The sequence below is a fragment of the Spinacia oleracea genome, chromosome 6 (genome assembly GCF_020520425.1).
Source record: "Spinacia oleracea cultivar Varoflay chromosome 6, BTI_SOV_V1, whole genome shotgun sequence".
Classification (NCBI taxonomy): domain Eukaryota; kingdom Viridiplantae; phylum Streptophyta; class Magnoliopsida; order Caryophyllales; family Amaranthaceae; genus Spinacia; species Spinacia oleracea.
The window spans coordinates 8,837,920-8,910,008 of NC_079492.1; the positions used below are offsets into that span (position 1 = coordinate 8,837,920).

At 37.4% G+C, this 72,089-nt stretch overlaps 1 protein-coding gene and 1 non-coding gene across 2 annotated transcripts; one reads left to right on the forward strand and one right to left on the reverse strand.

Moving 5' to 3' along the window:
* Positions 1-8,788: 8,788 nt before the first annotated feature.
* LOC110777680 (protein FAR1-RELATED SEQUENCE 5-like) lies at positions 8,789-36,230 on the reverse strand. The gene is made up of 4 exons (XM_056831882.1): positions 36,162-36,230; positions 11,413-11,434; positions 10,361-10,847; positions 8,789-9,914 (listed from the first exon to the last, which is right to left on the reverse strand). The coding sequence occupies exons 1-4, from the start codon at positions 36,228-36,230 to the stop codon at positions 8,789-8,791; spliced, it is 1,704 nt and encodes a 567-aa protein (XP_056687860.1).
* Positions 36,231-57,528: 21,298 nt separating this feature from the next.
* Positions 57,529-57,635, forward strand: LOC130464611 (small nucleolar RNA R71). Its single transcript, XR_008924989.1, has one exon. It is a non-coding gene; the product is annotated as a small nucleolar RNA R71 (small nucleolar RNA).
* The last annotated feature ends 14,454 nt before the right edge of the window (positions 57,636-72,089 follow it).

Genomic DNA, 72,089 nt, shown 5'->3' on the forward strand with positions numbered 1-72,089 from the left:
TTTAATGTAAACGTAATTCTTGTAACAATATAGTTGGACAATAAAAACCAAGAAAGTGAATTATTAGTACTTGTTATTATGTAATTGTATGTAGCTGAACATTTAGAACAGAAAATGCAAAAGGGTTACTTGTAAATTGTAGTGAAGGATTGGTTATTTTATTTAAGTTTGTTAATTTTCTTGGTAATAATGGTATTTTTTAAATGTAATAATACAAAACATTAATACCATAACTTGTATTAAACCGTTGTGCCAAATAAATATTTGTTTGTAGAACTTAAAATAGGAATAGAAACGCAGACCAAGTGAATGAAATACGTAAAGGGAATAACATTACAATAATTAGTTTAAAATGCAAACTCGATCCTATGACATTACATTGACCACATTCTTAGTGAAAAAACTAGGAAACAGAACGAGAAGATGAATCCAATCTTGACGATAAGTTTTTCATTATTTCTTGCTTTAACTATTTGTTGCATGATATCCACCTTTGTTTCCTCTAAAAGTGCTTTTTTTTTCCCGAAGTCAGAAATTGTCAATGTTAAGGCGTGTATTTTTTAAGTGTAGATCACATGCTTCGGACTGTAGTTTAGTTATGATGTTTCCGTTCACCTCATCTTCCCAGAAAAAGAAACCACATGTGTCATCCTATATGAAGTTCAATTTAGTTATTAAGGTAGCTCAAACATCAACCAAGATATTCAAATGAATACGTAGCCTTGCCTCTTCCAACGTTCTTTGTGTGCTTGCACCTCTGTAGCCTTGCTAAGTAACCATGGTGGCACAAAATTTGTGATCCACCATTTCGGTGATTACTTCTAACTGAAGAACTGGAATTGGGGGATTCCTCTTCCAACACCATATTTTGTATTATGAATATGAGCAGTGAATTTAAGTAGGTAGAAAAAGTAAGAGAATGAATGAGAAATAATTGGAATGTGTTTGAAATTTTAGTTGTAAATTTGACCGTTGTAGGTAAGGATTTTTATCCTAATGCTGAAATATTGTTCATATAAAATTAATTGAACAGACAAGTATATTAATACAATTAAAATGCAATACACACACAATTAAAACAAATTATTACACTTATACAAAAAGGTTTTAAAAAATAAACAATATGTAAAGTAAAGGAAATAAATTGTATAACTAATATAACATACAACATTTCCCGATTAATTCTCTCCGTACTCAAAGTTTTCCACAACCTCACCAAATCCGTAATCACCGTCATTGTTTTGGTCCGATTTCAAAGCCCTGTTGACGCTCTCCTGATCCCATACCCGAAGTCGACAGGCGTCGGGAATTAAGTTTAGGTTCACCATCGCAGTTGAAAGTCTTTCGATGTATATAATCTGCCCAACGAAAAGATTGAATTAGTTAAAATGCCCAAAAATTGGTTATTAAAATAACCCTCTACAAAATTCTGAAACTTACCAGCAACAGGAGTGTGCACCCACCGTAACCCTCCTTTGCTGTCTTTGAAGCCAACCTTTGTTTTCCATACCTCACAAGCCAATCCAAGACATACTTTGCCCAATTATATTCCGATGCATTACTCGCATTGTTTAACACGTGTAAATGCAACAGGCTAATCCAACCACATTTCTTTGTTGGACACAAAATTGTACCTAGGGCGTATAGCAAGAAATGTGTTTTGAAGGAGTCTTTATTGTTCGGATCCTCGAGTATTGTCCTATACACCTCTGACTCCGTTATGGCACCGTAAGGTGTATTACATTTGTAGATTTGTTTTAGTTTTTGTGCCTCGGCCTTGGTAGATTTTGTTGGGGGTTGAAGATGGTCATCTGAAGGTAACCCTAAAACCCGACCAACCATCACTTCATCTATTTTGACTCTGTAGTTTTCCCTTATCTTGAGTTCTAATTTGTTAGGATCAAACCTACTATTTATCCAAAATCCGAATTGGTGATCAATTTCATTGATTCGCATAAATAGAAGATCCTCCAACCCCATTTCAAGTACCCATTGTTTATGAGTATTTGGTAATTTTGCAACAAATGATGCAAAATGATTAACACCACAACCCATTCCAAGCATCTGTGAATTAGTACAATTTAATGTTTAGTTTCGTAAAGATAATTAGGCTCTATATAATTACAGTATGAACACAAGTAATCCTCTTGAATTTACCTTATGGACAAGTCCAATATCTATTTCATTTTTTCCATTAATTGGAATATCCGGAATATCAACTTTGGGCTTTGTACCCTTTAATTCCTGTGTGTAGGAATACTTACAAATTAAATCATTTTGTAACTAATTAATGTTTGTTTTACTTTTAGCATGTAATAATTTCAACAAAAATAAATTTGATAAAAACACTTACCTTCGGTTTTCTCTTAAATGCCTGAAGATGTTGAACCGCAGATTTCCGCTTTGTAATTAACTTTTCCTCCGCAAATTTGTCCATGTGCTGCACAATTACATTGATGACGTTATCCTTCTTTGTCATGTCAATGAACTTGTTGAAATCAAGTGTTGTTTCTATGGAGAATCCGATGTCGTCGAAACTTTCAGAGTCTTCGAAAACCCAGATCTTGTAATCGTCATAACCAAAAGAACTGACAATTAAGTGCAGGTAGTCATGGTCCAATTTAGATCTACATACAACATACACTTGATTTTCTCCATTCTCGTAGCTTTTTTTTGGATGGTAAACGAATCTGCCGTTGTGCCAAATACTCAGAATAATAAGATCTGTTTCGTTTGAGTCACTACAATGCATTAAAAAGGAATTTCATTCCCCCAATACCAAATATGAACCACCTAATAATCAAATGAAAGAGATGAAGTCTGTCTTACCTCGATCGTTCTGATGCCGTGCTCATTATGTCGTTCCAATGGATTAATCTGATATCTGGTGTTATTAGGGTAAAAAAAAATGGTGGCGGATCTGGGTTTTGTGTTCTTCAATTGCAATTTATTGTGTTGATGGTTACAAAGCATAACACCAAAACAGAACAGGTGGAAGGCCAACACGTGAGACCTATTAAACATACATTAAATATTGTTTATAATTAACTAACATACAATATATATTAAAAAGTAATAATTCAACACCATTAAGTTTTAACACTACAAAATTATGCTTTAATTAGAGATGGATTTTGAGACGGATACAATAAACGTCTCAAACTTGAGACGGATTACTAAAATTTTGTCTCCAAATTATAATTGAGATGGCATTGTATATGGAAATTTAAAAATTCCGTCTCAAACTTGTAACGGATTTGAAAAAATTCCGTCTCAAAACTTTTTGAGACACCCTTTATAGAGACGCCCTATTTCCGTCTCAAATCCGTCTCTAAGCATCATTTTGAGACAAATTTGGACTATATAGAGAAGAAATTCCTCGTCTCTATAAAATGATTATTTTGTAGTGTAAACAATGTTTAAAGTCAATTAAAGTAGAATTTTCCATTAAACAAGGATGAAGTACATTGAAATAACTTAAATACTAATACAAATATTGTTTATTGAGCATAATTAAAAACCTAATCTTCGTCTGTTAGATCCACAATCTCAATTTTCCGCTGTTTTCCTTCCCGCATTAAGAATTCATCCTCCGACATTGGTTCACGTTTAAGCAACCGGTCGTCTGCTTTTGCGACCCGAATAATTCGTTTGCCTTCTTTGTTGGGTTCAATAGATTGCCACCCGTAATGTTTCAGTAAGTACGAGTCCCTTTCCTCCATGAAAACTTCACTTACTTTAGGAGTGTAATATAACTCACTAAGCATTTTTGAAGTTTCAGAAGGGCCAATTTTTTTAATTACTAGTCTCATGAAATTCCTCCACTCGATTTTGAAGCGTTCTTGTTCCAATTCGACTGCCAAGTACTTCGACCACCTTCTTATTGGCGGAACGGCTACAAAAAAGTTGTATCTCATTAAACACTTACAAATAATATAGAATGGAGGAACATTTGGAAAAACTTAAAGTTGGGCTAGTTTACTATATCTTTTTCATTAATTGTGATTGTTTTGGGGGTCTCCTGGACAGACTTTCCCTTGCTCGCAGTAGATCTTGTTGCCATGCCCTTAGCCATGTTGTATTTGGAATGTACTTGTGCTTTAGGGAATTACTGTAGTTGTTGTTTGTGAATGTGAAGTAGATGTTCTAAATATGGAGATTATATATCATATGGGTGATGACTTATTAGTACACAAGTTGGCGGCAAAATGTGGAATAATTTGTCCTAAACTACATTAATTAATAAACTCTGATTTTGATTTATTAGTAACACTAACTTAATTAACTGCAAACTCTAAGCATTGAAATTGTATTCATCTTGCGTAAAGATGTTTATACTAATATGTAATAGTTAATTACTACCGGTATATGTTTACCCGCCTAAATTGTGTTTTTCTGTGCACCAATGAAATTGAAGATGGCAGGTGTCATTAATGTAGTGACAAAAGAAATATTAAAATATTAAGCATGCTTAAGTCTCTAACAATAATTTAATTATCATTATTAAAGATTGTATGCCACGATTAATATTGCTTATGAAGATACGGAATTAGTTAAACATAACGAACACCAATCTAAGCACTATATGTTAAGGTGCCTAGGCTTATACCTATCTAAATCCTATATGTTTTATTACGTAGAATAGATTAGATCTACCGGATAAATTTTGCGTGTTATGTCTACATATGGATTTGTTCTATCTAAGTCCGATACCTTTTATTACGTAGAATCGATTAGATCTCCCGGATAATTTTTGCGTGTTATGTCTGCATATGGATTCGACCTATCTAAGTCTTATATCTTTTATTAAATTGAATCGATTAGATCTCCCGGTATGTTTACGTGTTTGGGCTACATATGGATTTGACCTAAATACATGGTAAGGTGCACCGGCTTAGACCTATCTAAGTCCCATATGTTTAATTACGTAGAATCGATTAGATCTCCCGGTATGTTTTTGAAGGTTTGGTCTACATATGGATTTGACCTACATACATCTCCTGGATTGCTTCGATTTTGTTCTATATATGGATTTGACCTACATACAACTCCCGGTGTACTTACGGTTTGGTCAACATATGGATTTGACCTAATTAAATACATCTCCCGGTTTGCTTCGGGTTTGGTATACATATGGATTTGACCTATCTAAGTCTTATATCTTTTATTATGTTAAGGTCGATTAAATCTCCCGGTATGGTTTTGCTTATGGTTTGGTCAACATATGGATTTGACCTACATACATCTCCAGGTTTGCTTCGGTTTTGGTCTACATATGGATTTGACCTACATACATCTCCCGGTTTGCTTCGGTTTTGTTCTATATATGGATTTGACCTACATACAAAACCCGGTGTACTTATGGTTTGGTCAACATATGGATTTGACCTAATTAAATACATCTCCCGGTTTGCTTCGGGTTTGGTCTACATATGGATTTGACCTATCTAAGTCTTATATCTTTTATTATGTTAAGGTCGATTAGATCTCCCGGTATGGTTTTGCTTATGGTTTGGTCAACATATGGATTTGACCTACATACATCTCCCGGTTTGCTTCGATTTTGGTCTACATATGGATTTGACCTACATACATCTCCCGGTTTGCTTCGGTTTTGTTCTATATATGAATTTGACCTACATACAACTCCCGGTGTACTTATGGTTTGGTCAACATATGGATTTGACCTAATTAAATACATCTCCCGGTATGCTTCGGGTTTGGTCTACATATGGATTTGACCTATCTAAGTCTTATACCTTTTATTATGTTAAGGTCGATTAGATCTCCCGGTATGGTTTTGCTTATGGTTTGGTCAACATATGGGTTTGACCTACATGCATGGTAAGGTGCATCGGATTTGACCTATCTAAGTCCTATATGTTTAATTACGTAGAATCGAATAGATCTCGCGGTATATTTTCTCGGGTATGGTCTACATTTGGATTAGACCTAAATTCATCTCCCGGTTTGCTTCGGGTTTGGTCTACATATGGATTTGATATATCTAAGTCCTATATCTTTTATTATGTTAAGGTGAATCGATAAGATATCACGTTATATATTTTGGTGTACATAAGGTTAAGACATAACTCCTATAACATCTAGTACATTACATTTTATTATGGTGGAACAATTGCTTTTCCCTTTGTGATTCGACTAATTAAAATAAATGACTAACGTTCATTTATAACTAAAATGAACTTGGAAATACCAGTGAAAAAAGAATAAATAATATGTCAAATTTAATAAATTATTTTATATAATACGAATACAAAAAAAAGAAAAAAAAACTGGCAGATATTTTTATGATTCCTTACTACACACTAAACTAATACTTGGAAACCGAAAAAGTAAAAGGGGTAGTGAGCTTATTGGTTGTAGCTATGGCAGAAGCAGGTCCCACTGATTTTTGAGGGTCAACTGTTCACAACTTCATTTTTTTCGTTTATTTTTTTTAAAAAAAACGAACACTTTCTCTCTCCTTCCTCCACAAATTTTCCTAATTCCGACCACCAATCACTCCAACAAGCATAGTGCAAAAGCCAGATTTGTAAGTTTAAAGAACTACAAAATGTAAGTTTCTAATTTTGTGATGAATTATTGTTTTAATTATATTTGTAGTTGGAGTTGATTTTAATTCTTGGTCAGAGTTGAATGTACGTTATGATATTTAAGGAAAAATGAATTCTGATTTGCATGTTTAACAATTCCGCAAAAATATTGATGTCGGATTAACAATTCAGTAAGGTAATTGTTAAATTTTGTTGATTTTAAAAACAAATTGTAAATCAGAATGACCGTGCTTACTGTTGACAGGGAAGAAGATCCCTCACTGAATCCTTTTGCTGATGTTACAAAAATAGCAAAGGGGTACTTTGCACCAGAACCTAAAGACCAAGACCCAACTAAGGTAGGGGACAGTTCAAAGCTCAATTCCCCTGTGATTGTTGCTCAGTCAGAAGGGAACCAAAACACTCAAGTACAAGTTTATGTTCTTACCATATGAAATGTTTTTAATGGTAATAGTGTATACTGGAAAACGCATGAGTTTAAGGGGTATGTTCATTTTTGTTTTCAAATTAGGAAAAACAAACACCCAACAACGAACAAAGTAATCCAATTGACCAAACTTTAAGTCATGTTAGTGAAGTTGAAAATTTTGCCGCATATTTAGAAGATTTTATTGTTGAAGGCGAAGTTAATCAGGTAACGTGAACATAATGTTTTATCCTTCATCAGTAGGAGAAAATCGGTTAGTGCATTTATGTATAAAATTACCGGAAATATTTTCATTTAATTAGTATATTATTACACTTTATCAGGAGAATATATGGGAAAGTATACAAAATGAATTAGAAGAAACTGAAGATGACATTGAACCCTCTACAACAAAGGAACTAAGCAAAAAAAGGCGAGGCAAGCCCCCGCTAACAGAAGCACAAAGACCTCAAAGACCGCAGCCAAGTGGAAAATGGGTTAAGGGTGGCCCTGGAAGACCACCTAAGGGTGAAGGTGAAAGCACCGCGAGGGCTCAAGTAAGTTCTTTGGTTGTGTATCCAGAGTCATTATTGATGAAGGTGTTACATCTAGTAATTTGGTTGTTACAACATGTGTTATTTTGTTAAATTTGCAGCATACCGCTTTACGTGCGTACTCGGGTATTGTGAATGACTTGGTTAGCAACATGGGTCCAATTAAAGAAAACTGGGTGTAGGCTGCGGGATTTGGGTCAATATTAAATCTTAAAGTCACAAAGATTGATAGGCACTTCTTGAGTTGGCTAGAGGTAAGGTGGGATGCGAAAACTAAAACTTTAAAGATTCGTGAGGATTATAGTATTGTAATAGATGAAGATATGATTATGTGGATCACTGGTTTACCGGCAGGGCTTAATGAATTTAGTCCTCTTAAAGGGGATGACCCGGAGCTAATCAGGTTTGAGGAAGAGTATAACAAAAAAAGGGGATTCAGTATATTGATGTGTATAACAAGGCATTGTGTGAAATTGATGATAGGAACACGTTTCTGAAGCATTTCATACTACTGTCATTCGGCAGTCTCTTTTGCATGACTATGTATAACTACATTACTCCGAAATTGTTACATATTCTTAAAGATGAATACATAAATGACCCGTATGAATGGAACTGGTGTGCTTTCTTGTATGAGTGGATGGCCGGACATGGAAAAGAGCGTGGGAAAGCATCAACATTGGTGAGTTTATATTGTACAGAAAAACTCCCTGTTACGTTGGCTAAGATTATAATGTCTTCTAACACGGGTCCATTGTAAGAAAGATCTACACGTGCGTCGTGAACGTTGTTCGCGTGTTCTTATCTATCCCGGTAGCTAGGAATATTCTCATAGGTAGACCTGATAAGTTCCTACAATTAATGTACACAACATACATTATAGTCCCCAAAAACCAAAGACAAAAATTGAATAATGAAAGCATTCAAAGAAACAAAAATACCTCATTAGCTGCAATCTCAGCGTGCGTAGATGCTAGGTTCTTCTTAGATTTGTCATAAATTGAACAAGCTCCTTTCTTTGGTCGACCAACATGCCTCTTGTCAACGGGTGTTTTAATCACACCTTCTTCAGGAGGTTGAGCTACCCTTTTCAGGGCGCTTTCATTATGCTCTCTTGGGCGTAACCTACGACGACCAAACACATTACGTGCTTCGGGATCCCACCAACAAATTGAATTATCCCCTACAATGCCAGTCTTTCGAATACCCACCACATCCTCCATTTTTATCCTAAGGGCATCAGTAGCTTCCGTTTACAACTTGTAGGCTTCCTCATTATGCATGGCTAATTCTCTCAAATAATTATGCCTTTGAGTGAGCTCTTTAGCTTTTGCTAGCCGTTTAGATTCTTCCGGATCATAGTATGAAACCCTAATGATCTCGTATGACCTAACTTGCTTCCTCCATCTATCGAGTATATACTTTTCCGGTACAAATTGAAAATCCTCCACATCCATGGCTTTCAATATGTGCCTACATAAAATACCTCTAAATTCAAACAACAGGCATGAACAACTTAGCTCCCCTTTAACCTTATCTACTTTAACGTTATAGCTCTTATACCTTTTCCTCCAATGGGGGGAGGTTAGCTTCTCATCTGCTCTATACAATACAAGTGACCCTAGTGAATCAGTTCTGGTAACATTTGTGTGGGTTAAACCTTTACGCTCATGCACAAAATCAGCGAACATCGCGTTCGTGTAAACCTTATGGAAAACATACTCGGCTAACACACTCTTATCGACATCAAGTTGAGGAGGCGTATCTACACTATCAAAATTATCCTCCTTCTCTTCCTCAGCCTTTATATTCATACAAAACTCGTAGTTCTTAATAAACTGGACTAATCCACATTCTAAGTCTACATGAATTTTGAAGTAACGATTCATTCCTTCACTTCTTTGGGTAGATGACATTCCAGCCCAAAATGTGCCTCGGTTGTAGGCTGGTGCCCATTGCCGACGGTTATCATACGCATCCTGCATCCACCCCTTACCACGTTGATTATATTTGTCCATCACAAGGCACCAAGCCTCATCAAACTCATTAGGATCAACCATATCGTGGACAGCTGTTCGGATGAGTGTATCAATGCTTTTCCATTCTGCAAGCTTGCCTAGATTGCGAGAAGCATTCTGTAACATGTGCCACAAACAAAGCCTGTGTGGAACACCGGAGAAAACTTCACTTATGGCTCTACCTATTGCCTTGTCTTGATCGGTCAAAATACCCTTGGGAGGCTTCCCCATGCACTTCAGCCATTCCTCAAACGCCCAAATAAATGATTCAGTGTCTTCGTGTGAGGTTAAAGCGGCAGCGAAGACTATCGATTTACCATGATGGTTGACGCTAACAAAGGGAGCAAATGGCATATGATACCTATCCAATTAACAAGTTTAATGAATACATTTGTAGTATTGCATATATTACCATGCAAATTGCTCACGAAATAAATATAACAATCGAAGACCTAATAACCATGCATTTCACATAGGATAATAATCGTACACCCTAAACCCTAAAACCCTATAACACAAAAAAACAAACCATTATCCCATGCAAGTCACTAAACATTTTCACATGCAGATATAAAACATATAATAACACTTGCCCAAAATAAACATAAAAACGAACTAAGCGCTTAAATATAAATTTACGTACCTATTGCTAGAAAAAGTGGTGTCAAAACTAATCACGTCCCCGAAATATTTGCAAGCCCCTCTACTACGCGTGTCGGACCAAAATGCGTTCTTTAAAATGCCATCTTCATCTCGTTGCATTGAACTATAAAAATGCAATTCAATTCTCGCTGTGATTTGAAATACTCTTCAAGACCGGCAGCATCTCCTTTCTCAAACATTGTTTTACGACGTTCAACAGCTATGGCGTTCCTCACATCCTTTTTGTTAAATGTCATATTATCAAAACCACCTTTTTCAATCAATTGCGTCCCGAAGTTTCTAATGATGCTAACACCCGCCCTTTCATTTATCATTATCCTATCAAAGGTCGGTCCATCAATGCTTCTATAATTAACCATCATTCTACTACAATCGGGACTTAGAGGGTGATTATGATTTAAATCACAATTAACAAGTACGAACTCTCCATTTTTCACTCTACCATAAACAAACATTTTGCAACCAGTAACATTAGACCCTTCACTTTTTTCAATCCCTCCCTTCTTACATTTAAACCTTATTCTATCCATCATATGCGGCCTAGCCTCAAGTTCTCCAACACCTATTTTAGAAACACCCTTAGCTTTGTACTCCGTCTTTAAAATGTCACTTGCCACAAACATCTCAAAACCTTACTCAAAAGCATATCGATGACAAAATTCACTAAATTCGTACCCCGAAGGAAAACACATTCCTACTGTAGGGGGGTTAGCCTTAGAAATATTCATAATAGTTCCGTCTTCATGCTCTGGTTCACCATTACGATCGATATCAACCATTGCACTGTGGTATACATATTAAAATTAATCAAAACTTAGACGTATTAAAGAATAATTAATGATTCATACATATTCAGTATTAATTATTTATCATTATTGCATGTTCGTATTCGATAATATTAATGCTAAATACACATTTAATTAAATAATATTGTATACAATACAAACTTTATCTACGTATTAAATACTACTTTTACAAACATAACATTGTTTTCTCCGTCATTAACAATCAACGTACCGTTTCTTCAGCAATTTAAATTAACTAAAATTTATCAAATGTTGATTAACATTTATAACAGATAAAATCTGATCTATTACATATATCATGAATGTTAATAAATCCAGAAAATATGGTCAACCAAATAAGTTTCATGAAAAATATTAATTACAAGAGGAAACTAAGTTCAAGAACTTCACCTGTAAACGAAGAAGACGAAGGCTGTAACAGAGCAAATTGTTAAAAAGTAGAAATGACTTTTTTTTTAGGGTGAAATTTTGAGCGGGATAATTTGGTGAGGAATGAGGGCGCTTAACATCCCGCTTAGGAAGACATTCATGGCGGCATTAGTGAAATGTTTTCCCCCCTTAAACTCCCCCTTTCCCCCCTAAACATAAATTTTAATAGCTGAGTTGTCCTAATTTTATTGGAGTCTAAGTCCACTCATCTTAGACCCAGACTAACTGTATGAACTCCTAAATAAAAGTCGTTGGGTAGTAAATGTGAGATTATTAAAAAATATATTGTAGGTGGGATTAATAAAAGAAAATCGGCCAAAGGTTAGATTAATATTACCAATTTTTCCTACAATAAATGGCTTTTACTCATTTAAGTGTAATATTTAAACCTAAATATCTCCAAATATGTATGTCAAAAAAATATAACAATTTGATATTGTGAAACTATGAATTGAGACGAGTAAAACAAGATCCCACATGAATATATTTCGAAATGTTTGTTAAAAAAAATCTGCAAGTATCTTCTATTGTGTATAGACCTGTCAAACTGGTCGGTTTGGTCGGGTTGTAAAAATTACTTTTGAGTTCGGGTTAATTTGGGTCGGTCACTTTCGGGTTCGGGATTACAAATGCTTTTTCAAGACCCATAACTTTCGGATTCGGGTCGACCCAACGGGTAAAGAGATTTTAAAACATGTATTATATTTTCATTAATTTAGGTAATATATATACACAAAATATGGCACATATTAACAATTTTTCCTACACAAGTTATATTTAGTCAACTTCAACCATAAAATGGCGTACAATGCAAATTAAAATCATATTGTACCCAATAATAGTAACGTGTTTACTATTCTTAAAATTCCTCATAATCTCATTTATTAGTATAAATACAATGATTTTCAATTGGTCGGGTCAAAATCGGATTCGGTCGGGTTTTGACCCAGTAATTTTCGGGTTGCTCGGGTTCGGATAAATTGGGTTACGGGTCACAAAATCTTGTTCAAGACCCAGTATTTTTGGGTCGATTTTCGGGTCGGGTCGAATTTTGACATGTCTAATTGTGAATGATGTAAGATTACAAATATGACTAGCAAATTACAATGAGTTTTTTTTGTTAACGTAACTATACTTTTATTGGTTGTTTTTTCTTTGGCGGTTTAAGTTGTGTCAGTTTCGTGTTGATAATTTCAACACTAACCCGACCCGTCTAATTAAATGTTTAGTATCGTGTTAACCCTTTAATTAGACGGGTCATAATACGTTGACACTAACTCGTTTTTTTCGTATCTGATTCGTGTCGTATCATATTTTTCCATCTCTACAAATAATCAAATAACATACATATATGAAATCACTAATCCTGAAAGAGTTTTAAAAATGTGCTTAGTACGTCTTCATAATTTTTGGGTGATTTACCCATCCACATACTATATGTTTCATTATCTTTGTAAATAAAAATATTTACATACTAAACCATCACATTTACATACCATAAATATTATTAATGGCTTTGCAACTTTCATAGTGATATATGTTTATCTTTAATCAACATAATAGATAACTTAGAACTTTAGTTCATAATTGTATATGGATCAAATTTATCCAAACCAATTTCATATCATAAAAGCCGATATTTGTTTATAAAACCACAAACGAATATGTTATTGTTACATTTATCGATGATAGATCATTCACGATTAAAATCTCAATCTCGATCATAAAACTAAAATAAGGAAAAACGGATAGAGGGAGTATAATAAGTTTAGATATAATGTACATCAAATATCGTCTCTCTCAATCTAAGGTTTAATGATTTAACTTAACTCTGTCTTTTTTATTTTGTATGGGTCTTTTTTTAAAAGTTTATGTATATGTCACTTTAATTAAACCTTTCAAATATATGAAATTATTCATTATCTTAAAAGTGTATTTATCTAATCTGTTTTATGATTTCAAAATAAAACCTTTCATAAATGTTTACCTAATCTAAACAACAAAATAACTAATTATATCGATAGAGGTTTTAAAATGTTCTTAGCAAAAATTTTTTTGGTGATTTATCCTTTCACGTACTATATGTTTCATTATCTTTGTTGATAAAAATATTTACATACTAAACCATTACATTTTCCTTCCCATAATTAATTTATGGGTTTTGCAACTTTCAAACAATATATGTTTATCTTTACTTCGAACCATATAATACTATTTTTGTTCCATAATGATGTTTTTTGACACTATTCACAATTGAAGAGAGTCTTCTAATTTTTTTTTCCAATACATACGGAAAAACATATGCATGCGAGGTTTTGTTTGATTCGTTTCATCAATGAGTATTTTAAGAATATCAAAATTTTATAATTTTATCTCTTGTATAATTAGAGATAAAAATGATATAAATTACGCATTGGCAAACGTGAAAATTAAAAAATGGAACATCATTATGGAACAGAGAGAGTACAAATTATGGAGTAATTTAAGATAACGAGTTAGAACTTTAAATCCTAATCGTATAAGGATCAAGTTTATCCAAACTTATTTTAGATTATAAAATTAAGGTGATGTTTGTTTATAAAACCATACACGAATATATTATTCTTATATGTATCGACGATTGATCATTTACAGTTAAAATCTCAATCTCCTAAATATTGCATACACTAACTATTGTAGACACTAAATATTGTAGACACTCAATATTGTCTCCCTCAATCTAGCATACAATGATCTAACTTAACCTCGTCTTTTTGTTTTTGGATCTTTTAAAAAATTTTATGTATAACGTCACTTTAATTTTCCTTTTCAAAATATTGAAATCATTAATTATCTTGAAAGTGTATTAATCTAATTTATTTTATGTTTTCATTGTAAAACCTTTCAGAAACACTTACATAACATAAACAACCAAAGAACATATATGTAAAAATCACTAATTATATTGGCAGTGTTTTAAAAATGTACTTATTAATTTTTCGTAATTTTTGGTTGGTTTGCCTTTACACATACTATATGTTTTATTATTTAGTTGATAAAAATATTTACATACTACACCACCTCTTTGCCACCCCTTAATTTATTTATAGGTCTTGCAACTTTTAACACAACATAATTTTGTCTTCTACACCACATCATAGAAATTATAAAGTAATTTAAGATAATCTAAAACTTTAATTCTTAATGTATACTGATCAAGTTTATAAAATCTTATTTTAGATCATGAAAATCGGCGTTTGTTTATAAAACCACACACGGATATTATATTCTTATATGTATCAATGATCGATCTTTTAGGGTTAAAATTTTTACATCCTGAATAAATTGTATCATATACGTTTCTTATTTGAAAACTGAATTATTGTACGATTGCTTATATGAATGCAACATATATGTTTTACTCTAGGTAGTTTATGAGTGTATGTAGAATAAAATTTTGAAAATATGTTATTTCATTAATTGAAACTTACTTATCCCCCAACTGTATTATATTGCATACTAAAATATTCTAATGTTAGACTATTGTAATTAGAGATAAAAATGATACAAAATGTGCAAACAAACGTGAAAAGTGAAAACTGGAACAACATTATAGAAAAGATGGAGTACAAATTATGGAATAATTTAAGATAACGAATTAGAACTTTAAATCCTAATCGTATATGGATCAAGTTTATCCAAAATTATTTTAGATCATAAAATTAAGGTGATGTTTTTTTATAAAACCATACACGAATATGTTATTCTTATACGTATCGCGGATAGATCATTCACATTTAAAATTTCAATCTCTTAAAACTAAGACAAACAAAACGGATAGAAGGAGCGCGATTATTTTTTATATAATGAGTATTATAGAATCCAAATTAATGTTGTCTCCCTCAATCTAGCGTTTAATGATTCAACTTAACCCCATCTTTTGGTTTCTTATGGGTCTTTTTTTTTTTTTTTTAAAAAAAAAAATTTATGTTTAATATCACTTTAATTTTACCTTTCAAAATGTATAAAATTATTAATTATCTTAAACGTGTATTTATCTAATTAGTTTTATGATTTCAAAGTAAAATCTTTGCGGAAGAGCTCACCTAACCCAAACAACCATTTAACGTATATGTGAAAAATCACTAATTATATCGATGGTGTTTTAACATGAATTTAGTAATTTTTCACAACTTTTTGGGGATTTACCTTTTGACACACTATATGTTTCATTATCTTTGTTGATAAAAATAATTACATATTAAACCATCACTTTTCCACCCCGTCGTTAATTTATGGGCTTTGCAACTTTCAAGCAATATATACTTATCTTTATTCCGACCATCATAATACAAATTATGGAGTAATAAAGATAACTTAGGACTTTAGTTCCTAATCTTATATAGATCAAGTTTATCCAAAATGATTTTAGATCATAAACTTAAGGTGATGTTTTTTTTATAAACACATACATGAACATGTTATTCTTATACGTATCAAAAATAGATCATTTACGGTTAAAAAAAATGGATAGAGGAAGTTCGATAAGTTTTGATATATAAGTATTGTAGTCACTAAATATTGTCTCCCTCAATCTAGCATCCAATGATTTAACTTAACCCCGTATTTCTTGTTTTTATGTGTCTTTTTTAAAGTTTTATATAATGTCACTTTAATTTTACATTTTAAAATATATAAATTCATTAATTATCTTGAAAGTGTATTTATATAATTTATTTTATGATGTCAAAGTAAAACCTTTCAGAAACGCTTACTAACCTAAACAACCAAAGAACATATACGTAAAAATCACTAATTATATTGATAGTGTTTTAAAAATGTACTTATTACTTTTTCGTAATTTTTGGGTGATTTACCTTTTAACATACTATATTTCTTATAATTTTGTTGATAAAAATATTTACATACTATACCACCACTTTTCCATCCTCTAATTCATTTATGATTCTTTCAACTTTCAACGTTTATGAAACGTTTACGAAATGATAGAATTGCAACATTTTTTTATTGATCTCAGCTAAGATAATTTTAGACAATTGATTTGATTGCTAAATGAAGTGACCATATGATTTTTTTAATTGATTCGGGCTTAAAATGTATTGGTAGGGTTAATACTAAATATAATATACATATATAAATATGACATATTTGCTGAATTATTAGAGAGCCATGTAGGAAATCTAACAATTTCGGCCTATGAAAAATAAGATTTCTAATTTATTTTTGAATTAAAAAATTCGAGTGTCACGTAGATAAATAATTAGGTGTCACATATATATTTTAATTGATTAATTATTAATAGGAAAAATTGACAAAGGCAGTCCTAACTATGAGCGTTTAACTTTAAAAGGGCCGAACTACGGATTATTCCTACCAGGTCTCAACTATATGGGGTGTCAACTTTGCGTGGGTCTTTTAACCGATAACCGGCTAATTAAGTTAAAATGTTAGATTTCTTTATATTACCTTTTTTTTCCAAATTATTTGAGGGAAAATTAGTAAGTGACGTGTTTTCTCCTTTTCACCATTCTTCTTCACCCTCCATTAATGACTCCTTCATCCCTTCATTCCTCTTCTGTTCACTCCTCTGCAAAAAGTACCTCACCACCACCCGCAACTTTCGGCCACCACCGCTAGCCTCCTATCACCCGCAGGTCCTCCCTCCCTTCCCACCCACTTGCCGCCTCTACCCACCTTCCCTCCGCAATATCCTAACCAGCCTTCCCCCACCCATAGTTCCTAGCATCTTACCCACCACCAACATTGTGTGGGAAAACAAAAAAAATTAACTAACCCCAAGTTAATTTATCGGGGGAAAACAAAAAAATAAACTAACCCAAGATGATTTCAGTGGGAAACCCAAAAATTAAACTAACGCCGAATGAATTTATGGGACCGAAACAGAAATTTAAGCACCCCCATATGTATATATGATGAAAAACAGAAATCGAAGTATAGAACCAACCCAAATGAAATTAATATGCAAAATTAGAGCTTGAAGGAACCAAGATGAAATTGAACGTGCATAAACATAAATTGAATTAAATAAAGATGATGAAGATTATTGTATGAAATGGGGAAGATGATTAGGATTGAACAAATAATGAATAAATGTAGGAAGAGGGAAGAGAAAGTAGCAGGTGGGTGAGAAAGGAGCAAAGAAAGAATGACGGGTGGTTTTTTTTTTTTTAAATTAAACGGGTGGTTTTTTTTATCAAACGGGTCGCTTTTTTTTAAATGGAATGTGATATGTGCCTATGTGGTACTCACCGCACACGTCATCATTTTTACCACCTCCAGCCGGGCATTTTCATAATGGGACCACGCGAAATTGACACCCCATATAGTTGAGACCTGCTAGGAATAATTCATAGTTGGACCCTTTTAAAGTTGAACGTCCATAGTTTGGACTGCCTTTGTCAATTTTTCCTTATTAATATGTACAGCTCCATCCAAAATAAAATACCCTACTAATTAAAAATAAATCTAAAATAAAATTTAACCAAAATCAAACACTAATATAAAATAAAATTCCGGCAAAAGTCAAACACTGATCTAAAATAAAATTCAATCTAAAATAAAACACTAATCTAATATTAGAGCGACACGTAGGAAATCTAATGCTTTCGGCCAATGAAAATAATATTTTGAAATTATTTTGGAATTAAAAAAGTCGAGTGCCATGTAGATAAATAATAAGACGCCATGTAGATATTTTAATTAATTAATTATTAATATTACGCATATACAATTTCATCCAAAATCAAACACTCTAAAAAATAAATCCAAAATAAAAAAAATCTAATCTAATATATAAATATAGCAATTGGTATAAATAGGAGTTTTATTTTAACTTAACAATTTAATAGAACTCATGCATCGCACGAGCTAAAATCTAGTAGTTAATATTTGATACAAAAATTGGATTAAAGGCCGTAATCGGACGAGTTTGGTTAATGAGTAGATTTGTACCCTCGCCTCCATAACTATCTTGATTTGTTATACAATAATTAGAGTCATTATCTCGTACATATTGACGGGAGCCTTTGTATCAAACAATCCCTTATGATTTGTCGCTTGGTTGTCCCTAATCGAGATCTGTAAAAACGTTTAAAAGTTCCGTATGTTGGCTTAAAAAATTGTATCATATGTGTTTCTTATTCGAAAACTCAATTATTGTTCGATTGCTTATATGAATACGGCATATATGTTTTACTATAGGTATTTCATGAGTGAGTATAGAGTAAAATTTTGTAAATACGTGATTTCGTTAGTTGAAACTTACGTCCCCCTACCGAATTTATATTTTCATGACTCTATATTTATTGGTTAGTATATGTTCATATTTAATATATAATGAAATTTTAGTTTAAACTTATAAACAATAAACCTTTTTTCATACTAAAATAATTCAAACACAACTTTTTTACCACAAACGTCAAACCAAGAACTTATCATGTATACAACTTATTAATATCAACTACTAACCCAAAAAATCAGGTATGGGTTTTGACATGGAAACAAAAATATATGAATCTTCTTATTTGGTTCATTACTCTTATTTATTTCATATTTTTTAAATTTTCTTTCTCCTAAGTAACAATACCCTCTACCAAGTAAAATAACTCAAAAAAATAAAAATTAAAAAAAAATACTCGTCGTACTAAATAATATAAAAATCTTACTAAAACAAAGCCTTTTTTACTTCCTTTATATACTTGTACGTTATAGCCCGTAATTAAGTGAGTATAAAGGTGAAATGTTAATCATGGTACAAGTGTCACCAACTTGAAAAAATATAGGAGAGGCAAGACATGTATGGACGGTTAATTAAAAATACTCGTGTATGGACAAAACTAAAAATACTAAAAGGGTGGGGGGGGGGGGGGGGGAGACCAAAGATATATTGAGCGCATTAGAGTGAAAACAATATTTTATACATAACACAATAAATAAATAAAATGATATGAAGGAAATGTGTCCTTCACCCAAGGTGCATTAGTCTAATACCAAGGTTCAGATTAATTACGAACAGTTAATTAAGTGAGATCAAGTGATCGGAACAGCTAGTTGGAGCAATGCTTTCGATCAGTGAGTTCTAATCTATATTAGGCTCACAGCTTACTCTTGACTGAACCTATAAGATCACACCAATGACATGTAACAGATCACCGGATTAAATGAATCGAAAATTCATTTAATAAGCTTTTCGGGAATTAGTTCGGAAAAACATAAATATACGATATGACGTTGGATCGGAATCGTATATCGTATCGCGATTATTCGTAAGCTAGGCGAAACGAATAATCGTATCGTTCGACAGTGATTCGTCAAGTACTATATGATAAACAATAGTCGTAAGGCGTTGGTCGCGGATACGTGCGAGATGAGGCTGTCGGCCCATCGAGCCAAGCGCGCAAGGCCCAATGAGCCAGCAGCTCGCCAGCAGCGAGAGAAAGCCCGCAAGGTCGGCTGGCCGCGCGCGGACAGCAGCGATGGCAGCAAGCAAGCAGCGGGTTGCGTTGCCTTGTGTGCGCTGCTCGTGGGCTTGGTGCGTGTGTTGGCCGGTTGAAGCCTTGTGCCTTGGCCGGTCATGTTATAACCTTAGGGTTATAACACACCACCTCTCATTATGTTTGTTCCAACACACAACACAACTCTAATTCTATGTACGTTTAGTAAAACCTTATCAAAGAGAAACCATAATTCTCTCTTTGCCTTCGTTCATACTGTTCTTCCCTAAAAGCTAAAAACTCTTGAGTGACGTCTAAGCTACGAATCTCAAGACGGATCTAAACGTGTCGGTGAACCAAGTAGAGGAACGACAATTGGATTTCTTTGTTCGTGTTCGTGAATCGTTGAACTAGGGAAAACACGCTTCGAATGTAAATTTGCTTAATCTGTACTTTATATGTGCTTCCTGGCTTTGGGGATTATTCCGCTGTGTTAATGACAGGCTAAAGTCGTATCACCTTATCAAAAATAAACCTAAGTCCACTAGCTAGGTAGCAAGGGAAGTCAGGATCGAATCCATAGGGAAACAATGTTCTTTCTACTATTAATCAACTAATCTAGACTATTGGGAAACAAGAGTTAGTTGGTTTGTATGCTAAGACTACGATGATAATTAAAACAAATAAGAATTCAGATATTAAAGGATCTAGGGCATATGTTCACCAACAAATAACAATCCAGGATGATAATCAATCGACAATAATCAATAAAGTAATTAATTAGACTAACATGCTCTCTCGAATCGATACTAATCATAGACTTAGAATTAACGGGCTCTCGCTACGTATTAATCCTAATTCCACCTATTGACACAAGCCTAAACATCAAATTGCATCTCTCGAATCTTAACTTGATATTGCTAGACTATCACAATTTAACCTGCGCAAATCTAATCGCATAGTAGAATAAACCAATCAATAGGAATCAATTACAATACCAACAATCAACAATTATTCAATCATCCCTTCATTATTCATGGATCCCCAAACCCTAGAATATAAACTACTCACACATAATAAAGGTAACTAAAACAATATTAATCAATGGAGACATAATTAGAATAATTGATAAAGCAAGTAAAAGCAATTAAATTGAATAAACAAACTTTAGATTGAAATAGTACCTAAATGAAGAACAAAAGAAGAACTCAAAAGTTGGAGCTTTAAATTCGAATAATGAAACTAAGTGTAGAGAATTTGAGAAAAAACTAAGATAAAACTAGGTGCTAATGCTAGAATAATAAGATGTCCAACTAAATTAACTAAATGCTATATTTACAGTTTTTCCCATAAAGCCCAACAAAAACCGGAAATAAACTTAAGTAAAACGAGTAGAGGATGTCGTCGCCCGGTCGGGCTGACAGCTGCCCGCCGGGCGAAAAGCTCGAAAGCCGCCCGTCGGGCGCAGGTCTGCCCGCCGGGCGGATTGTGATGCTTCAGGAAATTTCGGCACGCGCCCGGTCGGAAAGTTTCCGCCCGCCTGGCGAAGAGAGATGCTTAGCCAGCTCTGCCTTCGCTACGCGCCCGCCTGTCATCGGGCATGGGCCGCCCGCCGAGCGCTCGTTGACTGCAGGAGTTTTCACTTGCTCTCCCGGTTGGCGAGGGGAGAACAACCGGGCAAAAAGCTAAATGAACTGTCCTTTGCCCGTAACACCGAGTCTAACTTTCGGGGCTCAACCATAAGCATCTAAGGCTCCCGCAAGTCGACGATAGTCGTCCCGAACTCCCACTGGATTACGTAGTGGCCTAAATTACCATGCAACGAGCCTAAAAAGGCCAGTTTCTCACCAATTAATCCTGAAACTCAAGGCACACTTAATAACACATATTAGTACTAAAAACGGCTTCTAAGAGCTCATTTTATGCATAAAAAGTACTAAGGGACGGGGCTAAACTCTATATAAAACACACATATCAAACTCCCCAAAGCTAGATCCTTGCTTGTCCCTAAGCAGGGAAATCATCGATGAATACAAGATCAACTTCACCCCTAACATATTCAAAACGAGAGACATAATTCAAGGCAAAATTTAACGAGCATGCATCAATGTCAACCAATCAAATCCACCCAACCACAAATCCTCCCTAACAATTGTCACGCAAAGCGAACCACAAGTTGTAATACCTCGTATTTTTATAATATTTATAAGTATATTTTATTATATTTATAAATCATTTTACGATTTTTGGAATTTATTTCGCATTTAAATAATATTTAAATGTATTTTATTTAATTAGAATATTTATTATTTTAATTAATTACGAAACAAATTTAATTTTCGAGTCGGGAAATTTAATGGGTTGCAAGTAATTTTAAAGGTTCGGGTTTTAAATGAAAAGTCCAATTCGTTTTAGTAAACGAGCCCAATCAAAAGAATTTAATTCAAGTCCTAAGCTAGCCCAATCATTTAATTCCCTAAGCCCAATTCTATTTTCCTAAGCCTAGCCCATTGATAATAGGGAGCCTATAATTAGGACTCCTCATCATTAAATGAACCCCTAAAATTCATAAACCCTCTTTTGCTTTTCTTGCCCCTCACTCCAACTCCCTCTCCTCTTTCGTCCGCACGCCCGCACGCCCGCACGACCATCGTGCCCTCGTGCTCGTGCCCCCTCCACTTGTTGCGTCGTTGTTGTGTGGCTGTCGCTGCTGCTCGGCGTCACGCCCCAGCGCGCGCCCTGCTCTCCCTCTCTCGCCCACTCCCTCTTGCTCACAGCCCGCAGTGCGCACTCAGCGTGTCCTGCGCTGCTGCTGTGTGCTGCTGCTGTTGCTGCGTCTCTCGCGCACTCCAGCCTTGCTATCTCGCCCCTCCTTCGTGCACAAGCGCCCTGCCATGGTGCCTTGTCCCGCGCGCCAGCGCTGCTCGTCGCCCCTTAATCCCGCGCGCGCACACACGGACGTGTGTGTGTGTGTGTGTGTGTGTGTGTGTGTGTGTGTGTGTGTGTGTGTGTGTGTGTGTGTGTGTGTGTGTGTGTGTGTGTGTGTGTGTGCGTGTGTGTGTGTTGTTCGTGTTCGTTATTCAATTCTTTTTCGCCCAATCACTCTAATTCGTGATTGTTCCGCGCTATAGACCGGATTGGTATAATTCTCTTCTTCCTTGCCTATTCTATTTAAATTCCGTATTTTAAATTATAATATTATTATTGTTTTGGGTGATTAAAATGCTGGGAATCGGTTGTGAACACCGTGCTTTGAGGATTTACGTGTTGTGATTCATTAGGCTTGTTTTAATTATTAAAGTATGAATTTTCAAATTTGTTTATTTAATAAAGGATTGATTTTTATGATGAAAAATTGGTTTTATTGGGATTTTCAAGTTAGGGTTTTAATCTAGACCTAATGAGTCAATTGATTAGCATAATTAGGTGATGATTTTAATTATGATAATCAATTATATTTTCAGATTTGAATAAAGGCTTAAAGTGTTGATTTTTTTTGATTTTAAAGCTGGAAAAAGTGTGTTTTCGTACTAGGGATTGGTTTTGCAAATTGAGACGATAATATTGTTGAAAAACGATTGAATTCTAAAGTTTAAATGAGGTTTTAGATTTTATAAAGTTGCTGGAAATTTAATGAACTTGGAAATAATTTAAGTTTTGTTATTTTGATGATAGGAGGTGATTTCTGAGTGAGTGCTCGTTATTGCAAAGTGGCCCCTACGCTTAGGTATTCAAGGCACGTACAAGTCTAGGGCGACCACACTATTTGTCAAGGACATTACATGATTGTTGATGATGTGAATTATATTATGTGGATTCATATTTGTTTTGGTGAACGATCATGTGGATTATTGTATTGGCATTGTTGAATTATTGGTTGGACAAGCGTGTTGGGATTATTATGAGTATGAATTTCATTGTCAATCACGTTGTTCAATATTTATGCATGTATGGTTTGTTTTGCATGCAATGGATGGATTAATTATTTGTATGCTATTGTACGGGATGTCTAGCATACTTTGAGCAAATTATTCGTACTTCGTTGTACTATTTATTTTACCACATGTGAATGGTTAGCTCACGTAAGCCACCGCACATGTAGGGTTCAGTTGGGAATACTTTGTATGAAATGAATTAGGATTTGTCATGCAAGGGCACAACCCTCATGTTAATGGGCATGATGTGGAATCTCACTTTGGTGAGGAGGAACATGGTAGTAATTTTACAAGTGTCTTGCTTTGTTGATCACAAGTCCTAAGACATTAAAATGAGATTGTTTTGGTTATCATTTATTAATTGTATGTGTGTACGTTGTTGAGTCTTGAGTTCACCTTTAATAAAATATTAATAAACGTAAAGTGCAACTAGAAAAAGCTTCAAAACTCTTGGAACGTATATACCTTGAGTATGAACAATGGGGGGAGTCTTGCCGGAAAGCTCGTACTCCTACTAATGATACAAGACGTTGTTTCATTCATATTATGCGCAGGAATTCCGTCGGTATGGCCCGACACTCGGTATGGCCCGATTTTATTATTTATTATTTTGGTGTATGGTTGGCTCCCATCACCTTTCCTTTATGGAATATTCTTTTGGCCCGTTCGAAGCTTATTCTAATTAAATTGTGAGTCAAGATTCGAGTCAAGAGTCGAGTCTTGTATTCATGGTTTGTTTGCTAATTATTAAATGGCTTTTGCATGTTGATTAGTACTTGGTGAGTGATGCATGCTTTTAGTTTTGTTTTACTCTATTCTTGTAAGTACTCAGCTTTTGCTGACTACGTGCTTGGTGTTTCTTTGGTCATGGCCTTTGCTTTAATGACCCTATGATGATCTATCATTTGCACTTGCATTGATGGGGAGTAGAATAATATAGCAGGTTGGTAGATTGAATTCATGTGGCTTGGGATGATCGAGAGAGTTGCATGCTTTCGTATTTTAAACTATTTATTTATACTTTAATTATGTTTGAAATTGTTGAACTTCTTATACTTTGGTTTTTGGGCCGTCATGGTTCCAAATTGTAGGAGGCCTCGATATTTCATTTATTATGTTTTCAAAAGTTAGTTGACATTAATTTCCGCTGCGTAATTCTGGTACTAGCCTTAACCGTTATCACGGTGGCGGTAATACTTTAGTAATTCCTTTATTTTGAGTTGGAAAATGGTTTTATAAAAGCAAGGAATTATTAGGGTGTTACAAAGTGGTATACTAGAGCTTAGTTTCATTACTTCTTTGTAGTAAGCAATACTACAAAGTGGTAATCGGTGACTAATGCAGAACTTTAGGATTTTTAAATATTACTTTCCTAAAGTCAAAACGTATTATTTTGAGTACTCAATATTTTAAAGGTCAAATATCAATTATTTGGGTCGTTTGAAATAAGTTGAAAAGTCGGATTATTATTTAATTTAATTTAATTTTTTTTCGAAACTTTTAATTATTTGAAATTTTCGAAATAAATTCGAATTATTTTTCAGATTTCTTTTTAAATATCCGAATTCATATATTTTATTCGAATTTTTTTTCGAATTTAAAAAAATAAAATCGGATTTTCTTTAATTTTCCGAAATTTATTTATTTATTTAATTGATAATTCTTATTAATTTTCGATTTTAATTTTAATAATTTCAACTAAGTTAGGAGTTATTTCTTAATTAATTTCGAAAATTAACATTATTTTTAAGTGAGGAATGGGTAGACTAAGAAGGGCATATAAGTCTAAGAATGCATATTATGTGACAATGTGATTTATTAAGTGCCACGTATGTGTTCGAATCATGTTTTATCTTGCTTCATGTGATTAATTGCATCATATTTCATGTTGAGCATATACTTGTGCATTGAAATTGTATGGCTCCACGAACTATTTATTGTATCCTTTTTGGGTTGGAATTTCTATGGGAACGCGTTAGTAAGACTTTTGAGTTGTGAATTTTCAGGAATTAAGGATGCTACCTTCTAAGTTCACCCGTCTAGGATACTTAGAGAAGATGGATAATGAGACTCCTCACATGTATGTCCAGAAGATCGTGTTTGCTTGCAACTACCTTGCCTCGACCAAGGATATGCCCCACCTTAGGCACAAAGATAAGAAGGCTAGTATGGTTATACATTGTTTTCCCCATAAGAACCCTTACATAGACCTCAAGAACAAGTTAAGTGATATGCATTTTAACGATGGTACCCCTAATTGGTACAAATATGGGACTGGAGATGGTAGGTGGAAGTATGATACTGAGGTTCTTACTACTATGTTAGAGGTTGCGGAGAATAGCTATGAGGATGGGAAGTACTCTGCGGGTCTAGGTATGGGCTATGGAGGAATAGAAAGTGATGGTGAGGATGGCATGATCCATGATGAGCAAGCTAGTGATTTCGAGGAGGACGATGATGATGATGACGTAGTAGAGATTGAGAATCCTAATCCTGTTGTTCCTGAACCAAAAATTGAGATATCTAGTGGATCTGAGGATGAGCTTGAGGAGAATAATGTGGTTGATAGTGAGCCACAACAGAATAATGAGGCTATGGATGAAGACTCTGATCCGGAAAAAGACTTGGATGATCCTAATGATCAAGACTTTACTCCAGAGCAATACAAGGAAAGAAAGGATCGTCGTGATGACGTTAGTCTCTAGAAAAATGTAATCCTTAGTTTTATTTTTCGTCGAATAATAAAGTAGCAAAGCTACTACTTATGGTTGTTAGTTCTATCATAGTTGGAGAATAAATGTTATGTCATTAGTGGATGTAAGACCTATTCATTGAAGCATTGATAAAAGAATAGAATTTCCTTTTCGTTATCTCTTAAGTTCAATTTTCAATTCTAAGTCTTGTGGGTATCGCAAAGGGATTAATTGTTATTTCTTCAATGAAATTTTATGTGAAATGTGGTCAAGTAGTAACCCTCTAAATCATGCATCGAATAGTGGGGTGAGAAGGCCCAAAAGTGGCGCCAACTTTTCCCCTAGGGCACGTGTAACTGTGTTCTTGTTGTGAGTAGGTTCGTTGTCGAACTAGTGCCTTAGTAATGTCATGTCCAACCAATATTAAAGTTAGCCTTTTATTTTATTCAGGAGAAGGGATATGGCTAACCAAGAGATTTCTGAAGTGGTTAGACAACTAGCTGAGGTAGTTCGAGACCTAGCTCAAACTAGAGCCAACCCAGTGCATGATCCGGTTGGGGAAATGTTTTAGAAAATATCTCAAAGGAAGCCTCCACTGTATAGCGGAGAGATTGAACCAAGTGTGCTTGAAAACTGGTTGAGAGAGTTTGACAAGCTTATCGTAGCTGTGAATTGCCCCGAAAACCTTAGGGTGAACAGTGCTGTGTATTACCTGAGAGGTGAAGCTGATTTATGGTGGAAACGATGTGAGAATACCCTTAGAGCCACACCTAACTTTGGGTGGGAAGCATTCAAAACTGCACTAAGGAACAAGTTTTACCCACCTTATCTGAAGAAGCAAAAGGCGCAGGAGTTCATTGAACTCAAAATGGAGGGTCTGTCTGTGACGGAATACTATTCTAAGTTTATAGAGCTGTCTAGGTTTGCACCTGAAGTGGTGGCAACGGAAGAGCTCAGGGCTCAAAGATTTGAGAATGGTTTGACCATGGACTTGCAACTGTTGTTGTCTGGAGAGACCTTTTAGACACCCTGTACGGAAAATCTGCTCATCTGTATGGGTTACAACAAAGGAAGAATGGGAGTACTGAAAAGAGAAAGGATGGTGGAAGCTCGAATCAAGGGAATAACCATCAAAATCAGGGGAATTTTAAGAAGCACAAAGGGAATGAAAACTTCCAGTTTAGGGCTAACAATGGTGGTAATCGCAACAACCAAGGTGGTGGAAATCAGTCTGGAAGGAATGGAGTAAGGACCTACGAATGTAGGTGCTGTAACATGAATCACCCTGGAAAGGATTGTGACGGAAACTTAGTAACTTTTAGATTCTGTCAGAAGTTAGGCCACAGGGAGTATGAATGCTATTCTAAGAATGGAAAGCCTAACCAAGGTAACCACCAGAGCAATAATCGGAATAATCAGAACAGAAATGAGGGAAATGGAGGTGGAAACCAAAGGAATTACCAAGGTGGTAACAATGGCAATAGCAATGGCAATCACCAGAACCATGGAAAGCCTGGAGGAAACCAACAGCAGAATGGGAACCGAAACAACAATGGAAACACCAACGGGGGTGGCTATAACAAAGGAGTTGCCCAAGGAAAGCTGAATGTGATATCTAGGCAAGAAGCGAACATTTCCTCTGACGTCATAGCGGGTACTTTTTCTATTAATTCCGTCTTAGTTAAAGTTCTATTTGATTCTGGTGCGACTTATTCTTTTATATCAATAGATGCTTTGGGGAAATTAGGGTTGAAAGAGCCTGAAATAATTTAAGTACCTATAGTCATACCTATTGGTAGCATAGTGAAGTGTACCAAAATCCATAGAGATGTGCCTTTGACCATAGCCAAGACCGTGTTCTTATCTAACCTAATCGAGTTTGAGTTAGGAGAGCTAGATATAATTCTAGGAATGGACTGGTTGGCCATGTTCAAAGCCAAAATAGATTGTGAGAAGCAGAAGGTTCACTTGAGGTCTAGCCTAGGCAAAGTAGTGTCATATCGTCGTTTTGGTAAGCCTAAGAACATAGGGATTATCACGGCAATGGAACTCGTGAAGCTAGTTGGTAAAGGGCACCCAGTCTTCTTATGCAATGTGAGAAACCTAGAGCATGTGATCAAAGATCAGCTTGAGGATATTGCAGTAGTTAATGAATTCCTTGATGTGTTTCCGGAAGAGATCCCGGGGATGCCTCCCAATCGACCTATTGACTTTACCATAGATTTAGTGCCTGGAACCGCGCCTATTTCAAAAGCACCCTATCAAATGGCTCCAGCAGAAATGAATGAGTTAAAAGGCCAATTGGAGGATTTATTGGAGAAAGGTTACATTAGGCCAAGTGCATCGCCTTGGGGAGCACCAGTGTTGTTTGTGAAGAAGAAGGATGGAAGTATGAGGATCTGTATAGACTACAGGGAGCTCAATAAGGTCACAATCAAGAATAAGTATCCTTTACCTAGGATAGAAGACCTATTTGACCAACTGAAAGGAGCAGGAATCATTTCAAAGATCGATTTGCGTTCGGGTTATCATCAATTGAGAATCGCTGATCATGACATACCAAAGACCGCATTCAGGACTAGATACGGACATTATGAGTTCACTGTTATTCCTTTTGGGTTAACCAATGCACCTGCAATATTTATTGACTTAATGAACCGTGTATTCCATGCCTATTTGGACAATTTTGTAGTGGTTTTCATAGATGACATCCTAGTGTATTCCAAAAGTGAAGAGGATCACACTGAACACTTGAGATCTGTGTTGAGTACCTTGAGAGATAACCAGTTGTATGCCAAGTTCTCAAAGTGTGAGTTTTGGTTGGAAAGAGTTGCATTTTTGGGATATTTTGTATCTAAAGAAGGAGTGGCAGTTGACCCTGCTAAGATCAAAGCTGTTAGTGAATGGCCTACACCCAAGAGTGTGACTGACATCCGGAGTTTTCTGGGATTAGCTGGCTACTATAGGCGCTTTGTGATAGACTTCTCTAGGATAGCCAAGCCCATGACTACCTTGATGAAGAAGGAAGCAAAGTTTGAATGGAGTAACCAGTGTGAGGAAGCATTCCAAGCCTTGAAGACGCGATTGACAACCGCGCCAGTGTTAACCTTACCAGATGAGAGTGGTACATACGATGTGTATAGTGATGCCTCTAAGAATGGTTTAGGGTGTGTATTGATGCAGAACGGGAAGGTTATTGCGTATGCGTCAAGGCAGTTGAAGCCATATGAATCCAATTACCCTACCCATGATTTAGAGCTAGCTGCTATAGTGTTTGCATTGAAGATATGGAGACACTATCTGTATGGTGTGAAGTGTAGGATATTTACGGATCATAAGAGTTTAAAGTACATCTTCACACAGAAGGATCTGAATATGCTCCAACGAAGGTGGTTGGAGTTAATCAAGGAATATGATTTGGATATCCAGTACCATGAAGGAAAAGCCAATGTAGTTGCGGATGCCTTGAGTAGGAAATCAAGTCATAGCATTAATGCGTTAGTAGTTGCTAACGAGCTGTGTAAGGACATGCAGCGCTTGAACCTTGAAATAGTAAGTGGTGAAAGCCTTGAGGGAATGATGAATTCCTTAACCATCCAGCCGTCAATATTTGATGAGATTAGGGAGAATCAAGTTGGTGATGTAAAGTTGGAGCGAATCAAGGAAAAGATTTCGCAAGGTAAGGAGTTAGATTTCCGAATCCATGAGGATGGAAGTTTGAGGTACAAAGGCAGGTGGTACGTGCCTCAAAAGTGTGGAGAATTGAAGGAGAAATTAATAAGAGAAGGGCATAATACGCCATATTTTGTGCACCCGGGTGGTGACAAGTTGTATAAGGACTTGAAAAAGGTCTATTGGTGGCCAAGAATGAAGAACGAAGTGGCTGAATTTGTGACTAGATGTCTGACTTGTCAGAAGGTCAAGATAGAGCACAGGAGACCTCAAGGAAAGGTCCAACCTTTAGAGATTCCAAGCTGGAAATGGGACTGTATTTCTATGGACTTTGTCACTTGTTTGCCTAAGTCAAAGACCGGAAATGATACAATTTGGGTTGTGCTAGATAGGTTGACTAAGTCGGCAGTGTTTATACCAATGAAGGAAACCTGGAAAATGGAACAACTTGCTAAAGATTACATTAAGAATGTTGTGAAGTTACATGGAGTTCCTAAGGATATCGTATTAGATAGGGATTCAAGGTTTCTTTCGAATTTCTGGAAAAGTGTGCAGAAGAGCTTTGGTACGGCATTGAAAATGAGTACAGCCTTCCACCCAGCCACAGATGGACAAACTGAGAGAACCATCCAAACCCTTGAGGACATGCTTCAGGCATGTGTCATTGATTTCCAAGGAAGTTGGAAAGATAGCCTAGATTTGATTGAGTTTTCATATAACAATAGCTATCATGCTAGTATTGGAATGGCACCATTTGAGGCTTTGTATGGACGAAAGTGTAGAAGTCCCCTTTGTTGGAATGACATTAGTGAAACCGTAGTGTTGGGACCTCAAATGATAGAGGACACCATGAACCAAATCCGAACCATCAAATCAAAGATTCAAGCGGCGCAGGATCGCCAAAAGAGTTATGCAGACTTGAAACGTAGGGATGAAGAGTTCAATATAGGTGACAAGGTGTTGCTCAAAGTGTCACCAATGAAAGGTGTCATGAGATTTGGAAAGAAAGGGAAGTTAAGCCCTAAGTACATAGGCCCATATGAAATCTTGGAAAGAATTGGAAAGGTAGCTTATAGACTAGCCTTGCCTATGGACTTGCATAGAGTGCATAATGTGTTCCACATATCTCAGTTAAGGAAATATATCCCGGATAAGTCGCATGTGTTGCAACCGGAGACCATAGAATTAGACCAAAGTTTAACCTTTGAGGAAAGACCTGTCAAAATCCTTGATAACAAAGTGCGTAGTACACGTACTAATGATGTGAAAATTGTCAAAGTGTTGTGGTCTAATCAAGAATCTGAGAAGCAACTTGGGATGCGGAAGACGAAATGAGAAAGAAATATCCCGAGCTTTTTCCCGAGGTTAGTTGAGTTACGGGGTCGTAACTCGTGTCTTTTAAGGGGGGTAGAGTGCGGTAGAATTTCGCGCTTTTTACCTTGTTTTCCCATATTTTATGCTCAATTTTGTGCTTTCTGTTTAATTTGCACTTGTTATTGTCCTGTTTAATCATGTAAAGAGTACAACAACTTAAATTTTTTTTGCAAGTGAACGGATTAAAAGTCTCACAAAGTCTCAAGTTTGAGTTAAAATTTTGATTTCCGAGCCCAAGTTTCGGGATGAAACTTCTTTTAAGGAGAGTAGACTGTAATACCTCGTATTTTTATAATATTAATAATTATATTTTATTATATTTATAAAGCATTTTACGATTTTTGGAATTTATTTCTCATTTAAATAATATTTAAATGTATTTTATTTAATTAGAATATTTATTATTTTAATTAATTACGAAACGAATTTAATTTTCGAGTTGGGAAATTTAATGGGTCGCAAGTAATTTTAAAGGTCCGGGTTTTAAATGAAAAGTCCAATTCGTTTTAGTAAACGAGCCCAATCAAAAGAATTTTATTCAAGTCCTAAGCTAGCCCAATCATTTAATTCCCAAAGCCCAATTCTATTTTCCTAAGTCTAGCCCATTGATAATAGGGAGCCTATAAATAGGACTCCTCATCATTAAATGAACCCCTAAAATTCATAAACCCTCTTTTGCTTTTCTTGCCCCTCACTCCAACTCTCTCTCCTCTCTCGTCCGCACACCCGCACGCCCGCACGACCATCGTGCCCTCGTGCTCGTGCCCCCTCCTTTTGTTGCGTCGTTGTTGTGTGGCTGTCGCTGCTGCTCGGCCTCACGCCCCAGCGCGCGCCCTGCTCTCCCTCTCTCGCCCACTCCCTCTTGCTCGCAGTCCGCAGTGCACACTCGTCGTGCCCTGCGCTGCTGCTGTGTGCTGCTGCTGTTGCAGCGTCTCTCGCGCACGCCAGCCTTGCTCTCTCGCCCTTCCTTCGCGCACAAGCGCCCTGCCCTGCTGCCTTGTCCCGCGCGCCAGCGCTGCTCGTCGCCCCTCAATCCCGCGCGCGCACACACGGACGTGTGTGTGTGTGTGTGTGTGTTGTTCGTTTTCGTTATTCAATTCTTTTTCGCCCAACTACTCTAATTCGTGATTGTTCCGCGCTATAGGCCGGATTGGTATAATTCTCTTCTTCCTTGCCTATTCTATTTAAATTCCGTATTTTAAATTATAATATTATTATTGTTTTGGATGATTAAAATGCTGGGAATCGGTTGTGAACACCGTGCTTTGAGGATTTACGTGTTGTGATTCATTAGGCTTGTTTTAATTATTAAAGTATGAATTTTTAGATTTGTTTATTTAATAAAGGATTGATTTTTATGATTATAAATTGGTTTTATTGGAATTTTCAAGTTAGGGTTTTAATCTAGACCTAATGAGTCAATTGATTAGCATAATTAGGTGATGATTTTAATTATGATATTCAACTATATTTTCAGATTTGAATAAAGGCTGAAAGTATTGATTTTTATTGATTTTAAAGGCGGAAAGAGTGTGTTTTCGTACTAGGGATTGGTTTTGCAAATTGAGACGATAATATTATTGAAAAACGATTGAATTCTAAAGTTTAAATGAGGTTTTAGATTTTATAAAGTTGCTGGAAATTTAATGAACATGGAAATAATTTAAGTTTCGTTATTTTGATGATAGGAGGTGATTTTTGAGTGAGTGCTCGTTATTGCAAAGTGGCCCCTACGCTTAGGTATTCAAGGTACGTACAAGTCTAGGGCGACCACACTATTTGTCAAGGATATTACATGATTGTTGATGATGTGAATTATATTATGTGGATTCATATTTGTTTTGGTGAACGATCATGTGGATTATTGTATTGGCATTGTTGAATTATTGGTTGGACAAGCATGTTGGGATTATTATGAGTGTGAATTTCATTGTCAATCATGTTGTTCAATATTTATGCATGTATGGTTTGTTTCGCATGCAATGGATGGATTATTTATTTGTATGCTATTGTACGGGATGTCTAGCATAATTTGAGCCAATTATTCGTACTTCGTTGTACTATTTATTTTACCACATGTGAAGGGTTAGCTCACGTAAGCCACCGCACATGTAGGGTTCAGTTGGGAATATTTTGTATGAAATGAATTAGGATTTTTCGTGCAAGGGCACAACCTTCATGTTAATGGGCATGATGTGGAATCTCACTTTGGTGAGGAGGAACATGGTAGTAATTTCACAAGTGTCTTGCTTTGTTAATCACAAGTCCTAAGGCATTAAAATGAGATTGTTTTGGTTGTCATTTATTAATTGTATGTGTGTACGTTGTTGAGTCTTGAGTTCACCTTTAATAAAATATTAATAAACGTAAAGTGCAACCAGAACAAACTTCAAAACTCTTGGAACGTATATACCTTGAGTATGAACAATGGGGGGATTCTTGCCGGAAAGCTCGTACTCCTACTAATGATACAAGACGATGTTTCATTCATATTATGCGCAGGAATTCCGTCGGTATGGCCCGACACTCGTTATGGCCCGATTTTATTATTTATTATTTTGGTGTATGGTTGGCTCCCATCACCTTTCCTTTATGGAATATTCTTTTGGCCCGTTCGAAGCTTATTCTAATTAAATTGTGAGTCAAGAGTCGAGTCAAGAGTCGAGTCTTGTATTTATGGTTTGCTTGTTAATTATTAAATGGATTTTGCATGTTGATAGTACTTGGTGAGTGATGCATGCTTTTAGTTTTGTTTTACTCTATTCTTGTAAGTACTCAGCTTTTGCTGACTACGTGCTTGGTGTTTCTTTGGTCATGGCCTTTGCCTTAATGACCCTATGATGATCTATCATTTGCACTTGGATTGATGGGGAGTAGAATAATATAGCAGGTTGGTAGATCGAATTCATGTGGCTTGGGATGATCGAGAGAGTTGCATGCTTTCGTATTTTGAATTATTTATTTATACTTTAATTATGTTTGAAATTGTTGAACTTCTTATACTTTGGTTTTTGGGCCGTCATGGTTCCAAATTGTAGGAGGCCTCGATATTTCATTTATTATGTTTTCAAAAGTTAGTTGACATTAATTTCCGCTGCGTAATTCTGGTACTAGCCTTAACCTTTATTACGGTGGCGGTAATACTTTAGTAATTCCTTTATTTTGAGTTGGAAAATGGTTTTATAAAAGCAAGGAATTATTAGGGTGTTACACAAGTGCACAATGGAATTCAAGACTAGTGCTCACGCACTCGTCACTCATTTATGTGGCGGGTAAAAGATGTACCCGTTCGCTCTCCTCCCAACATGTAAGTGAACAATGCCCTCCCAAACTCACAACACTCGTGTGTCTAGAAAAACATACACTCAACCTAGTAGTCGACTCGAAAAGTGTGATGTTATAACTTGCATTGATAAACAACTACTCTCATATTAATACGACCCTATGCACAAAGGTCGGAAGGTCTTCAAAGCTTGTAATGATAGGCTTAGGTAAGGGTGCGGTAAATTTCGGTAAAATGTGAGCTTAAAGCCTTGGCTTTGGGGAGCATAAATCCTAAATATAACCATGATCAACCAAGATAATGACCATAACTCTCCCACTCAACATATGACAAAACAACAAACAACCAACACCATACCTTCTTGCCTTTTTCACAATATAACCAACACTCGTAAGGATATGAACTTACAAAGCTTGAGTGAAATAATACTTTGAAATTTTTCTGAGAGTAATATATTTTTTCTCTTTTTTTTTTTTTTCAATCTCTCCTTTTGTTTTTCTTTCTTTTAGAAACCTTCACATTTCCTTATTATTCTCATCTCTTTCATTTTTTTTTCAACTCATTTTTTTTTCTTTTTCAACAACAAATATTATAAGAAGACCTCTTTTTTTCAATACTCAATATGCTCAAAATGTACCACACTACAACTCCCTCACCTCACTACTATTAGCTCCCCCAAGCTAGGCTTGGGACTATTAACCAATGGGGCTTTCACGGGCTTGTAATATGGTTAGTCACCGAATAAAGGGCACAAGCACAACATGGGTAGAAAAAGAGGGAACAAATGTATCTAAACTCATCTGAAGGCTACCTAAATAGAAAAATTCATTCGTCCTTCTCAATTTTCATGTATATGAATCATAAAACACTACTAATAGTTGCAAACCAATACTCAAAATCAACGACACACAAGGAACTATCACACTTTCCTAACCAAGTCAACTAGTCAAGCACCAAGTCCACAAATAGTTAGTCAGAGTTGACTCATGTCATGGCATCAAAGTAATCGAGTATCAAATCATGGCTAACACATCCACATTGCTCATCATCAAATGCCAAGAATCAAAACAATTTTCAATCAAAGGGGCACAGGGAAGCATGATTTTTCATTCATCGGAACGTATTTTTGTATTTTTTTTCAAAGCGATAAACTAATCTAGAAAGCAATAAACACAAAAAAGTAAACACACCAAAATAAGAAAACACGAAATGAACAGAAAACATACATAATATGTACAGGTAAGTGAAACTCCCCCCCCCCAAACCAAATCAGACAATGTCCTCATTGGCTCAAGGGTACCGAACCATCCTCATCATCAACATCATCACTGATGGCCCTGGCCATCATCATCATCATCATCATCACCATGCCCGTGAATAGGGCCCGCTCCATACCCACCGTAGTAGTGAGTGGGTGTAAAGGTGCCCCTAGCTCCCGAGACTCCATAGCCCTCCGCCGGGTAACCAAACCATGAAGGATGCTGGGCCTCCTGAGGCACGACACCCTCTCGAGAAAAGTGGTCATATATGGGGAACATGGCCCTCTGGTGATCACCCTCAAAGTGATCGAAGCGAATCTCCAACCTATCCATACGCTCCTGCAAAGACCCGTGCTCCCCCTATGGAGCCGGACTACCTCTCTGTCTCGCCTCCCTCTCTCTACGCCCACCCCTACGGAAGTAGGTACAAGGCACGAGCTCGGGCTATGGCTGCGGCTGGGGCTCAGGTAGGGGTGGCGCCTTCTCACCTACATAAAGATAATGGGGCTGGCCTCTCTCAAAACGGGTGAGCCCTGAAGTGTCAAGTAGAGTAAAAAGGGCGTTCCTCTTTAGCATCCATGACATCTGATTGGGAAGGAGTGTCCTGTACTCAGAGTGTACCCTGTAAAGACTCCCAAAAACTCCAAATCCAGCAGATTATTACCCGGTACCGCAGCATGGTCCCTCTCAGTAAAGTTTGCCACCGCTTTGGCAATGTGGGTGACAAGGCCCCCTAGAGCAATATCGGTCAAATAACGGTGATTGGCGGTAGCAAGAAGGTGACTGGCCAAAAGATGGGCCATGTTTATCTTATAACCGTCATCCCCATCCAACAAGTATCCCCCAAGCACCTCTAGCTCTGTGCTTCTCACATTCTCCTTTTGATCCCTCCCAAAAATTGTAAATGCCATAAACCGGAACCAAACAAAGGGGACGGGGTGTTGCATGCTAGAGGCGTGCAAATGTTGCATGCTATTGGGATTGAATTCCCCAGTCAACTTCCCCCACACTTCACTATTTTTATGCCCCTCCCCAGGGTACCTAGTGGGCTCAACAGACAAACCAAATATTGCACCAAAATCCTTGATAGGAATATCAAAACTCATATTCAACAACCGAAACGACACTCTAGTAACATCTTTGTATCCATTTCGTGTGACATTAAAGGAGCTCAAAAATTCAAGTGTAAGACTTCTAAATGTCAATCTAAGCATGGAAAACATATGCTTCATGCCCACCCCATAGAATAATCTCTTAACATCCCTTTTAATACCCATATCATTCAAAGTTTTTTTGCAAACGGGTAGGGACTACCTTCCGAAGCTTGGGGTGTGCAAGGCGAGCTTGTTGTTCCTCACTAATGAGGACCATGTTTGGGAACGCTGGATCGGGTGCAAACTGCGGTGGTGGTGGTGCACGGCTTGTGGAAGCCTCCTCTTGCCTCCTAGATGCTCCCGTGCAAGTCCTCTTCGGCCTAGAACCCATAGTTGATGATTTTTGAGTGTTTGAGGTTTTTGGTGAAATTTGGGTTTTTTGTAGTGAGTGAGTGAGGGTGAAATTGGTTTGGTGGAGGTTGAAGAGGATGTTATGGGGATGATTTTGGTATGTGGATTGATGAATTTGGGTAGGAGATGAGGGAGATATGGAGCTTTGAAGATCTTAGGGTTTAAGGTTTAATGGGGGATGTGAGAGAATGAAGAAGATGATTGAGAGGAAAAGTGAAGGAAAGAAGGGTGAGTCCCGTGGTTTATTTCCCGTGAATCTCTTCTCGCCCGCTGAGCCAGCGCCCGCCCGGCAGGCCAGCTGCTCGAAGCCCGCCCAACGGGCACAGGTCAGCCCGCCGGGCGAAAAGAGACAGTTTCGATTCCTTCAACACGCGCCCGGTCGGGCGGCTTCCGCCCGGTGCCCACAAGGCGATGGGCAAACTTGCTCCTTACGATCTGTTTCTAACTTTTCGAACTTGGGAGCTAACATCTGCACATCATCAAACACCCAAAACAGTATAATGTCCTCTCCTCACCTCTCTAATGTAAAGAAAAAACTACGAAACACACAAAACTAAACTATACTACCAAAAACAATAAAGTACGGGTTGCCTCCCGCAAAGAGTTGGTTTGTTTCTGGGTCCCGCTCGACCTCATTACCTTGAATATGCAGTTCATGGGGCGGAGGGATTGAGGTGATGAACCTCAACCACTCCTACAGTAGCCCCATCATGGTACAACTTCAGACGTTGCCCATTGACTTTGAATCGTTCACCATTATTGTTTTCTACTTCAACTGACCCAAACTTGCTTACCATAGTCACGGTGAACGGCCCAGACCATCTAGACTTGAGTTTTCCAGGAAACAACTTAAGTCTAGAATTGAATAGTAGAACCTTGTCGCCCACCGCGAACTCTCTATGCAGAATGTGACTATCGTTCCACCGCTTAGTCTTTTCTTTATAAATTCGTGCACTATCAGAAGCTTGTAACCGGAACTCATCTAACTCACTCAACTGAAGTAACCGCTTCTCTCCGGCTAACTTAGCATCCATGTTGAGCTGTTTGATTGCCCAATAGGCCTTATACTCCATTTCTACCGGCAAATGACATGCCTTGCCATACACCAACCGATACGGGGAGGTACCAATAGGTGTTTTTGAAAGCAGTTCTACATGCCCATAGAGTATCATCAAGCTTATCGCTCCAGTCTTTCCTAGACTTTGCCACTGAAGGAAAAAGTGCCCTTGGTCCAAGTATGCATTCAATGTTAAGTCTAATAAATGCGGTTCAGTATTAATTAACAAGTTAATAAATTCAGTGAGATCAAGCGAGTTGAATGCCTACCTAGAGGCCGCTACAGTTCAAGTGGAATTAATGATATTAATCCACAGCTTACTCTTGACTGAACCCGTAGGGTCACACAAATAGTACGTAAACGGATCAAGTATTTAATGGCATTAAATACTCCATCTATGGATATTCGGAATCGACGGATCTTGGTTTCAGTGGGAGCTGAGATCGTCACAAGCAAGAAATGAATACTCCGGAAACGATGATATTGCCGGAAACGGAAATATGGATCGTATCGGAAATATAAATATTATCCAAGTCGTAGATGTTGCCGGAAACGGAAACATGGTACGTATCGGAAAATATTAATGGAAATGGAAATATTGCCGGAGTCGGAAATATTGCCGGAAACGGATATTGTCAGAATCGGAAATATTATCGGAGTCGGAAAATCATTCCGGAAACGGAAATATTAAATATTTGTTCGAAACGGAAATTAATTCCGGAATCGGAAATATTAAATATTGTTCGTATCGGAAATGAATTCCGGAACCGGGAATTTAATCGGAAGCGCATCGTACGAATAAGCATCGGACGAGGCCTGCCGGACGAAGGCCTAACACGAAGCCGGGCCATCTCCCAGCAAGCCAGCGCGCCACAAACGCCCCAAGCCAAGGCAGCGCCCAGGCCCACCGCAAGGCAGGCCCAGCGCGCGCCAAGGCCACGGCAGCGTGTGGGCCTCGTGGCGTGGGCTGCCAGCTCACAGGCCGCGCGCGCATAGGCGCCCCTCGTGGGCTGCCGTGAGTGTGTGTGTTTGTGTTCATACACGATTCCTAAAACTATTAGGATTTGATATATGATTAAATTCCTAAACCTAAAAGGATAAATTAATTAATTAGAGTTCTAATAGGATTCTAGTTTAATTAATTCGTATCCTAGTAGGATTCCGGTTCCCTTTCCATACCTCTATAAATAAGTGCCTATGGTCATTATTTAGAGAGACAATTGAAGTATTCAAAAGGTAAGTTTTTGAAAGAAAATTCAGCCATACACTTGCACTAACCTAGCCGAAAATCCTAGTACCTTAAGGGCGATTCTAGTTGGTCAATCTTGAGGCGGATCCGGACGTACTGTGGACTATCTACGGAGGAACGACACTTGGAGTCCTAAAGACTTGTTCTTGTTCGGTTCGGTCGCAGCTAGGAAGGGCACGCAACAAAGTGTATGCATCTAATCTATGCTAAATGATTATGTGTAAATAATATGCTTTCCTGGCTTTATGGTTTTTCCGCATGATTTATGTTTTGTCATATGAATCATAACCTAACAGTGGTATCACGAGCCTCTTATTATTTTCATAATCTAAATTGCATAAACATGCTTAAATTTCACTAATTTGCAAGGAATTAAAAGGGGTGATTAATTTTCGTAATTGTTAATTAATTGCAAATTGCGTTTATTTAATTATATGTACGCAGTTTTTCGGCAGTTTCTTCGTTACTCATCCAAATCGAGTGATTTTTTTGCAATTCCGCATGTAAAAGGCATTCTAAAGTTTTGACAAAAAAAGTATTTTTCGGCCGAACCCAGAATTCCCAAATTCGAAGCCTAACTATGACTTTTCGGAGGTTTTAGTTTTTCGAACGCAAAAGTTTGTAAATTTAAGATGTTAAATTAAGTATTTGCGATTCTTGTTGATAAATCTTGAATTTTTGATTGACCTACAGTATATGTTTAACAAGTTTGAATGCCTAGCCTTGTTAATTATACAACCTAATTTGTAATTATGATTAATTTGTTGAAATTCGAATAATTTAGAATTAATTTGACTTTCATAATTAATTAATAGTTTAATTAGGTATCTATGATTAGAATCCACCACAAACATTGTTAATTTATGTTAATTTTTTAATTTTTATGACCTAGATTTGAATCCATGTTAATCGGAAATTAATTGATTAATAAATTTTCGATTTTTCGCCCTAAAATTATGAAATTAATATGTTTTATTAATTTGTCATTAATTTTGAATTAAAAATTTTAAATTTTTATGAAAACGCTCATTAATGTTGCACGCACAAAGCAATGGAAGCTACGTGTTACCCTTAAGGGGTGTTGTATAGTGCGGGAAGGCGACGGCGAGCAAGGGAGCTCGTCGCCCGTGCGGTACGAATGCAGCGAGCAACATAGCGCATGGCGCGCGCACGAGGCAAGGGAGCCTGTGCGTGTGTGCCGTATGTGCTATACGATGGGCGAGGGCGACGATGCAAGGCACGAGCGACGAGCAAGACGTGTGTGGGCAGCGATGCTGCCGCGCCACAGCGCGCCTAGCTCGCCCAGCCAGCAAGCAGAACGCGCGAGCAGGGAGCGATCCCTCGCTCGGCGCGCGCTGGCCTGCGCAGCAACACGCGACACAGCACACGGCTGCGCGCAGCGTGGCCAGCTGTGGCGTGTGGCTGTGTATGCTTTGTGCTACGATCAATCGAGCGGGGCGCGCTGCCTCGTAGCTTAATGGGGCTTGGGCGCAAGCCCAAGGCGCCTCGTCTTGCGACGATTGGTACGTTTTGATTTTAATTTTAATTTTCAGTTCGGAAACGATTTTAATTAATTTTAAAATTGGAAATTTAAATTGTTTTCTTGAATTTAATTTTGAATATTATAATTATTATAAATTTTATTTATACTAATTATTCTACTAAAGTTAAATCTTGAATTAATTTAAATTAAATTAATGGATTCGATTATAAATTTATATGAGCTTTAAATTTTAATTAAATTTGTATGTTTTCGTTTAGACTAGAAATACATTTTTATGTTTAAAATTAGTAAAGCATATGAATTTATTGGTTTAAGTGGGAGCATTTTTAGTCATAAACTCTTGATTAGGTCTACAAATCCTTTAAGGTTAAACAACTTGATTAGAATTAATAAGGACTGAATAATTGGTAGATTATTGGTGCCCTGATTAATTGCTGCAAATATTTATGTGATGCATAACGTGTTTTACTAACCAGCTATGTGGGCCATTCATGATAATGAATGGGTGAATGGTATATATTGTATATGTACTGTTTTACAGGTTATGAAGTGACTAGTATGGCCCAAATAGGATAGAAAATATGGTCTACGTACCATTAATTTGAATGTAATTGGTCTAAAGTACCAAAATTGTTTTTCAATTCAAATATGGTCTGCGTACCATCAAATAGTTGTAATTAGTTTAATTATAGCTTATCCTATTTGAAGAAAATTGCGCCTCCCACGGAGATTTTCAAGACGGACTTTGAAGTTGAAGCTTCAAGATGAAGTCGGGCCATACTAGATCACATTTTTTTTTTGCTAAGCAAGTGAGAATAATATTAAGGCTCAAACAATTACAACTTAAACTAACTTCAAGAGAAACAAACCAACTAGGTTGGACCATTTCAACAAGAAGTTAGCAAAACAACAAGCAACTAGGAATACAAAGCTTATAAGCTCACAAACCAACTATTGTCTTTCCTGTTTACATATTTAGGCAAGATTGCTTGAATTCTACTCTTCACAGTTTGCTTCAAAGTACCAACTGTAACTTTAACAGTAGGAACCAACTGATCCCATAGACTAGTGTTCCTGCATCTCCAGATTAAGTACACTAGTGCCACAATTGCTGCATAGTATACCTGCTTCCTGAATTTAGAGTGTCTTCCATGCTTGATGCTTCTGTATAACTGATGTAAATCAACAGCAGTAGTGTTGATTCCCAACCATGCCTTCATTGCAATTAAACATTGCTTGCTGTAGGAACAATCAAAGAAAAGATGGTGATGATCCTCCTCCTTCTGTCCACAAATTAAACAACTTGCAGAGCTGCTGATACCAATTTTAGCCATTTTAGCTGTAGTTTGCAACCTGGATTGGATTGCTAGCCAAGAAATAAACCTGTGCTTTGGGGTATTAAGCCTATTCCACACCAATCTGTCCCAATGGACCTTAGGTCTATTACCTGCCAGCTTGTTATAGACTTGCTTCACATAATATTTAGACATTGCACCAAATTCTGCTTCAGTAAACACTAGTTTGAGCTTCTCTTTAGTACTGCGTACCTGTTTCCAATACCAGCTAGCTGTATTGTTAGGCTGATAATCCCACCATTCCTCATCCTTTAAGTAAACTGAGGTAACCCACTTAATCCAGACATTGTCCTGTATAGTGGCCAAAGCCCAAACATATTTTCCTATACTAGCAATATTCCATAACAGGACATCTCTATATCCCAATCCACCACTCTGCTTGTCACAACAAATTCTTTCCCAGGCAATGCTGCTTGGTTTACTACTGTAAGCATGGCCACTCCAAAGGAAAGCCCTGCAAATCTTCACAATATCTTGAAAAACACTCTTTGGGAGCACATATATCTGAGTCCAGTACATATGCAAGCTAAGTAAGACAGAATTAACTAACTGCATTCTAGCTGTGTAGGAAAGGTTCCTAGAACTCCATATTTTGATCCTAGCAGTCATCTTATCCACCAAAACCCACACTGAGCTGCAGAAATCTTTTTGGAACAGATGGGAACTCCCAAATATTTAAATGGTAAGGTGCTTCTGACAAAACCAGAAGCATCCACCACCCTCTGAACATCACCATCAGACATTCCATGACAATATATGGATGATTTCTGATGATTGGCTTTCAAACCAGAAGAGTTAGAAAACAACTTGAAAGCTTGCAAGAGCAGATAAATTGAAGGATATTCACCTTTGCAGCACATTCAAATCATCAGCAAAGCATAGGTGAGTGAGCCTAACCTCTTTGCATCTAGGATGGAACTGAAACTGTGACAAGGCACTCATCTTCTGCAATATCCTTGACAAATACTCCATGCAAATAACAAAAAGAAGAGGGGAGATGGGATCACCCTGTCTCAAACCTCTCTGGGATTTGAAAAAACCATGCATTGAGCCATTGATCATCAAAGAAAACATAGGTGTAGTGACACATTCCATTACTATATTAACAAACTGCACTGGAAACTCCAAGTATTCCATCATTTCTCTCAGAAACTGCCAATCCACAGTATCATAGGCTTTCTGCAAGTCTATCTTCATCAGACAACTAGGTTTCACTCCTTTCCTACCATAGTGCCTCACTAGGTCCTGCACTACCATTATATTGTGAACAATATATCTACCATGAACAAAACCACCTTGATTCTCCAAAATAAGATCAGGAAGCACTTGTCTCAATCTACCACACAAGACTTTAGTAATACACTTATACAATGTATTGCAGCAAGAAATTGGTCTGAAATCACCTACACTCCTTGGACACTTAGTCTTAGGAATTAAAGTTACAACTGTGTGATTCACTTACTTTAACAGTTTACCATGATGTAAAACATATAAAACAGCATCAATAGTCTCCTTACCAACAATGTGCCAAGTATCCTTGTAAAAGTAAGAACCAAACCCATCAGGTCCAGGTGCCTTAACACCCGGAATAGAAAAAAGAGCTGCCTTCACCTCATCAACAGTATAAGGTGCAGTAAGAATTGCTTTGTGATTTTCCTGACATACTGGACCAATTTGGACAACCTGCTTGATCACTGGAGTTCTAGATTCTTGCACACTACCCAGAAGGAGCTTGTAATACTCAATAAATGCCTCTAAAACCTCACCAGGCTTGTCTCTCCATCTCCCCTCCTTATCATGTATACTATACACCTGATTATTCCACTTACTTGAGTATTCCAAGCTGCCTGAATTGTATCATTGAAAACAGGAGAACTCTTCCACATTGTAAAATACTTAAAAGGTTTCCTACCCCCACCAATTCTAGGGTATACAGTCAATAGTCCAGGTGAGTGATCAAACTGGCCTTCAGGCATAAAACACACTTCTGCTGTTGGATAACACCCCTTCCATGATTTATTAGCTAAAACTCTATCAAGCTTTGAGAAAACCCTATCATGCCCTTGCTGTTTATTGTTCCAGGTGTACAAATTTCCTACACACTTAACATCCTCCATTCCACACAGATGCATACAATTGTTAATATCAACTATCTCTGCATGCCTAACAGGACAACCTATCCTTTCATCCACAGCCATAACACAATTGAAATCCCCACAAAGAATCCAAGGTCCCTGAGTGTTAAGAAGACCCAAATCCCTCCATAATTCTTGTCTCATACCATGATCATTGAAGGCATAAATGAAAGTACAATGAAAACTAGGCATACCACTAAGAGGTGTGATATGACAGTGCAGAAACTGACTTGATGCATCAATAATATTCACTGTAAAACAACCAGATTTCCAAGCAACAACAATTCTCCCCCCAGCATGATAGCTAGCATTACTAATAAACCACCAATTTGTAAACACCTTTTGATAAAGCTTACCTAGGTTAGGGAGCTTTACCTTATGTTCCAGAAGTCCCACCAGGCCCACCTCATACTTGTTAATGAAATGCTTGACTTCATTCTGTTTTTGAGATGAGTTGAGACCTCTTACATTCCAAGCTAAGATCCTATCCATTAGGATGAGAAGGGTCCCCCCTTCCAGCTATATTGCTTCCATGATCTCCACCAGTACCTCCATTGTGTCCAAGATCACCTCCTCCATCAATCCGGCTCACACTCTCCAGAATCTGAAAAGCATTAACAGTTTGAGTTGGAGTCACTGATGATGACCTTACCCTAATTGGTCTGAGTGCTCTTTGAAAGCCCTCTGGATCCATGGGTGATGCATTCTCAACAGGTACAGATGCAGTTGCAGTATTCATTGCAGTTGCAGTATTCACGATTGGTTGTTTCCTAACCCAAACTCTCTTAGTGTTTCCCAACCTACACTCAGTAGACACATGTCCAACCCCTCTGCAAGTTGTACAAACAGTTGGCCTCCATTCATAATGCACCCTGACTCCTGTCATTTCTCCTTTCTCATTTCTAAATGAGATCTCCTCTTGAAACTTTTGTGACAATGGAACTTCCACCAAAACCCTTGCATATTGTAACTTATCTCTACAGGAAGTAGCAAAATCCCTCTTGATTGGTTTTCCTATCCGGTTCACGATTTTGAACAAAGCTTTTTCACCCCAATACTTGAAATTTAGTTTCAGTTGTACCCATATAGGCACTGACTTCACATCATCTTTGTCCATGTCCATATCAACAGTCCAGGGTTTAAGAATTAAAGGCTTGCTATCAAAGAAATAATGTCCAGTGAGAACCTTATCTCTGGAATCCATAGTCTTAAAACGCACCAAGTATATGCCCTTTTTCACCAATACAACCTTATCAACATCAATCGATCGAGTTTTGAGTGCTTGTGAATCCGATGAAGGTCCCATGGGTTTCGTCGCTCCATTTCCATGGTTACTCCCCTGATTTTTCGACCTAGACTTCCTTGCCATGGCGGAGGTGCACAGTATGATACCATACACCCGAGAGAAAACGTAGAGAGAAAGTCAGGAGAGTTTGTCCTATCAGTGCACTTGTTTGGCCATCTAGATCAAATTTATCTTATGCATGTTTGAAGTTATTTATTGCTTTTAAATATGTCTTAAATATGCATGAGATAAAAGCTTGATTATGTTGCATGATTAAGGATTTTAGTTCACTTAAAATCTAACCAACATAGTAAGAGCTTTAAGTTCCAAACTTAAAAATTGAGTTAAAAGGTGCCATGCCAAAATAACACTTACTTGGATATCCTTTCTTCATCGATCTTAGTAATATTTTTCCGCCATAGCGAGGTGTTACTTATCGATATTAAAGGGGTAAGGCACACAAATAATTGTGAGTACATGTTAGTTTTGGTGAAACTCAACGATATAAGTAAGGAGTCCTTTTATGTCGTGGCAAAATCGATAGGTTTACCTAATAAGTTCTTAGACGTGCCTATCAACCAAGAGTAGTTTCTAGACTATTAGAAAAAGGCTTTTGCTTACCTAAAAGATTTTAGAATTAAGTCTAAATACATAATGTGCTTAATTCTTCAATGGATTTTAGGATCTTGGAATCATTTTATTCACACCTGCCGGAACACATAACTTGAATAAAATTCTTAATGAACATTGAATTATGCATGTATGCTAGAATTTAAGTTTATTAAGAGAAACTGTGAATGATTATTTATTTGTCTATTCTTTTCAATTGTAGTTTTAATTATGGCAAACAACAATTCATTCAACATTCGATCAATTCTCGAAAAGGAGAAGTTGAGCAAGAAAAACTTCCTTGACTGGCAAAGGAACTTGCAAATAGTTCTTATGCGGGAAGAAAAGGAGTATGTCCTAGAAGAGGCGATGCCCGAAGCCGCAGGCGAAGGGGTCACTCAGGCAGACCTCAATCGTTGGATTGATGCCAACAAGGATGTGAAATGTCTAATGCTTGCCACCATGAGTGCAGATCTGCAGAAAACGTTCATCAACTCAGATGTTTTCACAATCATCAGTGAGTTGAAGAACATGTTTCAAGATCTGGCTCGAGTCGAAATATTCGAGACTCATAGGCAAATTCTTGAGACCAAGCTTAAGAAAGGCGAGCCCGTAAGTCCACATGTTCTCAAAATGATTGGACTCATTGAGAATATGAATCGGCTGGATCAGCAATTCTCTCAGGAAATGGTTGTAGACACCATCCTCCATTCTCTTCATAACGGGTAGGATCAGTTCAAACTGAACTACAGTATGAATAGTCTGGACAAAACACTCACTGAGCTTCACGGTATGCTTATGGTGCGTGGGGGCAAGTTCAAGAAATCTGGAAGGAAGAGGAATGCTAAGAAATGTGGCAACAAGACCAGCCCAACTTAGCAAACTGGCGCCAAGTCTGAAAAGAGGAAGGTCAGTCAACCCATTTTTGAATTCGAATGCTTCTACTCCAAGAAGAAGGGGCATTGGAAGAGAGATTGCTTGAAGCTAAAGGAAGATCAGAAGAACGGAACAGTAGTTCCATCTTCAAGTATTTTCGTTATAGACTGTACACTTGTTAATTCAACTTCTTGGGTATTAGATACAGGTTGTGGCTCACACTTATGTTCCAATTCTCAGGGACTAAGAAGAAGTAGAAAGTTAAGCAAGGGTAAAATCGACCTACGAGTGGGAAATGGAGCACGGATTGCGGCATTAGCTGTAGGAACTTATTATTTGTCGTTGCCCTCTGGGCTAGTTTTGGAACTGGAAGAGTGTTTCCATGTTCCAAGTCTTACTAAAAACATCATTTCAGTTTCCTGCTTAGATGCTAAGGGATTTTCCTTTTTAATAAAAGACAATAGTTGTTCGTTTTATTTCAAAGAGATGTTTTATGGATCTGCTAGATTAGTCAATGGACTTTATTTATTAGATCACGACAAACAAGTTTATAACATAAATACCAAAAAGGCCAAAAAGGATGATTCAGATCTCACCTATCTGTGGCATTGTCGATTGGGCCATATTAACTTGAAACGCATGGAAAGACTTCAAAAGGAAGGAATTCTAGAACCATTTGACTTAGAGGATTATGGTAAGTGCGAATCATGTTTACTTGGCAAAATGACAAAGCAACCTTTCTCTAAAGTTGGAGAAAGAGCAACTGAACTATTGGGTTTAATCCATACAGATGTATGTGGACCAATGAGTACAAATGCTAGAGGTGGTTTCAGCTACTTTATCACTTTCACTGATGACTTCAGTAGATATGGTTATGTCTACCTAATGAAGCATAAGTCTGAATCCTTTAATAAATTCAAGGAATTTCAGAGTGAAGTAGAGAATCAATTAGGCAAGAAGATTAAGGCACTGCGGTCTGATAGAGGCGGTGAATATCTGAGCTATGAATTTGATGACCATCTGAAAGACTGTGGAATTCTTATCTGAATTGACCCCTTCTGGAACACCACAATGGAACGGTGTGTCGGAACGGAGGAACAGAACCTTGCTAGACATGGTTAGGTCAATGATGGGTCAGGCCGAACTTCCAATAGAATTTTGGGGACATGTACTAAATACAGCTGCACTCACTATAAATAGAGCTCCGTCTAAAGCTGTCGAAAAGACTCCATATGAGTTATGGTTTGGAAAGCCTCCAAAAGTGTCTTTTCTTAAGATTTGGGGATGTGAAGTGTACGTCAAACGATTAATTTCAGACAAACTTCATCCAAAATCTGACAAATGTATCCTTGTGGGCTATCCAAAGGAAACAAAGGGGTATTACTTCTACAATACATCTGAGAACAAGGTGTTTGTTGCTCGAGATGGTGTCTTTTTGGAGAAGGATCACATTTCCAAAATGACAAGTGGGAGAAAAGTAGACCTCGAAGAAATTCGAGTCGAACAACAAACTCTAGAGAATGCTCAAGATGACATTCAAGATGAAACTCAGAGATCTTTAGAAGAATCTGGTGAGGATCATGGTCAATCTAGAGATGTAACCCCGCGTAGATCGCAGAGATATAGATCTCAACCGGAAAGGTACTTAGGTATTTTGACGAACGAGAGCTATGACGTTCTATTACTTTCAAGTGATGAACCTGCGACTTACAAACAAGCTATGACAAGCCCTAGCTTCAAACAATGGCAAGAAGCCATGCAATCTGAATTAGACTCCATGTCTGAAAACCAAGTATGGGATTTGGTCGATTTGCCAGATGGCTACCAAGCCATTGGAAGCAAATGGGTTTTCAAACTGAAAAAGGACAAGGATGGGAAACTTGAAGTTTTCAAAGCTAGATTGGTTGCAAAAGGTTACAGGCAAGTCCACGGTGTGGATTACGATGAAACCTTTTCACCAGTTGCAATGCTAAAGTCTATTCGGATAATGTTAGCAATCGCTGCATATTACGATTACGAAATATGGCAGATGGATGTCAAAACCGCTTTCTTAAACGACGTTTTAACAGAAACTGTGTTTATGACACAGCCTGAAGGTTTTGAGGATCCAAAGAATGCTAAAAAGGTATGCAAGCTAAAGAAATCAATCTACGGATTGAAGCAGGCATCCAGGAGCTGGAATATATGTTTTGATGAAGCAGTCAGTGACTTTGCTTTCATCAAGAACACAGACGAATATTGTGTATACAAGAAGGTCAGTGGGAGCAAAATTGCTTTCCTAGTATTATATGTCGATGACATATTACTTATCGGAAATGACATTCCTATGTTGAACTCTGTCAAGATTTGGCTTGGGAAATGTTTTTCGATGAAGGATCTAGGAGAAGCACAGTACATATTGGGCATCAAGATTTACAAAGATAGATCTAAAAAGATGATTGGACTTAGTCAAAGCACTTATATCAATAAGGTGCTTGATAGGTTCAAGATGGCAGACTCCAAGCGAGGCTACCTACCCATGTCTCATGGAATAACTCTAAGCAAGACTTAGTGCCCAAAAACACTTGATGAGCGTAGACGAATAAATGGGATTCCGTATGCATCATTGATTGGTTCAATAATGTATGCTATGATATGTACACGCCCGGATGTTGCGTACGCACTCAGTGCTACGAGCAGATACCAGTCAGACCCAGGAGAGGCACATTGGACTGCTGCCAAGAATATTCTGAAGTACCTGAAAAGGCACAAAGATGACTTCCTAGTCTATGGTGGAGATGATGAATTAATTGTTAAAGGCTATACGGACGCAAGTTTCCAAACCGACAAAGATGATTTCAGATCATAGTCTGGGTTTGTCTTCTGCCTCAACGGAGGTGCAGTAAGCTGGAAAAGTGCTAAGCAAAGCACCATTGCGGATTCTACAACTGAAGCAGAGTACATTGCTGCACATGAAGCAGCAAAGGAAGCTATATGGCTGAGGAAGTTCATAGGTGAACTTGGTGTAGTCCCCTCCATTAAAGGACCAATAGCCCTGTATTGTGATAATAACGGAGCTATTGCACAGGCAAAGGAGCCTAGACACCACCAAAGAGTCAAGCATGTACTTCGTAGATTTCACCTTCTACGAGAGTTTGTTGAAAGAAAAGAAGTCGAGATAAGAAAAATTGGAACTGATGACAACATATCAGATCCATTGACTAAACCTCTGCCGCAGACGAAGCACAACTCGCACACTGCAGCTTTGGGAATCAAGCATATTGGAGAATGGCTTTGATGCCCTTATTTAATTTTTTAAAGTTTTAGAGTTTAATTCTTTGTAAAACATTATTGGTTAATCATTCACAATAAATGAATAGGATTCATTTTTCCATTTAATTTGTGGTTTATTAAATGATGAGTCCCTTCAATTTGACGATATATTCAAGATAGACTGTCAGGACCAGTCCTGTGACTAAGAAATGTCTATCAAGTGAACTTGAATGTCAAAGGTTGAAAATGGTCCCTGGTCGGAGTTTTCTATAAAATTGGACGCATAGAAAACGTTAGACGACTAGAATGCAAGATGACTAGTAGTTCTGTTTCTTGAACTATGTGGACATGGCAATGTCAAAATCATTTGCATAGATACTTACTTTGGGAAGACTAGTATCGGATAGACCTATGAAACTTTACTGTAAGAGATGAAAATCTGTCATAAGTAAATTTCATTAAAATTATTAGATACTAAATCCTCAATACCTGATTGATTTGAGATTACTTGTTTGAGAACTGGTTGCTTTGACGTTGACCAACCCTCGCACCGTAAAAGGAGGCTATAAAGGCAACGCTCAGGTAATCACCTATCAAACGAAGTCTAATCTCAAGATCGCAAGATTGGGATTGTCCTCCCATAAATCGGGATGAGATGCTTAAAAGTTGTACAAGGCCACTCGGAGAGCTAGAAACTGTAAAATGCATGGCCGTGCTCGGATGAATCATAGGCTATGATTATCTGTTTATTTGATCAGTTGAACTCTGAAACCGAGAAACACCTCTGGACATAATAAGGATGACAACTCTTACCTTATGTTCAAGAGCAAGCATCGAGCGACAAAGGAATTAGGTAATGCACACTTGTCCCTAAGGACAAGTGGGAGACTGAAGGAAATAGTGCCCTTGGTCCAAGTATGCATTCAATGTTAAGTCTAATAAATGCGGTTCAGTATTAATTAACAAGTTAATAAATTCAGTGAGATCAAGTGAGCTGAATGCCTAGCTAGAGGCCGCTACAGTTCAAGTGGAATTAATGATATTAATCCACAGCTTACTCTTGACTGAACCCGTAGGGTCACACAAATAGTACGTAAACGGATCAAGTATTTAATGGCATTAAATACTCCATCAATGGATATTCGGAATCGACGGATCTTGGTTTCAGTGGGAGCTGAGATCGTCACAAGCAAGAAATGAATACTCCGGAAACGATGATATTGCCGGAAACGGAAATATGGATCGTATCGGAAATATAAATATTATCCAAGTCGTAGATGTTGCCGGAAACGGAAACATGGTACGTATCTGAAAATATTAATGGAAATGGAAATATTGCCGAAGTCGGAAATATTGCCGGAAACGGAAATATTGTCAGAATCGGAAATATTATCGGAGTCGGAAAATAATTCCGGTAACGGAAATATTAAATATTTGTTCGAAACGGAAATTAATTCCGAAATCGGAAATATTAAATATTGTTCGTATCGGAAATGAATTCCGGAACCGGGAATTTAATCGGAAGCGCATCGTACGAATAAGCATCGGACGAGGCCTGCCGGACGAAGGCCCAGCATGAAGCCGGGCCATCGCCCAGCAAGCCAGCGCGCCACAAACGCCCCAAGCCAAGGCAGCGCCCAGGCCCACCGCAAGGCAGGCCCAGCACGCGCCAAGGCCACGGCAGCGTGTGGGCCTCGTGGCGTGGGCTGCGAGCTCACAGGCCGCGCGCGCATAGGCGCCCCTCGTGGGCTGCCGTGCGTGTGTGTGTTTGTGTTCATACACGATTCCTATAACTATTAGGATTTGATATATGATTAAATTCCTAAACCTAAAAGGAAAAATTAATTAATTAGAGTTCTAATAGGATTCTAGTTTAATTAATTCGTATCCTAGTAGGATTCCGGTTCCCTTTTCATACCTCTATAAATAAGTGCCTAGGGTCATTATTTAGAGAGACAATTGAAGTATTCAAAAGGTAAGTTTTTGAAAGAAAATTCAGCCATACACTTGCACTAACCTAGCCGAAAATCCTAGTACCTTAAGGGCGATTCTAGTTGGTCAATCTTGAGGCGGATCCGGACGTACTGTGGACTATCTACGGAGGGACGACACTTGGAGTCCTAAAGACTTGTTCTTGTTCGGTTCGGGTGCAGCTAGGGAGGGCACGCAACAAAGTGTATGCATCTAAACTATGCTAAATGATTATGTGTAAATAATATGCTTTCCTGGCTTTATGGTTTTTCCGCATGATTTATGTTTTGTCATATGAATCATAACCTAACAGCCACCACTTTCTCAAGTATAAATTTGATCTCCCGGTTGGAGACCTCGACTTGTTTACTCGTCTGAGGGTGGTAGGCTAGCCCTGTGCGATGATAAACCCCATATTTGCGCAGGAGCGCATCCAGATGCTTCTCATGGAAGTGTGACCCTCCATCTCTGATCAAAGCTCGCGGAACTCCAAATCTAGGGAAAATGACCTTCTTGAATAGAGAAATGATTCTCTTAGCATCATTAGTAGGTGAGGCAACGGCTTCCACCCACTTGGACACATAGTCTACAGCAACAAGGATATATAGATTACCCTTGGACGATGGGAATGGTCCCATGTAGTCAATTCCCCACACATCAAAAACCTCGACCTCAAGAATCCCGTTCTGTGGCATCTCATACCTCCTCGAAATAGTGTCGGCCCTCTGGCACGCATCACAAGCCATAATAAAATCCTGTGCATCCTTGAACATAGTAGGCCAGTAAAACCCACACTGCGACAATTTAGCATTAGTCTTTGACGGTCCATGGTGACCACCATAAGGGGAATAGTGACACCTACTGATAATACCCTGGAGTTCCCACTCTGGAACACATCTCTTGTACAGACCTTCAGCAGTTTCCCGGAACAAATAAGGATCATCCCAAAAGTAGAACCGAACATCATGTAGGAACTTCTTCTTCTGTTGATATGTAAGATCGGCCGGAAGAATACCCCCTACAATGTAGTTTGCATAATCTGCGAACCATGGTGACTGACTGGCAAGTGCAAGTAAGTGATCATCCGGAAATGAATCATCGATCGGTGTAGACACTGTGCCATCATCATACCTCAATCTAGACAAGTGGTCTGCAAGCACATTCTCAGCCCCTTTCTTGTCGCGAATCTCTAGATCGAACTCCTGTAGCAGTAGTATCCATCTAATAAGCCTGGGCTTGGCTTCCTTTTTTGAGAGCAGATACTTAAAAGCCGCATGGTCAGTATAGACTATCACCTTGGACCCAATCAGATAAGTGCGAAATTTGTCCAAGGCATAGACTATGGCTAGAAGCTCTTTCTCAGTAGTAGAATAGTTAACTTGAGCTTCATCTAAGGTCTTACTTGCATAGTAGATGGCATGCAAGACCTTTTCCTTTCTCTGACCCAAAACTTCCCCAACTGCGTAGTCACTTGCATCACACATTATCTCTAACGGAAGATCCCATTCGGGGGAACAGATGATAGGAGCCGAAATTAGTGCCTTTTTAATCCTTTCAAAAGCCTCAAGAAAAGCATCAGTAAACAAAAATGGGGCATCCTTGAGGAGGAGCTGGGTCAGTGGTTTAACAATTTTAGAAAAATCCTTGATAAAGCGACGATAAAACCTCACATGACCAAGAAAACTTCTAACACCCTTCACATTAACTAGAGGGGGTAATTGTTCAATCACTTGGACCTTAGCTCGATCCACCTGAATGCCCTCATCAGATATTAAATTCCCCAAGACCACCCCTTCAGTAACCATGAAATGACACTTTTCCCAATTCAGGACTAGATTATATTCTTCACACCTTTTCAACACTTTAGTCAAATTTTCAGACAAGAATCAAAAGAAGTACCATAGACACTAAAGTCATCCATAAACACTTCCATGATAGACTCAATAAACTCAGAAAAGATGCTCATTATGCAACGTTGGAGAGTAGCAGGTGCATTACATAGACCAAAGGGCATCCTACGATATGCAAAGGTACCATAGGGATAGGTGAAAGTGGTCTTTTCCTGGTCGTCTGGATGTATGGGAATTTGGAAAAAGCCAGAACAACCATCCAGATAACAGAAAAACTTGTGACAGGCTAGCCTTTCTAACATTTGATCAATAAAGGGAAGGGGAAAGTGGTCTTTTTTAGTAGCAACATTTAGACGCCTATAATCAATGCACATGCGCCAACCTGTAACTACCCTAGTTGGGATCAATTCATTTTTCTCATTTCTAACCACAGTCGTCCCCCCTTTCTTAGGCACTACCTGAACAGGACTCACTCACTTATAATCAGACACAGCATAAACAATACCCGCATCAAGCAATTTTATAACTTCAGTTTTCACAACATCTTGCATGATAGGATTCAAACGACGCTAGGGTTGAATGCATGGTTTTTGATTATCATCTAGATGTATCCTATGCATACAAAAGTCAGGGCTAATACCCTTTAAGTCATCAATACTGTACCCAATGGCCTTTTTGTGCTTTTTCAACACAGTAAGAAGTTGGGACAACTGGTCTGCATCAAGTGCAGTACTGACGATTACAACGCAAAGTTGTTCATCATCCAAAAAAGCATATTTAAGATTAGCAGGAAGAGGCTTAAGTTCGGGTTTCTTTACCTCTTTAACAGGACAAACCGGCCGAACTAACCTCTTCAAGTTGGTGCTCTCTGGTTCAGACTCTCCACCATCAAGAGCCAACTCTAGAGCATCCACTTCAGCACTCCAAGAACTGTTATCGCCTGTAGAAGATTCACAACAAAGAACTGCCTCCAAAGGGTCTCTTTCGAGAACTTGGGAGACGTTATCACGCATAATAAAATCAACTACATCAATCCGATAGCATTGTTCTTCTTCTAGCATGGGACTCTTTAAGGCACTATTTAGATTAAAAGTCACCTTATCATCCCCGACAGACAAAGTCAATTTCCCACTTTTAACATCAATGACCGCCCCCGCCGTGTGAAGGAAGGGTCTACCTAGGATAATGGGAATTTGAGAGTCCTCTTGTTAGTCTAGTACTACAAAGTCTACAGGTATGTAAAATTTACCTACTCTAACAGGGACGTCCTCTAAAACACCTAAGGGGTATTTAACAGAACGATCGACATTTGTAGAGTGATATTAGTAACCTTAAGCTCACCAATATTCAGTTTAGTACAGACAGACAATGGCATAACAGACACACTAGCACCTAAATCACATAAAGCCTTATCAATAAAAATAGTGCAATGTTACATGGGATGGAAAAACTCCCGGTGTCTTTAAGTTTAGGTGGAGACTTATTTTGCAAATAGGCACTACATTCATCAGTAAAATCTACTGTCTCTATCTCACAAAAGCATGTTTCCTGGTCAAAATATCTTTCATAAATTTAGCATATGCAGGAACTTGTAAAATTGATTCAGTAAAAGGAACCGTTACCTGCAAGTTTTTGACCACTTCCAAGAATTTGCCAAACTCCTTGTCTAGCTTATTCTTGAGTTGCCGGTTTGGGAAGGGGAGTACAATAGGTGGAACTTGAATATCTGTCCCCTTATTAACCTCAGTTGTAGCCCCGTTCTCACAGACTACCTTTTCAGCTTCCTTATCATCCATGACTATCTTTGGGATTTCCTCACTAACCAGACCACTAGCAGACACCCCAGAATCAACCTCAACGGGCATAGAAGGACCATCATAACCCCTACCACTCCTCAATGTAATAGCATTCGCAGTTTCCCTATTTTTAGGCTGTGAAAAAAGTTGGTCGGGGGGCCTCCCTGCAAGAGTAGTAGCCATCTGTGCCAACTGTGTATCAATGATCTTATTGTGAGCAGTAAGAGCATCGATTTTAGCATCCTTTTCACCTAGAGATTTCTGCATCTGTAACATCATATTTCTCATCTCTACTAGCATAGGGTCAGACTGTGTGGGTTGAGGTTGTGGTGGTGGAGGTGATGTGTGTTGTCTAGGGAACCCAGGTGGTTCACTAGACTGTTGGTTGTAGTTGTTCCGTGGTTGGTATGATTGTTGTGGTGGTGGTTGGTATGGTTGTTGTAGTGGCGGATGTTGGACTTGATGGGGGTTCTGGATATTGTTGCTCCCATAAGAAAGTAGGGGATTGTTCCTATACCCCTCATTGTAGGAGTTGGAGAATGGGTTATTTTGTTTGTAGGCCTGGAATGCATTACATTGTTCAATAGAGCTCCTACATTCATGTGCATAATGACCAGACATCCCACAATTATAAAAAACATTGGCAGTTTGGGCATTCATTTCAGCTACACTAACAGGTTGGGCAGATTGAGCATTTGCTGCTTGCATATTATCAAACTTATAATGTAAATCCATCAATTAGGCAGTTAATTGTTCTATGGAATTCAAATCATGCTTACCACCCTTTTTATATAGGCCTCTAAGATTCCCATACTGGGCATTATGAATGGCCATCTCCTCAATCACCTCCATAGCTCTAGGCACCTCAAGTTGCATGAATCTCCCACTGGCAGCTGAATCCAAAACAAGTCTAGACTCATTACCCAGACCATTATAAAACTGCTGAATTAAGAACCAGTCACTCAAACCATGGTGCGGGCACTCTCTCTGCAAATCCTTGAACCTCTCCGAGACCTCGAACAAACTCTCATCTGCTTGTTGAGTAATAGAAATTATCTGACCCCTCAGACGAGCTCTCTTCTCAGGTGGGAAATATTTCACATAAAATGCAAGGGCCAAAGACTCCCAATTGGTAATTTTCATAGCTGCTCTATTTAACCCATTGATCCACAACTTTGCTTTCCCACTCAGAGAGAATGGGAAAAGCATCTCTATAGTCTGCTCCGGAGTTAATCCCTTTTGCTTAATGGTGGAACAGTCTTGGATGAAGGACTGAATGTGAAGATTTGAATCTTCCCCTACTTCCCCACCGAACTGGAGTCTCTCAATCATGTTAATCAATGCAGGCTCAATCTTGAAGGTCTCAGTTGCAATAGAAGGCATGATTGCCTTTGGTAGCACAAACAGACTTGGCTTAGAATAGTCTGTAAGCCGTGGCGCAGGTGGTGGTGGAGTTTCATCACCCATCTCTATCTCTGAAACTGAATATGTATCTGAAGGAAAAAGATCGCCAATATTATGATCAGAATCAGAGTAATTCCCACACTATGCAATGAAAGTTCTTCGACTACGAAAGGTTCTTTCGGGATCAGGATCGAATGGAGTAAGATTACTAGTACCTACGGTCCTGGGCATAGACAAAGAAACTACAAAAAAGTGTGAGATCCGGTCTCAAGGAACGAGGGTTCCTTGAGAAGTAACAAACAATAATCTAGAATAAACAATCAATAACAGAAAATAAAACCGTATTCCCGGCAACGACGCCAAAATTTGACAGGCTAAAGTCGTATCACCTTATCAAAAATAAACCTAAGCCCACTAGCTAGGTAGCAAGGGAAGTCAGGATAGAATCCACAGGGAAACAATGTTCTTTCTACTACTAATCCACTAATCTAGACTATTGGGAAACAAGAGTTGGTTGGTTTGTATGCTAAGACTACGACGATAATTAAAACAAATAAGAATTCGGATATTAAAGGATCTAGGGCATATGTTCACCAACAAATAACAATCCAGGATGATAATCAATCGACAATAATCAACAAAGTAATTAATTAGACTAGCATGCTCTCTCGAATCGATACTAATCATAGACTTAGAATTAACGGGCTCTCGCTACGTATTAATCCTAATTCCGCCTATTGACACAAGCCTAAACATCAAATTGCATCTCTCAAATTTTAACTTGATATTGCTAGACTATCACAATTAAACCTGCGCAAATCTAATCGCATAGTAGAATAAACCAATCAATAGGAATCAATTACAATACCAACAATCAACAATTATTCAATCATCCCTTCATAATTATTCATGGATCCCCAAACCCTAGAATATAAACTACTCACACATAATAAAGGTAACTAATAATTAGAATAATTGATAAAGCGGTAACTAAAACAATATTAATCAATGGAGACATAATTAGAATAATTGATAAAGCAATTAAAAGCAATTAAATTGAATAAACAAACTTTAGATTGAAATAGTACCTAAATGAAGAACAAAAGAAGAACTCAAAAGTTGGAGCTTTAAATTCGAATAATGAAACTAAGTGTAGAGAATTTGAGAGAAAACTAAGATAAAACTAGGTGCTAATGCTAGAATAATAAGATGTCCAACTAAATTTGAAGGAAATAATGCCCTTGGTCCAAGTATGCATTCAATGTTAAGTCTAATAAATGCGGTTCAGTATTAATTAACAAGTTAATAATTCAGTGAGATCAAGTGAGCTGAATGCCTAGCTAGAGGCCGCTTCAGTTCAAGTGGAATTAATGATATTAATCCACAGCTTACTCTTGACTGAACCTGTAGGGTCACACAAATAGTACGTAAACGGATCAAGTATTTAATGGCATTAAATACTCCATCTATGGATATTCGGAATCGACGGATCTTGGTTTCAGTGGGAGCTGAGATCGTCAAAGGCAAGCAAATGAATACTCCGGAAACAATGATATTGCCGGAAACGGAAATATGGATCGTATCGGAAATATAAATATTATCCAAGTCGTAGATGTTGCCGGAAACGGAAACATGGTACGTATCGGAAAATATTATCGGAAATAGAAATATTGCCGGAATCGGAAATATTGCCGGAAACGGAAATATTGTCTGAATCGGAAATATTATCGGAATCGGAAAATAATTCCGGAAACGGAAATATTAAATATTTGTTCGAAACGGAAATTAATTCCAGAATCGGAAATATTAAATATTGTTCGTATCGGAAATGAATTCCGGAATCGAGAATTTAATCGGAAGCGTATCGTACGAATTAGCATCGGACGAGGCCTGCCAGACGAAGGCCCAGCACGAAGCCGGGCCATCGCCCAGCAAGCTAAGCGCAACAACCACACGCCAATCATGCGACCAGGCCCAGCGCAAAAGCCAGGCCCAGCCGAAGCTTGGGCGCGCGAGCGGGGCTGCGACGAGTGGGCTGGCGCTGTGCGTGGGCCGCAAGGCCTGCGTGCGGTGCTAGCGTATTACTCGAAGTGTGTTACTCGAATCCTAAAGCGTATAGAATTCGTTTAATGATTAAATTCCTAATCCTAAAAGATAAATTAATTAAATAAGAGTTCCACTAGGATTCTAATTTAATTAATTCGTATCCTAGTAGGATTCCAATTCTCTTTCCATACCCCTATAAATATGTGGCCTGGGTTCACAATTTATAACGAGTTTTCAAGTATTCAAAGTGAGTTTTTGAGAGAAAAATTCAGTCACATACCTTGCCTAAAAGTGCCGAAATTATTAGTACCTTAAGGGCGATTCTAGTTGGTCAATCTTAAGGCGGATCCGGACGTGCTGTGGACTATCTACGGAGGGACGACACTTGGAGTCCTAAAGACTTGTTCTTGTTCGGTTCGGGCGCAGCTAGGGAAGGCACGCAACAAAGAGTATGCTTCTAGACTATGCTATATGATTATGTGTAAATAATATGTATTCCTGGCTTAATGGTTGTTTCCGCATGATTTATGAATTGTCATATGTATCATAACCTAACAGTGGTATCACGAGCCTCTTATTATTTTCATAATCTAAATTGCATAAACATGGTTAAATATTACAAATTTGCAAGAATTAAAATGGGTGATTAATTTTCGTAATTGTTAATTAATTGCAAATTGCGTTTATTTAATTATACGTACGCAGTTTTTCGGCAGTTTCTTCGTTACTCATCCAAATCGAGTGATTTTTTTGTCAATTCCGCATGTAAAAGGCATTCTAAAATTTTGACAAAAACCCAGAATTCTCAAATTCGAAGCCTAACTATGACTTTTCGAAGGTTTTAGTTTTTCGAATGCAAAATTTCGTAAATTTAAGATGTTAAATTAAATATTTGCGATTCTTGTTGATAAATCTTGAATTTTTGATTGACCTACTGTATATGTTTAATAAGTTTGAATGCCTAGCCTTGTTAATTATGCAATCTAATTTGTAATTATGATTAATTTGTTGAAAATTAGAATAATTTAGAATTAATTTGATTTTCATAATTAATTATAATTTAATTAGATACCTATGATTAAAAACCACCATAAAAATTGTAAATTTATTATAAATTTTAAATTTTTATGACCTAGACTTGAATCCATGTTAATCGGATATCAATTGAATAATAAATTTTCGATTTTTCGCCCTAAAATTATGAAATTAATATTAATTTATTAATTTGTCATTAATTTTAAATATAAATTTTTTAAATTTTATGCGATTCGTTCATATAACTTGCACGCACAAAGCAATGGACGCTACGTGTTACCCTTAAGGGGTGTTGTATAGTGCGGGCATGTGACGACGAGCAAGGGAGCTCGTCGCCCATGCGGCACGAATGCAATGAGCAAGGGCATGGTGCACGAGCATAAGGCAGCAGCCCTGCCTTGTGTCGTGGGCTATGAGCAATGGACGAATGGGCATGGGCGAAGGCAAGGCACGGCAGTCGCGTGTGGGCAGCAAGAGAGCTGCACCACAACGCGCACTGCCTCGCGCAAGCGCGCGCAGCCTCTCGCGCAGCGAGCGCAAGCTCGCGTGCCACGAGTGCTGCGCCCAGCGTCGATGCCTCGCGCAGCGAGCGCTGGCTCGCACCAAGCGAGCGCTAGCGAGCGCGCACAGCATGCGCTGGCGAGTGCACGAAGCGAGCGCTAGCGAGCGAAAGCAGCGAGCGATGGCTCGCGTGCATCGAGCGCTGGCGCGCGCGCAGCGAGCACATGCTCACGTGCATCGAGCGCTGGCGCGCGCGCAGCGAGCACCAGCTCGCGCGATGGCTTGCGAAGGGTAGAAGCAGCAGCTATGCGACGCAGCGCATGGGCTGCGCGCACATGGCCAACGATGGCTGTGTGCGTGTGGCCCATGGGCGTGTGATGCGTGAGGTGTTTGCGTTGCGATTAGAATCGTTTTGAAATTTTAATTTGAAATTTTCAGTTTACGTAATTTTAATTAATTTTAAAATTAATAATTTAAATTATTTTCTTGGTTTTTAATTTTGAATATTGTAATTATAATAAATTTTATTTATTCTAATTATTTTACTAAAATTAAAATCATGAATTAATTTAAATACGACTGAAATTAAATTAAATTTATGGATTCAATTATAAATTTATATGAGCTTTAAATTTTAATTAAATTTGTATGTTTCCGGTTAGACTAGAAATACATTTTTATGTTTAAAATTAGTAAAGCATATGAATTTATTGGTTTAAGTGGGAGCCCTTTTTAGTCATAAACTCTTGATTAGGTCTACAAATCCTTAAGGTTAAAACAACTTGATTAGAATTAATAAGGACTGAATAATTTGTAGATTATTGGTGCCCTTGATTAATTGCTGCAAATGTTTATGTGATGCATAATGTGTTTTACTAACCAGCTATGTGGGCCATTTATGATAATGAATGGGTGAATGGTATATATTGTATATGTACTGTTTTGCAGGTTATGAAGTGACTAGTATGGCCCAAATATGATAGAAAATATGGTCTGCGTACCATTAATTTGAATGTAATAGGTCTAAAGTACCAAAGTTGTTTTTCAATTCAAATATGGTCTGCGTACCATCAAATAGTTGTAATTAGTTTTAATTATAGCTTATTCTATTTGAAGAAAATGGTGCCTCCCACGGAGATTTTCAAGACGGACTTTGAAGTTAAAGCTTCAAGATGAAGTCGGGCCATACTAGATCACATTTATCTTATGCATGTTTTAAGTTATTTATTGCTTTTAAATATGTCTTAAAATGCATGAGATCATGGCTTGATTATGTTGCATGATTAAGGATTTTAGTTCACTTAAAATTTAACCAACATAGTAAGAGCCTTAAGTTCCAAACTTAAAAAAAAATTGAGTTATAAGGTGCCATGCCAAAATATACACTTGCTTGGATATCCTTTACATCAATCTAGTAATAGTTTTCGCTCGGCGAGGTGTTACTTATTGGTCCTAAAGGGGCAAGGTACACAAATAATTGTGAGTACATGTTAGTTTTGGTGAAACTCAACGATGTAAGTAAGGAGTCCTTTTATGTCGTGGGAAAATCGATAGGTTTACCTAATAAGTTCTTAGACGTACCTATCAACCAAGAGTAGTTTCTACACTATTAGCAAAAGGCTTTTGCTTACCTAAAATGTTTTAGAATTGAGTCGACAAACTGTGCTTAATTCTTCAATGGTTTTAGGGTCTTCGAATCATTTTATTCACACCTGCCGGAACACATAATTCGAATAAAATGCTAATGACTTGTTTAAATTGCATGATTGCTTTCATTTTCAAGTTATTATTCATGATAAATGTTTAGACTTTGCATGCTTCAATGTATGTTTTAATTATTGTTTATAATTAAATATCTTGCACTGCAATAAATCCTTTTAGAAAGGTAACAGTAAATTTCCTCGATTGGTAGTGAATCCAAGAACGATTCACGGAAATGAGAGAAAGTGAGCAATTTAAAATGTACGTTTCTTATAGCGACTTTTATGGTTGTTTTCGAACATCAAAGTCGAATGGCAAACCAATTGGTGCTTGTGAATTCAAAATACACTGTAGTTTTGAGATCATAAAGCATTGAGTTTAATACGCTCAGCTTTACCAATGGTTAACAACCTAATATCTTTGTCCATTTAATTCTCGAATGAGTCTAGTCCCTAGACATTCGAATAGATCGATGCTTAGAGAACTTTAGAAGCTTCTGGTAAGATCATCTAGTTGAAACTTAATATTCAACATAAATTAAATGGTAAGAACCTTGATGGGGTGACATTGGACATGTCTAACAAAGTATAAAAGTCAACACTAAAGAATTCCATTCTTAAGACTATAAGAAAGGGTACAAGAAATAGGAAATCGAGGAACAAATGAAAGGAATTTACGATTCCGTTTCTACCTATAAGTTTATGTTTAAAGAGAAGTAACCTAGCAATCAAACTTCCTTGGTATCATATACCGCTTAAGGTTCTTACTTCGGTAATAACTCAAACAATGGAAGCTAGGATACACTAATGACCTACAAGTGGGAAATGAAGCATGGCAATGCTACATTAGTTGTAGGGTCATCTAGTTTGTTTTAAGTCCTTTCAAAGGCTGGAACTTAATGGCTATTTTGTTCCATAATCAACATACCTAAATTTCTGTTTTCAAACACAGAAAGACTCACATTCAAGAAAAACAAAAACAATGTTTGTTTGTTTATTTGAATGAAATGGTCAATTACAGGTTGAGTCAATATGCTTGATTAAAACAAACAACTCTTTAAAGAACTTTACTAGGTTCAAATCAAACCCTTGGTTTGAGTTCCGCTAATCTTTGGCATTGTTGCTTAGACCATATCAACAAGTTAACATTCAAAAGCTCTATTTTAATGGACTTTTGAAAGTTCATTGATTTTAGATCAATTTAAGACGACTAGTCTTACTTGTTGAAAGTAACAAAAGATATGAACTATTGTTAGAACGCCTAGAAAATAGAGTTCAAAGCTAAAGAAAGATTTTATGACTTTATTATTGCACATGGATCTGAGTGAATATAGGTTTATTTACTCAAAAGTGATATAAGTTGAATCTGTTTGGCTAGTTCAAAGATTCAGAAGTATAAAATCCACTTGGCAAGAAATCATAAAGATCTAGGTTAGATCATGTTGATGATTACTTGAGACCAAATATGATCATCAATGATTGTGTGTTGTAATTTCACAATCTAGGTCCATAAGATATGGCATATCTTAGTTGGAATAATCGAAGTCAATTAGTACTTGATTCAATCAATGATGAATCATAAAGACTTTTCCTATAATTTCTAAAACAAAATGCTCAACTACCACCAAACTAAACCAAATTCGTCAAAGCTATTGAAAAGTAATTTCAGGATATCTTTTCAATTATATATATATCTAAAGAGTTGCTAAACTCAGTGGGAGCTTAGTGTTTGTTATTCAACAAACTAAGGCCCAAGTCTAGATATATGTTTCATTGTGATTTATTCAAATGAGACACAAGGGTATTGTTTCTACCACGAATTTTTGAGAACATAATGTTTGTTTGCTCGAAATAATCTCCTTTTGGAGATTCGTTTCCAAAATGACAAGTGGGAGAAAATAGACCTCGAAAGTCTTCGAGGCGAACAACAAACATAGACGGACATTCCGGAGGCTTTTCGAAGTTCTTTAGAAAATCCGAACACGTATTCTTTAAGGACTTTAGAAGTGGCTTTTAAAGAATAGACATCTCTTAGAAGACTTTACAAGTGCTTCAAGGAGAACAGAATATTCAAAGGACTTTCAAGTGGCTATTGATATTCTATTTGTTTGATGTTCTATACCCAAAGTAGGCATAGAGTTCAAGTCACTGGAACTATGATATTCTTCTATTGGATAGTGAAGAAACATGGAGTTCAGGTCACTAAAGCTATGCGATTCTTCTATTAGATAGTGAAGAAACCTACAACTTACAGTCAAACTATTATCATGTAGATTAATGAGTTTGTGACCTGTAAGAAAGCTATGACGAAACCCAGATTCCCTAAAATGGTTAGAGGCCATATATAGACTCAAATGTTTTAAATGGTTAGAGGCCATAAAACATACTCAATGTTTTGATGACAAAATTGAAATTTTGTTGATTTGCAAGAATAGTTTCACACCTATTGGTTGCAAGTCTGTTTTAAGGATAAAAACCATCAAACATGAAATTGTGTTCACAACACAAAGCTAGATTAGTTGCTAAAAGGTTACAAGCAAATTCATGGCATGGATTGTGTTGAAACCTCATGCATAATCGTAATGCTCAAGTCTATAAATCAAGCAATGATTGCATATTGGTACATATGGCAATTGGATGACAAAACATATTCCTCAATCAAATGTTGGAAGAAAACTATGTACATGGCATGTCATAGGATTTGTGGATCCAAATAATGCTTGAAATGAATGCCAGCTTAGGAAATCTAAGTACAGATTTAAGCAAGCAATTGGGAATTGGAATTGTATTTTAGTGAAGCTAATAAGTATTTTAGTTTCATAAAATATACATGATTCTTATAGATATATAAGAAGTTTAGTGGGAGTACGTAAAACTTAATTGGTCCTATGTGTATCACACACATATCTCTCTATTGTGAAATAACATTCAAATGCTAATTACTTAGATTTGAAATTATTCATCAATGATGGACCATAGCGAAACTTAGTACATACTGGGTATTAAGATCTATTTACAAAGATCTTATGATATTGTTTTGGATTAAGTAATGGAATTTACTAAATCAAACACGAAAGACTCCATTGGAGATATTCGAGCCATATGAATAAATCTAAGTAAAGGATGTTTGAACTATGTATAAGCATTTACTAAGTTAAACATCAAAGAATCTAAGTAAGATTCTTAAACCTATATTATATGTCAAAGAATTTAGCTGGATTTAGTATCTACTGAAACTAGATGAGCTAAAGTTACATGAATAGAATTCAATTGGGAATTATTCTGCAAAAGAATTTATCATGTATGATATAATATGAGGATCGCCAAAAACGTATCGTATGACTTTAGCCATGACGAACATATACCAATCTCTATTGATCTAACTAAAGATCAACTAGATTGAGATCAAGAATACTTATGGTACTTGAAAAGGTACATAGGAATAGTTCTTGATTCAAGGAAATAAAGATATGCTAAATATTGATGCTACACGCATAAACACTGGCAAAGGATCAAGCAAGACCCTTTGGAGTTAACCATTGATAAGGACGAGCTATAGAGCATCGGGTTTTGAAATGGCAACATGGATTGGAGACCATGAGTTGTTGCGTGGGAAATTAAAATAATAATTTCTATGTTCTAAGATATAGTTGGAGAGTCTTCCACATATCTATGAACTGCTTGGATAGGTAAATCCAAACAAAGCATCACTAGCAACCTATACAGTTGAAGTAAAAGTAATTATTGCCTAAGAAGCAATAAAACAGGGTTGTTTAAAGTTCTTCACTGAACTTGGGTAGATCACCTATCTGCTGGCTTGATGGTTCTTCATTGAAAAATGCGTAGAACCACTCTTGAAGCAAGAAAAACGTCTGCTAACTTGATGGTTCTTCATTGCAAAATGAGTAAAACCACCACCAAAGTAAGAAACAAACTCGAAAAGATCTTATCATTATATCTCGAAGAACATTCGATGAAAAGGATATTAAGATTGGCAAAGCATGATAACTAAACCTATGCAACAAGTGAGAAGCAACACTCACGTTGTAGCACTGGAAATCAAGCATAGCTTTGAATTCCATGAACTGTTTTAAAGATGGGTTTGAGGCCCATGGTTGTAAAACAATGGGGTTGAACATTAATCATATATGAAATGTATTTTCATATTCCATTTAATCTTGGTTTAGTATTAAATGATGAGTCCCTTCAATTTGACGATATATTCAAGATAGACTGTCAGGACCAGTCCTGTGACTAAGAAATGTCTATCAAGTGAACTTGAATGTCAAAGGTTGAAAATGGTCCCTAGTCGGAGTTTTCTATAAAATTGGACGCATAGAAAACGTTAGACGATTAGAATGCAAGATGACTAGTAGTTCTGTTTCTTGAACTATGTGGACATGGCAATGTCATAATCATTTGCATAGATACTTACTTTGGGAAGACTAGTATCGGACAAGACCTATGAAACTTTACTGTAAGAGATGAAAATTTGTCATAAGTAAATTTCATTAAAATTATTAGACACTAAATCCTCAATACCTGAGTGATTTGAGATTACTTGTTTGAGAACTGGTTGCTTTGACGTTGACCAACCGTCGCACCGTAAAAGGAGGCTATAAAGGCAAAGCTCACGTAATCACCTATCAAACGAAGTCTAATCTCAAGATCGCAAGATTGGGATTGTCCTCCCATAAATCGGGATGAGATGCTTAAACGTTGTACAAGGCCACTCGGAGAGCTAGAAACTGTGAAATGCATGGCCGTGCTCGGATGAATCATAGGCTATGATTATCTGTTTATTTGATCAGTTGAACTCTGAAACCGAGGAACACCTCTGGACATAATAAGGATGACAACTCTTACCTTATGTTCAAGAGCAAGGCGTTGTGCGTGGGCCGCAAGGCCTGCGTGCGGTGCTAGCGTATTACTCGAAGTGTGTTACTCGAATCCTAAAGCGTATAGAATTCGTTTAATGATTAAATTCCTAATCCTAAAAGATAAATTAATTAAATAAGAGTTCCACTAGGATTCTAATTTAATTAATTCGTATCCTAGTAGGATTCCAATTCTCTTTCCATACCCCTATAAATATGTGGCCTGGGTTCACAATTTATAACGAGTTTTCAAGTATTCAAAGTGAGTTTTTGAGAGAAAAATTCAGTCACATACCTTGCCTAAAAGTGCCGAAATTATTAGTACCTTAAGGGCGATTCTAGTTGGTCAATCTTAAGGCGGATCCGGACGTGCTGTGGACTATCTACGGAGGGACGACACTTGGAGTCCTAAAGACTTGTTCTTGTTCGGTTCGGGCGCAGCTAGGGAAGGCACGCAACAAAGAGTATGCTTCTAGACTATGCTATATGATTATGTGTAAATAATATGTATTCCTGGCTTAATGGTTGTTTCCGCATGATTTATGAATTGTCATATGTATCATAACCTAACAAAATTAACTAAGGGCTTTATTTATAGCTTTGCCCATAAAGCCCAACAAAAACCGGAAATAAACTAAAGTAAAACGCGCAGAGGTTGTCGTCAAAGCTCGAAAGCCGCCGGTCGGGCGCAGGTCTGCCCGCGGGGCGGATTGTGATGCTTCAGGAAATTTCGGGAAGCTTCCGCCCGCCGGGCAAAGAGAGATGCTTAGCCTGCTCTGCCTTCGCTGCGCGCCCGGCTGTCATCGGGCATGGGCCGCCCGCCGGGCGCTCGTTGACTGCAGGAGTTTTCACTTGCTCGCCCGGTGGGCAAGGGTAGAACAACCGGGAAAAAAGCTAAATTAACCGTCCTTTGCCCGTAACACCAAGTCTAACTTTTGGGGCTCAACTATAAGCATCTAAGGCTCCCGCAAGTCGACGATAGTCGTCCCGAACTTCCACGGGATTACGTAGTGGCCTAAATTACCATGAAACGAGCCTAAAAAGGCCAGTTTCTCACCAATTAATCCTGAAACTCAAGGCACACTTAATAACACATATTAGTACTAAAAACGGCTCCTAAGAGCTCATTTGATGCATAAAAAGTACTAAGGGATGGGGGTAAAACTCTATATAAAACACACATATCAGTTAATATGTATTTAGCTGTATTCCCCTACAGTGGTATCATGAGCAACATGTATTTAAGTACTTTTTAGCATGTTAATATGTTTTTGTTGTTGTCGAATTTTTCTGAATTTTTTCATGAATTTACGAAATATTTCTAGAGTATTGGATAGATCGTAAAATATGTTCTGAATTCGAAAATCGTTGGAAATTCGATTTTTCTGACCCTAATCTGATTGAAAACGACTTTCTAAGATCAACTCGTGAGAAAAGAATCGCAAAAAATGGCCTCGAAGTTTGAGTTTTTTGGCGTTTTTGCTAATTATTGAATTAAATTAACAATTTTGGAAAGTTTTTCAATTAATTGCACGACCTAAACTACTCTGAATTAATTGAAATTTTGCCCTACAATTCTTGGGTATAATTTAAAATTATGGTTAATATTTCCGCTATAAATATTAAGTATAAACCCTAATTTTATTTTTCCCTAAATTGGTGATTTTTAGATCGTAAATTGATTTTTTAAAGTATGTTTTCTTGAGTTATATTCCCTCTTATTTGAAGTATGTTTTCTTGGGTCCTAATGATACATACCCTGTTATTGTTAATGCTCAACTTGATGACATTCAGATTGAGCAATTTCTTACTGTTTTGAGAAAATATAAGAATGTCATTGGGTATACCATTGATGATATCAAGGGGATTAACCCTTCATTCTGCATGCATAAAATCATACTTGAGGACGATCATGCTTCTTCTATTGAACCTCAGAGGAGACTTAATCCTAACATGAGGGATGTAGTCAAGAAAGAAGTTGTTAAATTTCTTGATGCAGGTATAATCTACCCTATCTCAGATAGTAAGTGGGTTAGCCCGGTGCAAGTAGTTCCAAAAAAGGGAGGTATGACCGTTGTCAAGAATGATAAAGGTGAGCAAATTCACACTAGAACTGTGACAGGGTGGCGCATGTGCATTGATTATTGACAGGCTAAATCGCACTCCTATCAAAGATAAACCTAACGTTCACCAACTAAAAATATAGCAAGGGAAGCAGGGATCGTATCCACAGGGAAACAGGCGTTCTTTCTACTATTAAATTATTAATCTAGACTACTGGTAACAAGAGTTGGATTGGTTTGTATATTAAACTAAAACAAGTAATCAAATCGAAAAATAAAAATATTAAAAGAATCTAGGGCAGCGGTTCACCATAAATGCAGACCAAGATTGGACAACGGACAATAACAATCAATTAACAATCATAACTAGGAAAACATGCATCTCTCGAATCTTATGAATTCCTTAGGATAGAACAACTAGCGGGCTCTCGCTACGTACTAAAAATAATTCCTATCTAATAGCCACAGACCAAAAACATCAGATTTATACCTCTCGGCGCATAATCTAAAGTTAATCAAACTCAAATCAAAATAGTCCGGCCGAACAGAATTGACGAGCAATAATAATAAGCTATAGAAATTATAATCAACCAATCAATAATCAAGTCCACATATAATCCCAATCATGCATTCATGGATCCCCTAAACCCTAGAAATTGAACTACTCACTCATGATAATAAATAACAGCGCAATTAACATAATGGAAAACATGATTAAAGCAATGAATTAAATTAGAGCAAGAAATAATACCGAATTAAAGGACAATGGAATAATAAAGCTTGAATCTTTGATGAAAATTAAAACTAAGTGTTTTGAGAAATAGAGAAAACTAGAAATAAATTAAGTATTCAAAACTAAAATAATAGATGTCACTAATAATATAAGAGGCTAGTATTTATAGTTTGCCCAAAATAGAGCCCAAAATCGGAAATATAAATTCGCGAAATACGCTGGAGGTTGGCGTCGCCCGATCAGGCGACGCTTCGCCCGATCGGGCGATGTGCTCGATAGTCGGCCCGATCGGGCAAAATTCCGCCCGATCGGGCGGTTGCAAAATGCCCAGAACTGCGCCCAGAATGACCGCCTGATCCGGATCGGGCGAAGCCCGCCCGATCGGGCGCGTGTTGAAACTGCACGATCCTCTATCTTCAAAACGTCATATCTCCTTCGTTATTCGTCGGAATTAGGCGAGTGACCACTTGTTGGAAAGCTATTGAAGTCTAGAATCCAACCCATTTAGAATTACATCATTTGGATTTGTATAAATTGACTTATGCTTAAATTAATGGACTATAGTCATTTTTGTACTTCCTTCGTTATTCGCTTTGCTTCAAAACTCTTCAAACTTAATGTTTGTGCTCTCGAAAGTACATAATCTCTTGTATTGATTCAAATGAGTAGGAAATGCACAAAAATATGCTAATTCCTACAATGATGAACCTGAAACTACAAACACACTACAAGGAGCACATTAGTACTAAGAATAGCTCCGAAGAGCTCATTTGAAATCAAAAAGTACTAAGGGACGGGGGTAAAAACTCTATATAAAACACACATATCAAACTCCCCCAAGCTAGATCCTTGCTTGTCCCTAAGCAAGGAAATCATCGATGAATACAAGACCAAATTCACCCCCAACATATTTCAAAATGAAAAACATAATTCAAGGCAAAATCCAACGAGCATTCATCAATGTCAACCAATCAAATCCACCCAACCACAAATCCTCCCTAACAATCGTCATGCAAAGCAAACCACAAGTGCACAATGGAATTCAAGACTAGTGCTCACACACTCGTCACTCATTTATGTGGCGGATAAAAGATGTACCCGTTCGCTCTCCTCCCAACATATAAGTGAACAATGCCCTCCCAAACTCACAACACTCGTGTGTCTAG

Coding starts and splice junctions, on each gene's coding strand:
- LOC110777680 (XM_056831882.1), bottom strand. CDS start 36,230: ATGGTGATGATGATGATGATGATGATGGCCAGGGCCATCAGTGATGAT. Junction 11,435..36,161: donor TTGATGATGAGGATGGTTCG/GTACCCTTGAGC, acceptor GCTCTGTTACAG/CCTTCGTCTTCTTCGTTTAC. Junction 9,915..10,360: donor GATGCTGCCGGTCTTGAAGA/GTATTTCAAATC, acceptor TTAATTGGATAG/GTATCATATGCCATTTGCTC.